The sequence below is a fragment of the Paroedura picta genome, chromosome 6 (assembly GCF_049243985.1).
Source record: "Paroedura picta isolate Pp20150507F chromosome 6, Ppicta_v3.0, whole genome shotgun sequence".
Classification (NCBI taxonomy): Eukaryota; Metazoa; Chordata; class Lepidosauria; order Squamata; family Gekkonidae; genus Paroedura; species Paroedura picta.
This window is the reverse complement of record NC_135374.1, coordinates 82,879,536-82,949,169: the sequence shown is the minus strand read 5'-3', so window position 1 is coordinate 82,949,169 and position 69,634 is coordinate 82,879,536. Positions and strand designations below refer to the sequence as shown.

General features: G+C 42.0%; 1 protein-coding gene and 1 long non-coding RNA gene across 2 annotated transcripts; one reads left to right on the top strand and one right to left on the bottom strand.

Moving 5' to 3' along the window:
- Positions 1 to 19,652: 19,652 nt before the first annotated feature.
- On the bottom strand, positions 19,653 to 48,679 carry MXRA5 (matrix remodeling associated 5). Its single transcript, XM_077343312.1, has 7 exons — positions 48,095 to 48,679; positions 39,584 to 39,799; positions 35,181 to 35,310; positions 33,102 to 33,492; positions 27,286 to 31,962; positions 25,806 to 26,706; positions 19,653 to 23,044 (listed from the first exon to the last, which is right to left on the bottom strand). The coding sequence occupies exons 2-7, from the start codon at positions 39,769 to 39,771 to the stop codon at positions 21,136 to 21,138; spliced, it is 8,196 nt and encodes a 2,731-aa protein (XP_077199427.1). The 5' UTR covers positions 39,772 to 39,799; positions 48,095 to 48,679; the 3' UTR covers positions 19,653 to 21,135.
- Positions 48,680 to 48,857: 178 nt separating this feature from the next.
- On the top strand, positions 48,858 to 52,868 carry LOC143840158 (uncharacterized). The gene is made up of 2 exons (XR_013232053.1): positions 48,858 to 48,991; positions 51,720 to 52,868. It is a non-coding gene; the product is annotated as an uncharacterized LOC143840158 (long non-coding RNA).
- The last annotated feature ends 16,766 nt before the right edge of the window (positions 52,869 to 69,634 follow it).

The window sequence follows — 69,634 nt, the reverse complement described above, 5'->3', positions numbered from 1 at the left end:
TTCGCACAAATCTGCAGATGGAAGGTGTCCTAACTTTCTTCCCACCAAAGGGAATTAGATTCCTTCTGTAGATATCCTGGGTCGCTACAAGTCCATAAACTTCAATAAGCGATGACCTGGGTCATTTGGAACTAGATCACAAGGGTATATTTCACCTTTTGCTGATGGTGAAGTCTCCATCAGTGTCAAGTGTCATGACTTTCACAATAGGCTTCTATCACATCTTGGCAACACTATACCTTTGCAGAGAGAGTGGGTCAGCAAATGAAATGGACAGACCATACTTTCACGCAACTCACTTCTTTTTGATGGCAGAGTCAGATGAAAAGCCTGAAATTGCAGCTGCTCTTCCATATGGTTAGTGGCTACTTTTTAGCTTCAGGGGGGAGGAAATGGAAATCTCAGTCATATATACAGTCCCCCCCCAATTGAACTAGTACAGAAGGCTTACTCTCATGTGATTGTAAACTTAGGGTTGGATCCTAATGATCTTTTTGTCTTAGGTAGTATCTTCCTCTGCATTAAAGAGCTTTCTAACTGGTTCAAGGTTCCTTGCTCTGGAGAAAATCACTATCATTAGTGGAGATGTTCCATTGAATTCAGTATTTACATGTCCAGTTACTCTCTTATATTAATGTTACTATGCTGAATTAGAAACCATCACTAATGATAATAGCACATTTCCAAAGTGAGAGGGAAGATCAAGCCTGCATGCATGCTATGCCCAATGACCTATGAGTTTTCCCTAATAATCCCAAATATGTGGTAGTGGTTATCCTGCCTACATTAGCTCAAAACTTTTTTTTTTAAGTTCACTATCTCATTCAGGAGCTGAGTTTTATGTCAGTAGTGCAACAAATAAGTATAGCCAGCCACAGGAAATGGGTTTTTTTCTTATACTGATGTAGCAGCCTTTATGACTGTAGCTACAGATCCCCAGTAGCTATTGGACCTGTTTGGAGATGGACTCAGAGATGACTTGTCCTCAGAGCTATTTGTTATCTGAGGCCAAAGCCAGGTAAGACCTCACTCTATCAGGGATCAGGAGAAAGCTTGCTGATTTAGGTGGCAGACTATAGGAAGCAAATGTTTTAGGGCTCAGAGTTTCATATAAGGCCAGATGAATATTCTAGACTTCCCTAATGAAATAAAGCTTACCTCATCAATGACTCAAAGATTAGTCTAGCTCACCTTTGCCTCTCTTATAGCTATTAGTTTATATGCTTGGCCTAATACACGGATGAAGAAGAGAATTTCCCGTGTGAAATAATATAATTCATCTCCAGATGAATTAATATAATTCATTGCCAGGTCCTTCTTGCCTAATGTCGGATGGGGGAATAGGTCTGCCAGACCCAGGTTGGGAAGCTCCTGGAGACTTGTGGATAGAGCCTGGGGAGGATAGTAGTAAATCCACATTACCAAACTGTTTTTCACACCAACCATATAAAATATGAACAACTGACATGACTATATAGGTAAAGGTAAAGGTATCCCCTGTGCAAGCACCGAGTCATGTCTGACCCCTGGGGTGACGCCCTCCAGCGTTTTCATGGCAGACTCAATACTCAATACGGGGTGGTTTGCCAGTGCCTTCCCCAGTCATTACCGTTTTACCCCCCAGCAAGCAAGCTGGGTACTCATTTTACCGACCTCGGAAGGATGGAAGGCTGAGTCAACCTTGAGCCGGCTGCTGGGATTGAACTCCCAGCCTCATGGGCAAAGCTTTCAGACGGCTGCCTTACCACTCTGTGCCACAAGAGGCTCTTTGACATCACTATATATGGCTCACTAATTTTCCCTTACCTACTGTGGCCCTATGAGTGAATGTGAACATATAAAGAGATGTATTTTCCATACTTGATGTCTTACCTGATGGAAAATGCTATTTAATGCTAGTGTACCCACAATATAAGAGTCCGTGTAGAGTTTTTTTTTTTTTTTTTACTGTAAAACGAATGCAGGATCTTACCAAGTATGTTCAAAAGAATTTAGCAGAAATGCTCACTCCAGAACTCTGGCTTGTAAGGCCTTCAGCATTCCACACATGCTGAGGATGCCTGGATTCTGGATAAGAAGAAGAAGAACAACAAGAGAAGACAGCCAGGAATATTTATTTTCAGGGGGGTGCATTTGCATTAAACCACCCCATTTCTTGGAAGATTCATATTTTAAACGAACAATCTCATTTGCATTGTGATCCAAATTGAGAAGCCCACCTTGGAAGAATTGCAGCTTCTATCTGATAGGAGTTTCCCCCCTCCTCTCCCAACTAGCCCAACAGCACAAAGTCCACTGCTTGAGCCAAACGACATGGATCCACATATCGCTTCTCATCGTTCTCTCTGCAAATTAAACAGCAACTTAAACCTCCTCGACCCCAGTCAACCTCTTTGCAGCTGCATCCTCTGGGAACCACAGCCCCTTTGAGACCTATTTTATTCTTCTTGCTGGCTTTCCAAAAGGGAAGAAAATACTTGATTTCCAAAAGGTTCCCTCTTTCATTGCCAGTCTTTCCCTCCCCCCTTTTAGAACCTGCAAAGAGCTGCCAGAGAAGCACATTTCCCCCCTGTCATTTCTCTCCCCCAGTGGTCTGAGATGAGCAGTACTCTCATATCATCCCTAGACTCATGCCACTTATAAAATAAAATGAAAAAGTAATCAGTGGAGCTTACACACCAAAGTATGATGGAAAGTACGGAGAGGGCAGAACAGCCTTGATGTGGGTGGGACGTGACCTTAGAGGCTCAGAAGTGAAACAAGGGGAAAATCAGCAAAAAATCACTCTCAGAAGAACCAGAGAAACAGTGACCAGAAAGTGAATGGAGCACTGAGTGGGGGGAAACCAATGCAGAATGAACAAGAAAACCCAATGGAGGTGCACAACAAAAGTGACAGAAAACTCCCTTGTGTAATGGTTGATAGTTATTATATAAGATGAAGCCAATGTGAGTAATCCAAGAACAGTATAAGTTCACAGAGCCCTATAATTATAGAGAAAACAAAAGTTCATGCTCAGGTACTATATTTGTTTTTGTATGTAGGCAGTTCTTACCTTTCCTCAAGTGTGAGTTTACGGCTGTTTTGATTTTGATGGTGATATACAGCCATTTAAAGTTTTGAAATAGTAAGTCTACTTTTTTAATGATTTCCTAAGGCAATTGAGCTTGCTTGTTCTTTAGTCAACAGGGTTCACCAATTTTATCTTTAGTTAAATTATTCCCTTTGCATTTGACAGGCTAAAAACAATTTTGTTGAATATCAACGTTTGATTTATATCACTGACAGAGAGTTTTGTTCTATAGCCCATCTGATGTACCATTTCTGCTTGTGCATTTCCCACTAAAAGAATGGATATACTTCACATGTGTAAACAATATCTTTGGTGTACTCAAAAATTCCAAGAGTCTTAGACCTTGAAAACACAATGGAAAATGGCATCACGAACCTTTTTGATGGAAACACAAAAAATTCTCTTCCTAAAGTTCTAAGACCCTGAGATTAAGTTTCTTCATGTAAGAAGTAACTGGGACTTTTATGAAAGGAAGACTAGAAAGAGAGGCACAAATCTTAATGTTGTAGATACTTGCTTATGTTGTAATGGCAGGAAGTTCTAACTGTACCCTAGTGAGTTCAATCACACTTAAAGCTTTATTTGCTTAGCCCCCAAAGAGCTGCGTATACCTCACCACATGGAGGAATTGCAGGGACAGTGCAAATATTTATCTTTTTCAAGTTCACATGAGAAGCTCCTAGTGTTTTGTCTAATAGATGACTCTATTCTACTGTATTTTTCAATTTATGACAAAAGGAAATTCCCTTTTCAAAATCTAACTGATGCTTCAAAAAAGAGAACAGATGTATTTCTATGACCGTTGGAGGCATGCCCTACCCTGAATACACGAGCACTCATATTTTGATGTTGGAAAACCCTAAGAATAACAGCCAATTTTTTTTTGGGGGGGGGAGAATCACTCCTTGGTGGCCAGCAGCAGTACAGGGCTATTGTGACAAAGTCAGCTTTACCTGCCTCTGCATCAAACCCCGCGTAGCCTCAGAGATCTGACTTGGCTAGAGCCATCCAGTGCAGGGCCCCTCCTCAATATGACAAAATTATTTTCAGTAATCATCAGGAAATAAAACAAATAATAACAAAGGCCAGAAAAGAAATGCAAACAGTGAAAATGTATTTTTAATTTTGCTCATATAATCATGCCAGTAAAAAAAACAAAAACAAATCCCAACATGCTTCTCCATCACGAGAGCCCCCGTGGTGTGGTGGTTGAAGTGTGTCAGACTAGGATCTGGGAAATCCAGGTTGGAATTTTCACTTTTGCCATGGAAGCTTGCTGGGTGAATGTAGGCGTCAAATTACTTTCAGCCTAACCCTGATCTAGATAGCACCAGAAACACACCAGAAAGGCCTTGAAAACCTCTTAATAGGTGCTGGTGTTTTAAAAGAAAATAGTCTTTATAGCACAATCGTCAGCAGTGTTGAAATGAATTGTGGCTATGTGAAAATTGTTTGATCACTGGATTAATGACAAGGATGTGAGTTTCCAGTTGGTTGATTATGGTTGAGGGATTACATTCATAAGATATTTTGCAGTGCACTTGCAGAGCGTCTTCAATCTAAGCCCACTGATTTCAGTGGGTTTAGACTGGAGTAACTCTACTCAGGATTGCATTGTTTATGTGGATTCTGGACAGTCAGTACGATTCAGGAGGAATGGGGCTGGGATGAGTTAGAGAATGTCAGCAACAGATGTCTTGTGAGAAAATCAGTCAGGATCATTAATCCTTTTAAACTTGCAAAGACATTTGGAATTTTGAAGGAGGATGGTGGGCATCTGTGGAGTTCCCAGGATTAGGGACTGTCCTTTACCCTCTATGGAGGAGCCATTTCCCCACGTTGTCAGAAAGGAGGTAGTGCACAACAACTGTCAGGTGGGTATTTTAATATCTGGATTCCTTTACACCGCCATCTGGTGGCTCAGTCAGCTCATGCCTCCTTACCTCCACCTGTTTAACCTACATTACCAAGTCCCTTTTCCTTGTGTGGGTCCCCAAGTCTTGCTGTTCTAGCCCTGGCTGATCCAGGGTTTCTCCAGGGTTACCCCTAGAGGTAGTCCATCTGCCTGAGCCAGATGTGAAAAGTTCTTCTTTATTGCCCTTGGGACCAGGAATGCTGGCTTCTGACACTGCAGGAGGTGTGACACTTTTCTGCATATAAAGGCCCCAAGACTTCCTATCTGGAGCAGCCTAGCCTGAAGGTGCTTCCTTACCTCCTTCAGCTGGACCTTTTATTTGCCTTCCCAAAGTGGCCATTCGCCATGGTGCTGGCTGCTTTGGGTGCGAATGGCCGCTTCAGATGCCCTGAGTGTGCTGCCCTCCTTTGGATTGTGCCCATGTGTCAGCCCTCCTCCCTTGGGGATCAGGAGTTCTGGGCTGTGACTGAGTCACTAAAAATGGCTTCCACACCACAAAGCATTGTCAGCACTCTCATAGGGATCCCCTATTCCCATCTCACATTTCCTTCTACCAGGCAGTGGTTGGAAGAAAAATGAAATTTTAAAAAGGCTGTCAGCCAATGGTACAACATCACTTCTTGGTATGCCTGGACTTATATAACATCTTATCTGTCTAGGAACTGGCCAGACGTTGTAGTAAAACTTAGATAAGTTTTCTGGATGGGGAATATAAATACATGCACAAGCAGAAGCAGACAGAAAAAAGGTGACCAATGAGGGAAAGAGAGGATAAAACACACACAACAAGCCCTCGTTGACTCACAGCTGATTTGTGTGTCTTATGTACCGGATTCTGAAACATTCTCCAATGAAAAACAGGGAAGAGCTAAGTGAAAGTCTCTTTATTAGTAAGAAGGCAGCCAACACACATTCTGCCTTCACAGCTACTTTGTTGAAGCCCATGCTGGACACAAGAAGCTGTGATGCTGCTGGCTGCCATTTTGGGGGGACCCTGAAGTGAAGAAGGAAGTAGGTAGTGCTGGGCCTGACTTGGCTTCTGTGATTCAGGGCCTCTTGGCCCTGAGAGTTTCTTGAATTGTCTGATCCACCCTAATAATAATTTTAAAAAGCAGGAGTAGAAATTCCACAGATAAACAAATACACCCCAAATAAAAGCCTGTCACAAAAGATTGTTTAATAACACCTGCAACATAATGACAATAATAGTTGACCCACTGCATATTTTAGATTCTTATCACACAGTACAATAAAAATAAGTCTACAAGCTATACAGAAACATGATCTGCCCCACTGGGACTCAGAATAACTTTTCGGATCTGTGGTTGCCTAACCACAGTCCCAAAAAGAAAATTCTGGGGGAATCTGTCATATTTATGACAGAAAGCATGTATAAAATATTGCTAATCTTTTGATTTTTCAAACTGCCAATGAGATGGAACTGAATAATAAATAGATAGAGAAATCTGGCCTTTCATGTACATATTTTAATATCCTGATGTTTACAAATAATCGTGTGCAACATTCTTCATCCCTGACATGTAGCTAAATTAAATCTTCATTCTGGGTTGTCCTATTTTGCATTTAAATGCTAGTTTCCATTCAAGTAAGCTGTTTTTCATTTTCATCTTAAACAAATCCTAAAATAAAACACATGCTTCAAGATTACCATTATTTAATAAATCCCACACGTATTTTTTTCCTTTTTTGGGGGGGAGGAGAATATTTTGGACTCATCTTTTGCCTAGGAGTGAGAGCAGGCAGACATTTGGCTTCTGCCATAAATTTGCAAAGGGAGAGGTGATTGCAAGCCCAAGGAATGATAATTTCAAACTAGGTAAGCCATCACTTCACAATGAACCTATTATTATTACTAGAGGCAAAGCCCATTGTATGTCTAAATACAATGGGCACTAGCCTTTCCCGCAGGCAGCCCCCGGCAGGCGCACTCCGCGCGACTGCCGGGAGCTCCCTGGGGTGGCGGCCTGACAGGGCGAGAGGCGCTTTGTGCCTCTTGCTGCGTCAGGCCGCCGGGCAGGGAGCCCCCAGCAGGCGCGCGGAGAGCGCCTGCCGGTGGCTCCCTAGGGCAGCGGCCTGATGCGTCGGAGGCGCTTTGCGCCTCCCAACGCATCAGGACGCTGGCAAGGGAGCAACTCGCAGTTACTCCCTTGTCGGCAGGGCAGGAATCGGCCGAGCCAATCAGCAGGCACTTCACGCCTGCCGATTGGCCCGGCCGATGGTCTGTCTGGAAGAAGGGGCCATTTGGCACCCTTCCTCATCCCGGACAGAGCCCGCCCTAACTCCTCCCACAAAGCCCATACGGCTTTATTTAGTCCGCGGCGCCCGTGGTGCCGCGGGCTGTGTTAAGATTATCATTATTTTATTTTATTTCTTACATATAGCTGTATGTATAGCTGATACGGAAACAATAAAAGTTTACAGAGCCCTGCACCTATGTGTGTGCGCCCGCTGGCGCACCAGCGCCCATGCCTCCCGTCCCCCCTGGCCCGTGGCACTGGCTGCTTCGGGTGTGAATGGCCGCTTCAGTCACCGAAGCACCCAACCCTAGTGGGCCTTGCAATGGTCGCTTCTCTGGTGAGGGATTCCAGATGTGAGGACCTGCTTTCCTGGCTGGGATGGCGCGAGTTCATGGCATCCAGGGGCCCTCGGGTTATGCAGCTAGACAGCTAAGGGGTCAGGATCACCTACCATGCTGGGCCAACCCTTCAGAGGGCCAACCCTTCATAATAATAAATAGCTGCAATCATATGAATGCCGAAGATGAGTGGATATCCATTGGCAGAAATGCCACCTTGCTAATCAGTTGAAGAAATATCAAAAATATCCCTTGATATAAATTCCTGCAAGTTTGACATTTTGCACTTAAGGCAATCCTGAAATAATATGAATGTAGCATTGGCCACCAAATGTGATACTGATTTTAGGGAGAAACCGTAGGAGAAAGCCAAACACATTTCAAAGAAAAACTCTGATGAAACTTTCAGCTGAGAACAAATAGATGGCAAGCACAAAGGATTTCATAGGGAGTAAAATAACAACTGCTTCAAAATTGCTGACAGAAGGGCTGTTCTTTTGGGAGGATGAGTACACAGGAAGCTATGCAATACAAACTTAAAAATGCTTTAAGTATCCCAGGGAGAGCTCAGTTTGAGAATATCTCATTTCATTCCAGTCTCTCTGCTTGGCCTGGAAGGCAGTGGATGGAAAATATTTTGCCAAGTTATCAAGAAGCACCCCGAAAACTCACTGGAGGTTAGAATCTACAACAGAAGATACCCAGTAGAGAGATGGGACAGGGGCTAGTACAAAAGATCATGGGCTATTTGACAGCCATGTCTACTTGACTAGTATTCATATTATAGAAGTTTGCAGAGAAGGATCAAGCAGTTATTTGGTGGCAAACATAAAACACAGACCTATTTATGATCCATGGTCCTGAAGGAAAACTGAATATGACTTTGCAAAGGAATTACATATTGTTACATGACCACAGGGACAGCACTTACTGTTAGCAGAGAGACTGCACAATAGTTATCCGTGTACTGATTAAAGAGTTGGGAGAACTTTATGCAGGAACAAACATACTTCAGTGTAAGGAGAATATAGTTAAGACATAGTTTTGTTCCGCTGTTCTGAGAAGAAGGCGGATGAGAAGAAGGATAGTGCTCAAAAAGAGGCCATCTGGAGACAGACAAGGAATGGCACAAGGAAATTCAGGTGGGTAGGTGAGTTGCCAGTGAAATAAAACTTATCAGGCAAGAAAGTTCTGACCCCACTTTCCTATCTAATGAGCCCCTCCTCTTGCAGGTTCTTCTTTTGCATGCCAAACATTATTTGCTCCAACATTTTACTGGGTTGGTTCCTTAAGAAGGAGAGAAAACTTGAGATTTATGTTGCTTTTAAAGTATTTGTTTTAGTTACAATTATCTAAAGATGGAGGGGAAAGGCACTCCTTCAGATCTCTCTCAATAGTGGTTGCCTCTGTCTTTTTTAGAATCTCAACTGCACTCTGTTTTCAATGAATTCACACTTCCCCCCTCCCTTCAGGAGAAAGGGATTATCACTCAGTCCTTCTACGTCTATAGATGCTTGGACAGAGTAGTTCCTGACATGTAAAGAGCAGCAAGGTGCTATTGATAGATCATTAAGAAATGACACTGTTCCTTTTGTCATGAACTCTGGTTTCTGGAACAGATGCCAGTTTGTCAACTCATAGAATATAATCGTTCACCCTAAATTCACAACAATATAAATATGTTGGTATGGTTGATGGGGTGTTGTCGGCCACAGGTAGGGGAAGTCGATGTAACTTAGTTTTTAAACAAACCCATCAGAAATCATGCTTCTGACAAGATTTGCATTTTCTGTACTGAAAAGTTCTGTTGGGTAGAATGATTTTTAAAATGTTAATATTTTTTAAATGTTTTTCTGCTTTGTAACTTGTATTAACAGCATCCATAAGTGACACAAAACGGCTTCTAGAAACACTTGTGAAAATGTCCAGACTATATGGATTTGGTTGATTTCCAGAATAACGTTATGGTTCCATTATATATTCCCCTTCACAATTGTAGTGCTGATATTTAGTCGTTACTGACATAAAACTCTGCCAGCTACAGTAGTAGAATTCACAGAGCAGTGCCAAATTCTATGAATGATTCATATGTTTCCTATTTGCTCTAACTATGAGCTGGACTATTGCTTTGGCACAAAGAACACTGTAATAAAAAACATATCTGACCAATGCCTACCTTGAGATTGTGGAAGTGTTGTATAATTTTGGAAAGTTACATTTTCTTTATTGGGGAGTTATGAATTGTTTCATTGAGAGGGTCATCTGGATCACATGTGTATTTCCTGTGCCACATCTCTCATCACTTGGGAGCACTGGCAGAAGTGCCGATGTGATCTGGACTATCCATATCAGGGGTAGTCAAACTGCGGCCCTCCAGATGTCCATAGACTACAATTCCCAGGAGCCCCTGCCAGCGAATGCTGGCAGGGGCTCCTGGGAATTGTAGACCATGGACATCTGGAGGGCCGCAGTTTGACTACCCCTGGTCCATATCAACAAAGCACTCATGTATTTCAAAAGAGAAAGTTTTTTAAAAAATGTTTAATGTAAATTCTGACATATTTTTACAAGCTCCTGAAATAGACTTTTGTTGTTGTTGTTTGCAAAGTCTCTTTCTCCTCTAAGTTCATCTCTTTCCTTATGACAAGTTCTTCAATTCCACACTTTCCTGGGCTACTCTAATTTGTTTTCACCATTCATTTAAACCTCCTTTTCTGTTAAACTGTCATCTATATCAGTGGTGTTCAACCTGTGAGATGGAAACATCAGATATACCATGGAGCCCCTCCTGAGGTGCTGCGATTTTGCTGCCTTTTGGAAAGATGTGTTATGAAGAGGAAAGATACTATGTTTCCTGCCTGTCTTTGCATGCATGCTGATAAAAATAGAAGGATGGTGCGTTGGAGAGCATTGCTTGCTCCTCATTGTGGTATACTCTGTGGTGTTTGGTTTGTGCTTCCTATTCTTGGCCCATGATCCTGCTTTATTTATCATTATTATTGCTGCTGTTTAATACTAATAGTCACAGTCAAATATTTAACAGGTGGATGGTGTTTCGAAACATGAGGCTCAGAAATTGCAGATATATCTTCATAGGACAGTCAACACTGTCTTCAGGAGTGGAACAGGTGTTATTTGCTCAATAACCAGAATGTCCAAGTATCTCCTAAGACATCTAGGAGTCCTTGAGATTACAAAGGGTGCAATGACAACTGACAAAATGGTCTCCTTCTTCTCCCAAAGGCACTTTGATTCTATTTTGTGTATTTTGCTGGAACCTACTGTTGTAAGTTTTTTAGATATTGCAACAATTCTTTGATTCTTCTGCAACTTGGGCTATTGTTTTTATATTTAATTAATTCCCCCCTAACGTTTGTTTTTTCTTTCATTCTTGAGTTCCCTTTCTTTTAATTCTTTTAAAAGGTGCTTTTAAGGTACTTAAATCTGAATGGCATTTGTTTATTCCCCCCATCTCATTTGCAAGTTTGATTTGGCCTTTAGATAAGGGTTTCTCAACTGGGGGTTAATAAACCCCACGGTTTCATGGTGGCCCCTCAAGGTTTTTAAGAGATGGCAGGGGGGAATGTAAAAATATTTTTACTAATTTTTAAAATATTCTGGTTAGGCAACCATACATGGTCATGCTAACCCGCACTCCCTCACAAAATTACCAATGATTGGCCTGAAGGGGTTGAGAAGGGGAGGTACCTTGGCCATACTCATCCTTGCTGACAGAGGCTTGTTACACATGGAGTAACTGGATTCCAGAAGTAAGCTTACAACTTACTCTTAATGGGGGCATGCGATAGGGCCATCACCACTGAAGCAGCCATTTAAGAGGCTTTCAGGAGGGGTGGGGATGAGGGGGTGCAATAGGGTCTTCACTGCTGTGTCAGCACTTTTGAAGTCTTTCCAGGAGGGTGGGAGTGAGGAGGTGCAATAGGGCCTTTGCCACTGCCATTCTGCCACTTTACTGTTGAGGCTTTTTTGGGGGGAGGGGGTGAGATGGGGGTGATATCCTGGCTTGAACTTAGTCATGCAGAAAACTCTTTTTCATTGTTAACTTTTCTATTTGATGTAAGTGACCTATTTAAAAATATGAAAACTGCCTTGCAAAGAGTTATCTCGAAAAAATATGCATACTATAAATAAACGTATAGTTTGTGAACCAAACCAAAGGCACAATATTGTTGATGGTATTTTTAATCAGTGATACAGAATTTATGTTAATAGTTTAACAGGAATATGGAAGGAGATAATAGTAAGTAAATAAAATCATGCGGGCCTCCTATCCTCTCCAGAACAGTCCACCACATGGAGAACAGAGCATGAGGTATTTATTGCTTTTATTGTACTTGAAACAGAATTTTAGTATGCTATAAACCACCCAGAGCCTGTTCACAGAGAGGGGTGGTCTATACATTTAAATACTAATACTACTAATAATATCTACAGTACAGAATAATTCCAGTTCTATATCAAGTTAGAGACCCATTTAGTAGATATCCCATAATTTTGACTGGATGTACTCCATGAACTAAAATGACTATAAGATTCCAAGAAGCTTGTGCCAATGCCCCATTTTCACAAGACAGTGATATCTGAAAGCCTGCTTCCCTCAACACGCTCCCCAGCTGATTTATCCTAACTTGGCAGCAGCGATGCCTGTCCTTGCTTGAGACTGTTCTTTTCTAAGGCGTGGCATTCTGCTTGTCAACTTCACTTCAAATAATACCTATGGGCACATCCTGCATGAATTTATGTCTCATTAATTTTATTGAGCAGAGAACTTGGCCAGCCATCTTAGTACACTGTTGAGCAGCCTTCCAGAACTTGTAATTTTTTGGGTGGCTTCAAAGAATTGTGCGTGTCGTGTCTTGTTGTCTTAGTTGTTCACACTCCCAGTCTGCTACTCAGATTAATTTAAAAACCAAAGGAAAGGGTGAAGTATAAATATTCCAAGTCAGCAAAACCTGCATTAGTCTGACAATCCATGGGTTACTCTAACTGGGCTAGTTGTTGCTTTTGGCAGGCCTAGTATTTGTGTCTCTCTAAAAGGATTATTTGTTTCTAAATGGCATTAAGGCAAGGCAGCACCAATGAACAGAAGAAGTGGAGAACTGAGAACAGGTGTTGGAAAGCCATTTGTTAACATAAATCATTACATCCTACTATGTATCCCTATAACACTGATTTATGAGAGGATTCAGTATGTTTCTTTAAGAAGAACTATCTGTCTGTGGTCAAACCATTCAAGACTGGAAATTAATATCTGTACCATTCCCCATTTTCAAAGCTGAAAATTCAGTTTTGTCTTTCAGGGCCGAACTAGTTATTGCTACTTTTGCATTTTTTAAAAAAGGGTTGCCGCTTTGCAAAGAGTTCTGTTCATGTGAAGCAACACAAAAGCAGAAATGACTTCCTGCAGCACATTTTAGGCATGGGAAAATGACTTGGGGGGGGGGGGGAAAGCCCTCCCCTCTCTGGCAACGCTCCAAGCCCAAATAGTCCACCCTTAATTTTTAACAGACATTCCCCATAGTTGCTGTGTGGTCAAGACTGTGCTCCCTGGGTTCGTTGGACTTTGAGAAAAAAAGAGTGTATCTGGTTTGGCCCTCGGAGCCAACATGTTGCATGACAGGAAATGTGTGTGCCTTTAGGTATACATATAGTAGCAAGCTGTTGCTAATCCAGACATCCTAGTCTGAAGCTGCCTTATACCAAGTTGCACTTTTGATCCATCCAGCTCAAAATTCTCAACACTACTCTGGCAGTGTGTTTTCAGGTGTAAAGTCTGAATCAGCCATATATGTTCTGTATCACTGAACTATGTTTCTCGATATGCAGGATAAAAGCCACAGGAGACACTTGTTGGTCATGTACACTTGGCCGTATTACAATTTTACAAGTACATGTTTTGGGCCTTCCTATAATAACTGCAGTATGTGAACCAGCTATTAGATCATAAGCTTTTCTATTCTGGCATATGACATACACGATTACTGCTATAAAATAGAAGAAACATAATTTGGATGTTAGCATATTTCTGTCAGCGGCAGTAACCAACTAAACTGCGGTGGAGCTGGGGCAGAAGGGAGACTTTGTGACCTGGCCTTCCAGAGACATCTGGTTTGCCAGAGTGTGAAAACAGGATGCTGGACCAGCTGGACCACAAGTCTGATCCAGCACATCTAGTCTTCTATTCTTGATTTTAATTCACTACCCTACTCTTTATCTTCTGTTTTCCTTCAAAGCTAATGTATGAAGAATTCCATATACCACTTGTAAACCTTTCAATGCCTCCTGAGACCACTTATGCCCCCCCCCAATTCCACATACAGTGGCTACTGTATGGGTGCTGCATCCAGAATATGCAAGCCAAGAAAGACATCTCTGCCTTTCTGTTTAACCTTCTATTGTGTCTAAGTCCTGAGCCCAATAAGAGGCGAGAGCCACTTCATATGAAGTAACACGAAATGATTAGTGTAACAGTAGGACATACAGCATAAGTTCACAAGGACAAGTAATCCTTTGTTGTATGGGTGCACTTTCCAGAACTTCCCAGGCACTCAAGGCATTTCGTAATGAGGGAAAAAGGAATTTGATTGAGCCACTGACTGTTTCTGTTGCTCTTAACTCTATGGTGGCCATTGAATGTAAATGTATGTTCAGCCCATTGCGATGACCTGGGTACACAGTAATGTTGCTTTCGTCTTGGATGCATATGAGAATTGACTAGGATGCCATGTGGTTGAGGTCAAGCTATTCAAAGGGAAGTCTAATATTGGCATAGTTTCCTTTGTCCTTGCAAGGCTGTGGAAAATCCACATCAAACTGTTTCCCATTTAGAAGCTACGGGATGTCTAGTTAATCACATGGATGCATAAAAATGTGAAAGCTCTGTTACAACAGTTAAATGAATCTTCTGGGAACGAACTGTTAGTGGATTAAAAATACTGCATTTTTAGAAGTTTTCTCTACAAGTGGGATTTGGGTATGAAAATTATTTCTATTTCATATCTTTGTGAATTCTTTTTATACAAAAAAACAGGTCATTCCCTTCAAGTTGGATTGGGGGTTGGATACTACTTTTCTTCATAGATAGAAGTGGATCTTATCCTGCCTTTCTGCTTAGCCAGCCGCCTCCTTGATGCCTCCAAAAGAGTGATCCCCAAGTCAGGAAACCTGTAGTGGAGAGAAGAATCAGGTGAGATGCTCCCTTGCCCCTACAGCAGCAGTAGGAAGCTCTCCAGGCTCCACCTGTAATCTTTTATCAGGCTACTTTCATTAAAAACTATGGGAATCCAATTTTTATCTACATTAGTTTTTTTTTTAAATATCATCTTACTTTGTATCAAACATTGTAATTTCTGTCGGGAGTAATATCTGTTTTCTTAACAATTGACAGACACTGATCGTTACAGTTAATTATTAGCAGAAACTGCTCAAAGAAACTCTAGAGGATCTGTATCTGTAAGGAATTACATAATTGAGCTTGCATGGTTTGTGCTCTAGTTGTTGTTGTTTTTTTAATACTAGCTATTCTATTTGACAGCATCATTTTAATCAGTCTTGACATAAAAACAATTGTTCCAAATTCTCCCTTTGTTCCCTAGGATTCAGTTTCTGGGGACTCAATATTGTAAGTTACTAAACTTATATATAAAATCTGCAGATGAAATAACAGTCACAGGGCATACTGTATGAAAGAAAGAAAAACAGACAGACAGACTTTTCAGGATTCTTGTACATTGTGCTTGCAAAAACATTTCCTTAGCATCTACTAACGAACCATCAGGCTTGTTTTCATGTGAAGACCCCCATGGAAGGTATTTGAAGCTTCACCTACCAGTAGGGTGGAACCTGAAAGAAGCAACTTGTATAGTTTTGAATTTGGTTAGAAGGGGAAAGAAAAGGGGGGGAAATGGAATCTGAATGTCAGAGTCAGTGGCAGCTTTCACAGGCTGAAGGCTGCTGTGGTTGCTTTGTGGGGGACTGAAAGTGATATAGGCCAACAGTTTCTGCATCATGTGCCTCTGCTTCACACAAGCTGTTTGTGTAAACAGAAGTAGCTAAAGTCTCCAATACTGTCATCTCTCTCAGGAAGTCATACCCTGTGATTTTTTTGTGCATGGATAAATAAGGAATGTCCTGTCATATCATGAAGATAGGAGCGTAACTCTAAGCTGAAGCAAACTTCAAGATACAGATTTTAATCCCCCCCATATAGCAAACTTGGGGATGACGTCTGAGTTAGGAAACTGCAGTCCAGCCGAGGCACCTAATTTTACCACAGAATCTGGGCTAACTTATTGACACATATAAGCCGAAGGTGGGAAATGCTCCATCATCACAGGCTCTCCCATCCAGCTTTCCCACAACAAATACTGAAAAGTCAAGAGGATGAATAGCTGCTGGTTTTTGTACCCCACTTTTCACTAGCCAAAGGAGTTTCAAAGCGGCTTACAATTGCCTTCCCTTCCTCTCTTGATGCCAGACATCCTGAGAGAGCTCTGGCAGAACTGCTCTGTGAGAACAGCCCTGGCAGGAAAACCAAACAGTGCCCCCCCCAGGCCAGCAAACCTGAGCAGAACAACCATAAAGTTGGCAACCTACTACAACAAGTACAACAACTACCAAACTGGGAGAATGGACAAGTCTAACTACAACTGCAGTGGCCCCCAGAACAAAACACTGAAATAAAGAACTGAACACTGGACACTGAAAGAGCTGTAAAAAATCAACTTTTTAAAGAAACACAAGTCAGAGCAGAGCTCAACTTGCAGTACACATTTGCAAAAGGCAATGCAACGATTTGCTGGCTGGAGCAGGCTTTTATTTCAATTACCTATATACTTGCGTATAAGCCGAGGAGAGCTTTTTCAGTGTGAAAAAAGGTGCTGAAAAACTAGGCTTATACCCAAGTATATAGGGAGCTTTTGAATTCTGTTCCCTGCAAGCCATTCAAGCTTGTTGAACGCAATGTGGGCCCTACTCCCATTTGGAGGCTAAATTTAAATTTTGAGATTAAGCTGTTAATTCAAAAACGTTATTTTAGTGAGCTTTTATTTTGAACTGGCACTTTCTGCAAACTACTTTGTGTCTTCAAAATATCTACAGGTGAATCATCTCATCAACACATTGCAAAGGAATTTACAACTTGCATGTGCAGTTAAACAGTTTGGTATAAATTTAGCTGAAGGCTTCAGCTTGAAATGCTACAAATTAACTGTGTTTGATTTTAAAACATATCATTTCCCTTTGCATTTTGTGAGAGGTGGAAACTGTTTGGATTGTGTTCTCTGATTTTGGTTCAACCAGCCTTGTTTGCAGAAACAGCTGCTGCATGTACACAAACCCTCTGTGAATCCTGCTTGGATAAACAGGGAGTACCTGTCATTTCATGAAGAGAAGTATCCAAGGGGGGGGGGGGAAGAGAGAGAGAGAGAGGCTATAGGCTTAACATGGAGAAAATTATTGGGTTCCAGCCCATAAATGTTACATTGTCAAGCCAGGCCATGTGTGCCATACAGTGTAATGCCAGGTACCGGATATATTTCACCCACAGCCCTCCTCAGGACCTAGCTAAACACAAGAAGTGTTGCACAGCACAGAGACGGACTGCCTGGAAAAAAAGGTGCAGCAACCAGACTCTCATGGCTCTTTAAAGACTAACACATTGTGAGAAACTTTCAATGAGGTGGAGCATGAAAGGCCGCATTCTGTTGCCTGCATTCATTTGCCGCTGGTGCAGCAGCCAAAGCCGGTGGTGAAGTGGCATCAGCCAGGGAATCCAACAAGCCCTGCCTGAAAGAAACTGCTGTGGCCAACAGGCTTTGGGGAGGGGAGGGGGCTGTGGCAGCCACACAGTCCCACCCCTCCCTCTGCCAAAGTCCCAAATTCAGCAATGAGCTTGAACCACAAGGGGAACTGCAATACGCCCCAGCACCACAGCCAGCTCCACAGCGTTATCCAGCCTCCCAAAGTATTCCTCACCATGTGCAATTGCACAGACACACATCCAGTGCCTGCCTCTGCTGTGCACAAAACCTGTGCGCATTTCTGAAAAGCCTGCTCCCGCCCCTGACCTTGCCTTACCCTGACCCCACTTCCATTTGACTGTCTCCCAAGGCAGTGTTGGCATGCAGGGGGGCCAGGGAGTGTGCATGCATTTTGGCTTCACCAATCCTTTAATTCTCCTTGTGCTACTTACCGAGGGTGGCAGGCAGGAGAGGAGACGTGCATTTGAATTAGTGGGCTAATAGTCTCCAACTCACCTAACTTGGCAGGCCTCCTCCACCCCCAACCTTCAGCATTCCGCACATATTGTGCCCCTCATATAAGTGTTGGGCTTTTCTCTCTCGTGCAGACTGCTGGCCAGTTGCACCATTTACACACTTAGGTAAGCAGGCATGTTTGGTGAACTGGCCAGCAGCTTTCCACAGAGCTCAGGGCCAAGTCAGGCCTCCTCTCCCCTTATGGTGGCCAACTCCATGTTGGGCAATCCCTGGAAATCTGGGGAAGGACCCTGGGGAGGGCCTGGTTTTGGAGGAGGAATTCAGCAGGGAGAGAATACCTTAATATAGGCCCTTCTGGTCCACATTTGGATTGGTTTCCCCTCAGTTGCTCATGGGCTGGATAAGAGTCTAGGGCCTAGTCTGTACACATGAGATAATGCACTTTCAATGCACTTTAGAATTAGATTTTCCTGTTCTGCACAGGAAAATCCAGCCGTGAAAGCACATTGAAAGTGCATTATCTATTGTATGCAGACTAGGCCCTGGACAAGCCAGTTACAATACAGGGGCTATATGTTTGACATGTCTGATCCAGCCAGCTTTCTCATTCAATCTCATATCATTCTTTACCTTACTAAGTCTCACCTGTTTGTAACAAAGAACCAGTGCACATTTACTGCACCTGGAAAAATGTGTGTTTTAAATCACATGTTTACCCATACATACACTGAATGTAACATGAAAATTACTCAGCACATGTATAAAGGTATGCTGTATGTGAATTTGCTGTAACTTGTGAATAGAGCCTGAAGGGAAAGGGAGCACTAAAGTAAACATAGTTCTCAATATTTTTGTAGGCTGCTAAGTCTCAACTGCTTAGCTTCCAAGATCTGATGAGGTCAGGTTAAATCATGCTGCCTTCCCTCCCCTCTGAGCAGGTACACATAGCTTCAAACATTCAGTAATTTCATGAGTTTTTTTTTAATTGCTTGTTCTTATTCTTTAGGATAGTAACCCAGTTGCTATAGGATACTGTATACTCTTCAGGGTAAGTTGGCTTAAATATGTATATAGGCTTTTAGTGTGACATAACATTACAGATGTGTCATGTTTTTAAAATCCAAACCAACTTTTTGCTATGATGTTTTTTTTTAAGAATTAGAGAAAATTAAATATACAGAAGTATTTCAAAATGCCTTATTTGGGCGACCACTTGACTTTTAAAACAAGGAATGCTTTCCTTTTCAGGACAACTTGTAAGCTGTGGAAAGTTCTTCAGAAAACTCCAAGGCACTGAAAAAATTATCCCACTTTCCCATTCATGTTGCTTCCAGTTTGACAATCCAGGGGATCTGGAACCAGATTGGCGCGGCTTTCTTCTGATGTAGACTTTAGCCAGTGATCATTCTAGACCTTAATTTCTTGTTTTTCAGGAGGTAGGGTTGCCATGGCCTCGAGGTAGATAAATTACATGATAACTAATATCCCATTTAAGGGACAGGACTTCTTTTTTTTCTCCAGGCAGTTGGCAACTCTACCCAGGAATTACTTCACTTGATCAGTGCAAACATAAGCTCTGTGAACATTGAGCAGAGCCTAACAAATCAAAATGACTGTGCAAATTGCAAGCATTGCTATGAAAATGTAGTGGCATTTCTAAAGTATACTATGAATGTGGGAAATCTCCTTTGACCAAATTCATAATTAAAACAAACCCATCTATACTGAAATTGCCCACTTTACATTCAACTCCTATATCATCATTCAGTTTCAAGTAATGCACATTTCTCTGTGGAACAATGTTGTACTTGGAAAGAACCACCATGACGGTTATGTGGAAAATATTTTTTATTATAAAACATACAGTATACCGATCTTATTATATAAAACACAGTAGAAATATCAGAGTCTTGTAAAGACCAATAATTTATACACTGAGACACAGGTCATTGTTATTATTCCAGTCTCATAGTCTGATTGGGAAAATATATATATATATATATATACAGAATGACTGAAATCTCCTAGGGATTCCCTAGTTGTGAGGCATTTGCATTGTTACAGTAATTATTGCTAGGTTGTCCTGGAATTAAATTGGAGGGTTTTCTAAAACTGCTAATTGAAGTATTGATCTGGGAGAGCTGAAAGAACGAAAACCAAGAAGTGAGAAATTCAGTTCTGTGAAGATTTGGCAATGTTACAGAAGGTAGTACAGGGCATTAAAGAAATAGTTTGAATCCAGCAATGACCAAAAGTAAATTTAAAACAACTCTTTGTTATTTTTAATACCATTTGGTATGTTTTAAGGTGCTTGTTGCATTAAGGGATCAATTTGGACTATTAACGGGCAGAGGGTTTTAGGCTATAGATTGAGGCAAAATGAACTGGGATAAGGATCTGAATTTGCTTATAAAGTTTTTCAAGGAACACCAAGGAAAATGTATATGACTATTTCCCAGAATTCCTGTTCATGGGTGACACTGGATCTGAGGGTTTTAGGTATTACAAGGTAGGAAAAAATGAACTTGACCAATTGGTACTAAGTACTATTGCATTAACATCAATCAAGCAGATTTAGGCTGGATATAGTTGAGGATGTTACAAAATTGTGATCACTAAACTGAATTCTCCTCCTCTGCCCTATAATTTTAAGGAATACTTATCCCATTGCAATAAACTCATTGTAACTCTCTCCATCCCTGACAGTGGCAACGAACAATGTGGTATGAGTATGATGAAATTCACAATGCAATGACAACATGTCACTGGATGAGTAGTCACACATGTTATGGAAGAGATGGAGAATTGGACATGTTTATATCATTGTAATACAATATGATGATCCAGCCTTAAGGATATAGAGAGCCATCCAGCTATTTCCAGTTCCCATTGATTCTGGTGATCAACTCACTGACTGACTGAAATCTAAAAATACTTAATATTACCCAGATTGTGTTCTTATTTTCTTTCAATTATCAGAATCAGAATCATAATACCTTTATTGGCATTTCAATTATCTATCCATCAAATTTCGTTTTCTTTTTCAAATTCACAAGGTGATTTTGAAACACTGACAAACACTTAATTTTTTTTCAGCTCTAGTCTCAGCCCACATGGGACAGTTGAGAAGTGTTCTCAGGCATGACATCTGCTGGATCGGTACTTCACAAGAGGTAAAGCATGCCACCGATGGTGCAACCCTCTTTTTCTCCCCTTAGTACAACTGATTCCATGCAGCAATTATATTTTTCTAGCTGTGCTCACTTGGCAGGATCTTTGGATATTTGTGTATTCAAAGGCATTTGTTTGAACCTTAGAATATGTGTACGTAGGTTGCTTTTGAATCGCTGCCAAGTATATTTTTAGCAGTGCATTTGTAGAAGCCTGCATCCCTTTGTGTAGCTTGTTGGATGATTAATGAGCCCTGAGGGTGAAGGAATTTGTTTCCATACAGACGGGACTGAGCTCCTGTTGTCAGATGTGATTTGTCTGGGAGTTCCCATGTTATTTCTGCTTTAGGAATCCCAATGGCCATACAGTTCAGCTTCACAGTATTGCCAGGCCTTGCGTAGACGACAGGAGCTGGTTCACTTGTGATGCGGGGAGGGTAGGCAATCACAATCACAGGAACATTCATAACTGAAGAGCCATACTCAGTTGCAACCTTGCACAGATAAGTACCTCTGTCAAATACAGATGCTTCGCGAACGGTGATAGTGCCATTCTCCAACAGGGAGAATCGCCCAATGGTCTGAGGACTATCTAATACCATCCCATTGGGCAGAGTCCAGGTTATGCGAGCCCGTTGACCAGGCTGGGTTATGCAGTGAAGCTGCAGGGTCTCCCCATTGATAATGCTCACCAGATTGTTATAGTGGTTGCTGATTTCTGGCTTAAGGCCCACTTTGAGGATAACCACTCGCTCAGCAGAACCCCCCGAATTCCTAGCCATGCAGCGATAAGTGCCAGCATCTGTTCCAGAAAGGGCACTGATGTGAAGTGTCCCATCTCTCTTATGGTAAAATCTATGCAAGTGACTGGCCCTTTGAAGTTCTGTGTCATTGGGAAGGATCCACACCATGCTAGGCTGAGGATTTCCATGTACTGAACAGTTCAGATTGATGCTGTGCCCTGCAGTGGCAGTGATCTTTTCATTGACTGGGTCCCTGAAGGTGGGCTTTTCCACATGGTCCATGACTTGTAGCTGCAAAATCAGCCTAGCCTCCCCACCTTCATTTCTGCCAATGCACACCAGCTGCACTGAGTCAGTCTGTCTTACTCCCCGAATGTCTAATGTGCCATTACGGTGCACAGTGATTCTATTCCCATAATAGGGAGCAGGAAGGATCACTCCTTCTGGAAAGGCCCACATAACCCGTGGAGATGGGATGCCTTCTGCCTTGCAGTCAACCAGTTTACGGCTGTCTTTAACAGCTGTTTCTCTGACTGAGGTGATGGTGCTGGGATACCCATTGATTCTGGGTGGCTGGACATTGATGTGTATCAAGACAATTTTCCTGTCTTCCCCGGCACTGTTCCGAGCAATACATGTATAGTTGCCACTGTCGGATCTTTGGGCTTTCTGAATGAGAAGTGTCCCATCTCTGTACACTTGATACTTATCGGACAGAAGTGGGATGGGTCTGTTGCTTGGAGACAACCAGGTAACTTTAGGTGTGGGGTCACCTTTGGCTTCGCATCCTACAGATACCACATCCCCATATGGGACCTTGATAGCTGTAAAGGTTTTGTTCTTAATACTGGCAGGCTCAGCCACTACTTTGACTCGTACTTTCATCTCATCTTTGCCAATCTGGTTCTCAGCATAACAGGTGTAGTCCCCCTCTTCCCTCAGTCCCACTTCATTGAAGTACAATGTTCCATTGTTGAATACCACATATCTCTTTGCTCGGCTTCCGCTGTCATCAGACTGCATCAAAGTGTTGACCATGCTGCCATCTGGGAGGCTCCAGGAGATCTCGGGGTTTGGCAGACCTGTGGCTACACAGTCAACTTTCAGGTCCCCACCGTACATCACTTTATGGTTATTCACATTCTTGTGTTCTATTTTTGCGGGTTTCATCATCACATTCACTTTGAGGACCACGTAGTCATCTCCAATCTTATTGCGGGCCACACAGAGATAGTCTCCTGAATCTTTGTCAGTGACGGAATGGACAACCAAAGTCCCATTGCCAAACACCTTGATTCTGCTGTCCAAACTAATTTAGGAAGACAGGAAACAAAACACATGTTGTTAGTTTATGTTCATAATTCACCATGATTTGAGCCAGAAAGCAAAACATAATTATCTTCATTGGAAAGCAAACAATTCCATCCTGAAATAGACTCTACTCTAATGGGAAGATGCTTTTATTTACTTTATGCTCCTGAAGATCTAGTTCTGATTTATGCTATGTCTTAAAAAATTGGAAATGTAAAAAAACTTGTTTATAAACAACATGTCTAAATTTAAAGCAAATTTATGTGTGGATTCACATGTTTACAAAATGAACAGGATATTGACAATAAATTCCATATGACTAGATATACACATTTATTAAATAAAGACATCTTGCTCAAAGAAGAGTCACATTGCTGTGACTTTAACTGGTAAAAATAACTACACACACATACACACACAGCTATATTCATTCACACTGGATGTTGAGATATCCGAGACGATGGTTCGTGTTCCACAAATATAACAATAATATAATATTTAGCATATATTACTAAACTATTGAACATATAATCCTGCTGCAGGAGTAAAATGCATGACCGAACTATTTTAAATTGTTATAGACATCTAATAACATTGTTGTTGTTAGTTGCGAAGTTGTGTCCATCGCGACCCCATGAACAATGCTCCTCCAGGCCTTCCTGTCCTCTACCATTCCCCGGAGTCCATTTCAGTGACTCCAGCCAGCCACCTCATTCTCTGTCGTCCCCTTCTTCTTTTGCCCTCAATCGCTCCCAGCATTAGGCTCTTCTCCAGGGAGTCCCTCCTTCTCATGAGGTGGCCAAAGTATTTGAGTTTCATCTTCAGGATCTTCTAAGTAGCAGTCAGGGCTGATCTCCTCTAGGACTGACCGGTTTGTTCACCTTGCAGTCCAAGGGACTCACAAGAGTCTTCTCCAGCATCAGAGTTCAAAAGCCTCAATTCTTTGATGCTCGGCCTTCTTTATGGTCCAACTTTTATAGCCATACATTGCAACTGGGAAGACCATAGCCTTGACTAGTCGTACTAATATCATAATGTAGGCTTATGATGCTTATATGGCAAATTAGATGTTTGCTTGAATGCTGACCCTGAAGGAGTCACTGAGCCTCTAGTTTCCCAATCTGTTACTGCTCCATTTTAAAAAAAAATTTCTGGGAGAACAGACACACTGTTGCTTCCATTCTCTCAAACAGATTAGGAGTTGCTTTATGCCAACTCTATCTGAGTAATATCCATCTACTCTGAGTGATATCTGACACCACTGGAGAAGGACTACTGGCCTAACACGCAGTCTCTGCTGTATACATCTAATGGAGCTTCTTAGGGCACTCAAAGGGAAACCTGTACATAGTGATTTATATTTATCACCTCTTCCCCCTTCACATAGGCTGTTGTCCCCTAAAATATCATAAGAAACAAAGCAAAATTAATGCAGCAGATAATGTGTAATCAGTTCAAAGTGGCATTAATTGGCAACAGTTTTTGAAGGTTAGGCAAAGTGCCCTATCCAGGCACTTGAGATCCTTTCAACTGGAGATGTCAGGAACTAAGCTTAAATCTTTTGCCTGGAAAGCATGTGCTCCATCAAAAAGCAAAGATGGAGAACCCACTACCTCAGGAGGTGGTGGGTTTTCCATCTTTGGAAATTTTTAAAAAGAGGCTAGATTGTTATCTGATGGAGACGCTGATTCTGTGAAGGCAAAGGGGCGGCAGGTTACAGTAGATGAGCGATTGGGATGTAAGTGTCCTGCATAGTGCAGGGGGTTGGACTAGATGACCCATGAAGTCCCTTCATGATTCTATGATATCAAAAAAACAGTGGCCCATTATTTCACAATGAGCAACAAGCAGCAATTCTTCCTGAAAAACGTACGTGAGGAATGGAGCAATGAACACACTGCAGCTGAATGCCAAGATCAATGCCACAAAACCACTGTCACAATATCAAGATGCAGTGAGCAATGGCTTTTGCATTGGCTAGAGAGGGAACAGTAATTTTGCTGCTCTGAACTTGTTTTTGCACAGGGCTTAGGTCCAATCCAAGTTCCAGCATGAAGACACTGTACTGCTCTGCAGCAGTGCTAGGATTCTGCAACTCAAACCTATTAGGTTCCTCCCGAAGAAATTGTCTCATAGGGTCAAAATTGCTAACTAACTTAAAAAGAATTGCAGTCTAAAGGGTGGTATAAGGTATTATAGGGTTGCCACAGAAAAGGTTACCGTTAGTGACAGCTCATGATGAATATCATGGGCTGGGAAACTCATATGATGGTCTCACATCGAACACTGAATTTCTCTGCATGTTAATAGGAAAGGGGCAAAACATGGGAGCTGGTTTTCATGGAAGCACTCCATCTTCCACAACTTTTAGTTCTACCCTACATTTACAGTAAATTCCTACAAAACTGAGTAAGCATTTCACCTCTTTCTAAAAGTAAGATTATGGTGAGGATAAGGGGTGAGGTAGAGAACCACATATGGTGCCCTGAGCTCCTTGGAGAAAGGGCAAGACAAAATCATACACAAAGATTTATAGGATTAGACTTCTTGTGTTCATACTTTTGGAATGCTGCATGGAAAAACCTGAAATGCCAAATAAAGGATTAAACTGTTGCTGGAGGTAGTCAGATATGACATGTAATCAAGAGACAGTATTATGAACGGGTTATTATTTCCAACCACAGAGCATGAAACTGGAATGTGACGGTGTGATAACCTGCAAATTATCCTATCATCAAAACCAACAGCAGACATTTTACCTGTGTACAGAATCCACCATTCTTTTGGATGGCAGCCTCCAGAGTATCCGTGGCCAGGGGTCTCCTGATGCACTGCAGTCCAATCGCAGGGTGCCACCATATGTCACATCAGTTCTTTGAGGAGAACTCCCAGTGATTCTGGCATTTGTGGATTGCTTCTTGACATGCAACCATACCGATCTCCTGGCAGCCCCTACCATATTAGCCGCAATACATTCATAGCTCCCACTGTCTTTAGGTGAAACATTGCGTATGTAAAGGGTTCCATTTGGAAAAACAAACAGATTCCCATGAACAAACTGGGAAGTCCGAATCTGGGTACCATCAAAAAGCACCCAACGAATGCTTGGTAAAGGTGCTGCTTTGGCACTACAGTGAATGTTGATGTTCTGTCCCACATTAAGGGAAATGTTTTGCTGTTTGTCCTGCTGGATAATAGGTGGCAAGGCAGCTATGTGAAGTCTCACAGCAGTGCTGTCTGCCCCTGCAGCATTGCTGGCGATGCATTTGTAAATTCCCCGGTCTGAGAAGTTAGTATCTTTGAGGGACAAAGTTCGGTTCTCATACAGCATCACTCTTCCCTCTGTAGTACTCACAGTTTGCAATATTTTCCTGTCAGGGAAAATCCAAGAAATGTGTGGACTTGGAATTCCAGTGGCTTGGCAATCCATAGTAACCTTTTCTCCAAAATAAACAGTCACATCTCTAAAACGGGAACCTAATATTTTGGGCTGCTGGGCTAGGACTGTCAACAGAACAATCATTTTATCGACACCGTGCAGGTTCTGAGCCATGCATAAATACTGTCCACGGTCCTGAAGGTGAACTTTGTGGATAATGAATGTACCGTTTTTCAAGATTTCGAAGCGTTGTATCCTTGTATTAGCTGTCATTAGAGCCCCTAGAAGATTCAGCAGACAGAAAATAAGATATGTTGTTACTCTTAAAAAATGCTGGATACTGCAATAACACCTCTACTAATACTTTAATAGAATGAGACTCTGAATGTTATTGGGCCACCGTACATATATCAAATGATGCATCTAGCATATCTTAGATGAGCATCACTGTATCCATTTGGATGGAACATTGTCATTCGCTACTTGGATGTCCAGATCACTCTTGCTAGATCAACGTGATCTTTATTTCAAGATAGTGGTTGTATTAGTCTGTTGTAGCAAAGAAAAAGGGAAAGCAAATGACACCTTGATTTCTTTAGAATTAAAGGTGCCTCTCTTAAGCTCTGCTTTAGTTAGATCACTGGGAAATAATACTCTAGAATAAATACAAGTACAGTCAGAGGTTAGAAACAAAATGACTAAATCAACCGTAATAATGGGACTATGACTGGGTAAACTGGTTGAGCTAGGAGGTATGTGAAAGCGAAGTATATAATCTGAGTAAGCAAAGTATATAATTTTGGGGGGAAATGCAAGCTCTTCCACTCTTTTGTGTCTGTGTCAACCTTTAAAGCTCTTACCTGTGGAGATTTTTGTCCAAGTAATGAATGGTTTGGGTTCTCCTGTGGCATCACATGGAATAACAGCATCTGATTCAGCAAGAATGGATAAACCATTAAATCCTTTTGTTAAAATCTTAGGCCTTGTCCCCTGTGCACTGGGATCTGTGGAAGGCTGAACTATGCTGGAATTAAATGTCTTTCCTCCCAGCTTAAGGACAGATGGCACTTGTGGATTGTTGGTAGGGATGCTCTGGGAGAACTGTAAGGTTGAAGCCATTGGAGGTTTAACACTTGGAGGTATGAATGCAGGAGGGATAGTTACAGCTGGTGGTGCAGTACTTAAGGCCAGAGGAGGGATTGGAATTGCTGTGTCTTTTATAGGAGTGCTCTGTGTAATAATACTGGTTGGCAAGATAAATTTCTTCTCAGTTGAGCTTGCTGGGGCAAGCAGATTGGTCATCATGGGTTTAGAATTAACATCCAAGTATTGGACTACTTTGGTTCTGTTGATGAGGAGGGGCATCATAGGCTTGGGGAAATAAGGTATAGCTTGAGTTATCCTTCCATGCTTGTCCTTGGTATTGGAAAGATAATTATTGACAAAACCTCTGGATGGAATGTTGTATCTGGTTTCACCTTGACTGCCAAATCTGCTTGGAAGGTTTGACTTCAGTCTGTACAGTGGAGCTGCTGTTGTTGTTGTAAGAAAGGTCTCTGTGTGAGGAGTAGAGACTCTTCTGTCTTGCATGGTATGAGCAGCATAGGCAGTTATTTCTGGCTTATTGGTATAATGAAGGGGAGGCTGATGAGTTCCAAAATGATGAAACAGACCTGGTGCAATGAGATATGGGGGCCTCACTGTGCCTCTCACAAGAGGAAATTTTGGTGGTGAAAAAGGTGGCTGATTAAAAACTGGCTTAACTCCCATTGGTTGGTGGAGAATGTTTGGATTCAGAGCTAAGCTGTTGAAAGTTCTGCTCCCAGATGACTTTTTCAATGGCACTTGCTTTTGTTGTGTGGCTATTCTGTTCTGGTTTGAATGGATGAAGAAAAGTTCATTCTGCCTTAAGCCATCTTTGGCTTGTGTGTTGTTGGCACTAGATCCTTTAAGGTCAGGTGATATGGCTTGACTAGGTGTATAATTTTCCTTGGTAGAAAACTGGTCAAACCAATTAGGAGTGCTAGATTCTAATGGTGAGAGAGTGATCGCCAGGGGGGCGGAAGTCTGATCATGATGGTCTTGCAACTGAGTTATTGTTTCCTTTGTGTGACTTGAAGGTGTTATTACTTGCAAAAGGCTGATAGTTTGTTTAGTTACTGGGGATGCTAAAAGATCATAAAATATTGTACCATGGTGGGGTGAAATCTCCATTTCTCTTTGGTTCGAAAATGGTGTGACTGTCACCATTGTTAGTAAGCCTGAAGGTTTCTGCAGTTCATCAACAGGATCTACAAAATGTACTGCTGTGCTCCCGACAGTAGTCCTATGTGGTACAATGTCTGTCCTTGACTGAGGCACTTTTGGCATGACTCTGTTCTCTGGAGATGATGAAACTACAGATTCTTCAGATTCTGGAATAGAGGAAACTGATATTGGGCTAGTGAAACTTGCAAGAGGTGTGTGTGTATCCCTGTCTTCATAGCTTGTTGTAACCATATTTCCTTCAAAGGTTTTGATGAATTCATTGCCTATTGATGTCATTAGCTTATGCCCAGAGTTAGGATATGAAAATGGTTCTGGATTGGTGGCAGTAGTCAACACATCATGTAGTATCTCCTTATGAATTTTCTGTTCTTTGGCAGCATTAGAAGTCATTGCAAGTGTTCTAGGTTGCGAAGGACTACGGCTGAGGACAGAAACTGTTTGCTGGTCATGGACTTTGATGGATTTTTGTAAAGCAGTAGCACTTGTAGTTAATGAAGAATTCTCTTCCAAAGGTTTATGTTCATTTGCAGCTTCTACTTCAGCATCAGATTTATGATGACTCCTATAAATGTACCTTTGCAAACTTTGAGTTGCAGCTTCTGTTTTAGATTTATTTTGAATGTAAGGCTTAGCCCCCCTGGGAGAAACAGTAGGAAGAATAGGTCTTGGTCTTCTGAACCTGTTTGGCCTTAATCTCCTTCTTCCATAAGGTCTTCTTCGTGAATGCTGGGGAACCTGTGAATCAGAGGTAGCACTTTTTCTTCCATGGTCTGGAATAACTGCCACTACAGTTAACACCTTGTTAGCAGCAGGTACAGTCATTAGCCAGTCACTCCTTTTAAATGCAGCAGCAGTACTTTCCAAAGTTGAAACAGATTCTGGTATTGGAATATGCATGTTTTCAAGTGTTACTCCTTCCAACAGATGGTTTGGGTCAGAATTTTTGTTCACTTGCTGATGTTCTATGCTACCACCATTCCCAGGACCTGGATTTTTAAATGGAGAAGCAGGCATAAAAATGGTACTTGTGATTTTGGAGCTTTCAGAGACCTGATGATCTGCGAAGACATCAGCTTCAAGTGGTCTTTCTGCATAAGAGAATTTGTGCTGTGGGGTTCTCATCCCTTTGTGTGCTGTGATCAAAGTGCTCTGATTATAAGGCTGGCTGCTTATTACTTCTTCATTTGAGGGTTCTTTAGCTAAAGTATTGACTTCTGTTGGGTAATAACCTGTTGTCAAATCACTGTGTTCCCAAGCATGTGATCGTACAGCTGGGGAGACTGTGTTTTTTGCTGTGCTGGATGATCTGTGCTCTATAACAAGGTCAGTCTCAGCACTTACTACTGTAGATAATTGAAACTGATTATAATCCTGTGCATCGATAATGGGGGGAACAGTAACTGAGAGTGGTTCTGTCTCTCCCAAGTGGGATATGTCACCAGAAGACTCCTCTCCACTGACTGGAGGTTCAATAGTAGTCTTTTGTGGGGGACTGGCAATGGGAGGAGGAGGTCTTGTAGCTTTATGCATCAATGGAGTCTCTGGAGTGATCTTGAGAGAAGTGTCTGGAGCCACTGTTGTTCTAGGAAGATTTTTGCCACGAACCTTGGCCAAAATATTAGCCCAGTGCTGCGGGTTAACCTGTTTGTTTGACATATTTATTCTCCTCCGAGATTCAAATACTCTCCGTCCCTCTGCAACATTGATTTCTGGAGTCCTATCCATTCCCTTCCACAACTTCATTTTACGTTTTCCTTTTTTATTCTTTTTCACCTGGCCATGAAAAACATTGTCATTCTTTTGCTTAAAGGATATTTCATGGTTCTTCAAGTGGATTCTTTTACTTAGAATCTCATCACTTTCTCCAGCACCTGATCCCTCATCATCATCTATGATTTGAACTTTTGTTTTTAGAGAGGTCCTTGAACCAGGAAGCTTTTTAAATTTCATGCTTTTTGAGGATCTGTCAGACACCATTTTATTTACCGTTACTCTGATTGTAAATTGATCTGATCCTTGTTGGTTTATAGCCACACACCGGTAATACCCACTGTCACTGACACGGCTGTGTGGGATTAATAGGGAGCCATTGCCTAAAAGGTACACATTGGAGGAGTTAGATAAATCATTGAGAACATGGCTGTTTGGGAGTATCCAGCTTAGGTGTGCATCTGGTATGGCCATTGCACTGCAGGGCAAAATTATGGTCTCCCCCACATTTTTCTGAACTATTATTATCTCAGAGTATGCTGGCTGAATAACTGGAGGCAGCACCAACATTCTGTAGGACACTGAATCTATATCACCTCTCACTTGAGCAACACAGTGGTACACACCTGAATCAGCATAGGCTACTGATTTGATGACCAGCTGACCACTGCTAAGGACAGAAAATCTGCTGTCTTCCATTTTGAATGGAGCTTTCAATTTAGTCCCATCTGGAAGAAGCCATTTGATGGAAGGGCTTTCTGTCGCTTTCACATTACAGCTCAGCTGAGCATTTGAACCCTCTACTACACTCTGAGCTGTCTTCGTGTGTAGGTCTTGCTCTATCATAACCCAGCTGTTTCTCTGGTGTTTGTTTACTTGGGTTTGGAGGGTTTGAGAAACATGAGTAGAAAACAACAGCACAACTTTCTTCCCAGTACTCTGACGTCTATTTAACTGGATGTGTATCAGAGGTTGCATCAGCCAGGCAGGCTCAGCAAAGATCCTCCCTTTGACACCTGTGTAATAAAGTGCATCATAATCAGAGCCTTGCCTGTAATGATAGCTCAGCTTGGGTTCATGGCTGACCATGTGCTCCCTTTCTAACTTGACAGGGACTTCACTGTAGTAAGCAATTAGCTTCCACAGTTTTTCATAGTCTTCTCGGTTCATGAGGCACTCCATATCTAGGGAAATGGAGGCATTGATTTCAATTTCTTGGGGAGAGATTTGATTCCACTGGACTTTGGTAGAGTCTGTTGGTTTCTTGATCTCACAACCTAGATTCACAATGTTTCCATGTTCATCTGTTAAGTTCAGAGTAATATTCCATGGAGTGAGCTGAAATTCTTTGCTGTAAAATTCAGAGCTGTCATCATCTTCCTCTTCTTCCTCCTCATTGTGGCTGATGTTCAGTTTTAGTGGAGACTGTATGATGGGCTTTGTGCAGGAAATATCTTTCAAATGTTGAATATCGTGAGTCTGGAGTTGCTTAGGATAGGTGCATTTTGGGCAGAGTTGGCCATCCTCATAGATTTTGTCTTTTTTACATTTTAGGACACCTGGGAGACACACAAAAAAAAGAATTAAATAATCCATGGAACTTTCGCATGGAATATTTTTATCAGGAAAAATCAAATATTTTCTAGAGGCAAAATGTCCAATGTCCCAAGTAAGTTGAAGAGAAATACACTAATTCTATTGTGTTTTGAGTATATAATTGAAAACAAATGGCAATGTAAAACAAAAGAGTATGAAATATGAAAGACATTATTTACTTCATTTATACCCGACCTTTCCCAGCAATGTGGAGTGAAAGTAGCATACGTATTATTATCTTCACAATCACCCTGTGAGGTTGGTTAGGCAAAGCACGTGTGAAGGGCTCACAAGGGTAGAGTGAGAATTTGGACCTGAATCTCCCAGATCCCAGCCTGACTCTTTAACTACTGCATTACATTAGCTCTACACAAGAGCTTCCCTCTGCCCGAGCATGCAAAAAAATCCCACCCTCTTGAGTTGACCATGATGCCTGGGCAAATTTTTATTTTGTCTACATGCATTTCACACAAGTCATAGTCATAGCTCAGGGATATGGAGAGCAGTTTGTATTTATGCTGATAAGAAAATGACTGGACTCAGTCACTGACCCAAGGAAATGATATAGAAACCAGCCTTCTGTCTGGCATGGTATGTTACATAGTTTTCTGACAAATCTGCAACTCTCTTAGAGTCAGATATCAAGAAAAACAGACACCCAGATGATACATTGAAATCCAGAACTCAAAGGGAACGTGGTCCACCCTAACCAAATGTTTATGAACAAAAGGGGTTCAGGTAAGAAATCAAACTCTTATCAGAAAGCCTAGATGGGCCTTCATTAGATGCTAACCATCTTAGTATTGTCTGACACATGTCATTCAGGAATGCCTCAGATCCATGTCCTTTGTCAATCAACCTCGCCCCCCCCTCTGGAAAAAAAAGCATTTGATAAATCACAGAATCAGTTTAAATATTCTATTTCATATATGGAACTATTTTGCTGTTGTATTGTTTACTCTGTGCTAAATTATAGAAAGAATCTATAAGTTTAATCAATAAATAAACCAAAACTTGAGTGCCCATGACAAAGGAATACAAAATATATGTGCAAACTTCTGTTGGGGTAACTTTTCTAGTTTCCTTTCTAAAAGACTCTTACCTGGAGACTTTTTATTCCACTCAAGGAGCCATCTTAACCTGCAGTCACAGGACCAGGGGTTCCCATGAAGATAAATGTTCTCTAGGAGTGGCATTTTTTGAAAAAGACCCACAGGCAGTGTTCGAATAGCATTTTCAGACAAATAGAGGTGCTTTATCGTTGAGATCTTGAAATAATCAAGGACGATAAATGTGGAAAATGTGTTGGGGTGAAGTTGCTGAAGTAAATTTCCTTCCAAATGGAGAAGTCGTAGGGAAGTTAATCCATTAAAAGCATTTGGATGAATGAATTCAATTCGGTTGTGGTCCACATGCAGTCTCATTAGGCTGGAAAGCCCTTGAAGTGTCTGACCAGTTAAAACTTGCAACTTGTTGTAGCTTATTTTGAATACCTAAATGATAGAGGAAAGTAAACAGTGAGATAATATTTCAGAAAAACAGAACACAATACCGGAAATGCACTACCTCTGACTCAGAGAAAGTTCATTACACTATCAAGTTCTGTTGAAATCCAAAGGATTTAAGACAGGTGCATCCAACTTGTCCCACTGATTTCACTAAGGCTTAACCAGGGCCAGGACATTTTCAGTCTTGGCCCCTACTTGATGGAATGAGCTCCCTGAGGAGAGGCAGAGCAGCTCTAGTTCCACAGGGCCTGTAAGATGGAGCTCTTCTGCCAAGTTCTTGGTTGGGGCCAGTGTTTCTATAACATCTAATGGGCCTGCCCAACAAAAAACACTCTCACGAAAGTATTATAATCTGTAAAGATTTCCTAGTAGTGAGTCGCTAAGAAATAACACGTATCTCCTGACTATACTGCACACATGCCACATGATAAATAATGTCATTGGGTAGGGTTCATGATCAGTGTGGTACACCTGCTATTGAAACAGAATGATTGCCTTGTACCATCCTCTCATATCAGACCATATTATTTTTAATTCAAGAAGGATGTATTTGATGTGCTCCCCAGGCCTGCATTTCATACAGCTTTGTTTCTTCCCTCACATCAGCCATTAGCAGAAGCAGAATGTACCTGAATGGGACTCTGGATGGAATATATTGGTCTGAGCTGATCAGCTGAAGAAAACAAAAGGCACTTGACATTTGGAAACAGATACATTTCCTCAAAACATAAATCTGCCATTGAACCTAACTGAAATAGCCAAGGTGAGGGGGAGGCATCTTAAATTCTAAAAGAGCATTGTAAGAGAAAAGAACGTAGTACCGAATGTTCTTTTTTCTCACATATTTCAATTACTGCTATATTACCTATATACTATTAGCCCCCAATTGACCCATCTGCAAATAGCTAAATCCACAGGTCAGTGCTATTTGGACTCTAAACAGATCTTTCTTCAAAATTGGGGCAGCAGTGGTCTGGCAGCAGAAGCGTTGAGGGTGGAGGGGCTTCAGGAATTGTCATGGACACAGCATCAGAGGACTGGAACCACATGGGCTCTCCAAAGGCAGTGGCTGCAACCATGGGGGGCTGAGCCACAATACCTGTGGGGGGATTTCTTGCCTCTCTTAGCTGGCAGAGACTCGAGGGTGGAATAAACTTAAAGGGGGGGGGTGGACCCCACATGACTATGACGGATTCCCACTTGTTTTGTCTAAAAGCCAATGAAATGAAAAAGAAAAAAGAATCTGAAGCTTTCCTTGCATAAGGATCAACCCAAGTAACTTCAACCTCTTTCTCAATCTCTCCTTTAGAGCAGAAGGAAGTTGTATGGAAGGGTCTGGGACCCTGGCACTATATGTCCAGATAAGGAACAGGTCAAATCCTCTACCCTGTCTCTATCTGTATGTTTTCTCTAGAGTAAATCATATTTAATTCAATGGGGCTTACTTACAAGGCAATTCTATGCCCACATACATGGGGTTCTGAAAGGGATGCAGAAGTGATGCTAAAACACATGAAAACAATGGCTGCCAAAATCCTACAGTCATGTGACAACAAATCAATGGATCACCGAACCAAGTACATTTGAACTAATGGATTCCCAAACAAAAAGGTTGGGAACTAATGAAGTAGAAAACTATAACTGTTATTCTAAAGGAAACACATTGACTCTACCTGTAAAGATGACAGATCTTTTAAGGCCCCATTAGGTATATTTTGGATGTCATTCCCATGGATCATGAGAAGTTCTAGTTTCATAAGTCCTGCAAATGAGTTTTCAGCTATAGTCTGTATACTGTTAAACCTGGGAAGAAAATACATTTAGTTACGTTTTGTAATGAATAACAGCTGCATGCTGTGAAAACCTGGTATTTTAGGTAACTTTGGTTTGCTCTTAAATTATCCACTTAATTTGGCACAGTTAATGAAACATTCTAACAAGGACATGCATGATTTATGGTTATTTTCACATATGATTTCTGAAGTAAATTTTCTGCTTCTTTAGCCATTAAAAAATACTAATCACAATTTAAGTGTTTAAACTGGCAATGCCAATTAGAATAGGCAACCCCCCCCCCAATTGGATTGGGGATATTAGTGGCAAGAAGCCATGCGATGATGATATGGAGCTTGGCAAAACATTAGACCTACAAGAGTCCCAGCAAAACATGTAACATTAAATGAATAAGGATTTGTGAAGAGGGCATTTAAAAATGGATCCCAGCCAAGTCATTTCTAGAAGCAGAAAACCACAGCTACTAGCTAAATTGTTAAATTTGCAGATAGAGTATGCAATTACATATTAAATTGTTAAGATAAGTCTCTGGTGTTCCAATTACAAATGCATGGGTCTAGAAACTAGGGATATGATCTTATTAAAATGTAACAATTATTATAATTTATAATGCATGTAACAAATTAGGTCTGCACAATTTATATGCAATTATTTAATTTGAGATAGATTAATCATGTTTAAATACATCTGCAAATTACCCAAGCTGCATTACAGGTCACTCTTTCTGATACTGAAAAAAATACAATGACAGGAAACTGGACGGACAGAAACTACTAGTTTTTAAAAAATTAGTTTTTTAAAAATGGCGAATGGGACTTATCCCGGGCACGTTTGCCATCATGGGGAAGCCCTCAACGAAGAAAAGGCAGGGCAGGGACTGCAAGTCCCAACGAGCCCTGGGGCAGCGTCCGGCAGCGTAGCGGAGGACGGCTGGGGAAGGAGGGGGCCGTTTCGGCTCTTCCCAGCCTCCTCTGCCCGCGCCTTATTTGGGAAGCGGCTGAGAGGCTTCTGCCTCTTTCCCGCTTCTCTGCCACCGCGATTGCCCACCCTCTTGGGTCAAGAGGAAAGGGAGTTTTTTCTGGTACTGTGCCAGCATTTTAAGGTTAAAAAATAACAAAAGAAAATGTTTAAAAAATTACATATATATATGCATATGTTTTTGGAATATTGTTAAATCTTTATTGTCACAACTGGTGGGTTTTGGGCATGGGGGAGGAACCATTGGCAAGCAATCCCAGCCTGCGTGCTGGCATGCTTTTGTGGGGGGCCTCCGTAAGAGGCTGTGGGTAAGCGGTGCCGGGAGGCCATCACTCATGGAGGATGAGCTGGGATGGCAGATCCGCATTTCCGGGTGGCCCAGAACCCGGCAGAGGTTCATGCCTCAATGGGTTCCCAAAAGGTGGTCACCTCCCCGTTCTATCCATCAGGGTATTGGGGGCACGGGGAGCCCAGTGGGGTGTTGGAGGGCCTCGTGCATACCTGATGAAGTACCGTGTGGCTGCCTTGTGGCCAGGGGACCACAAGAGGGCTGGTTCTGTTCTCCCCCATGCTGGTCAACGCTCTATTGTTCAATAAAAAGTTGTGGCCTGTTTAATGCCATTAAGTGTTTGTTGGTTTCTTTGGCGTAAAAGTATTCCCCTGCATGGCAATTAACCAACTAGTCTCTGCCTTACCGATCTACTAAATGAAGTCTGAAGACTTCCTCCTGCCTAAACTGTCTTCCTCTAACTTAAGTGGAAGAACCACTCATTGGCTGACATTTTCTTAGAGTGGAGGGACTTTCTGTAGCAGAACCACATGAATACACCTACCTACACTCTGAAAATCAGGACTCAAAGGCACATCAGATTATGCAAGACAACATGAAGGTCTCAGATAGTGAACTACCGCTAAGCTCTAACCCAGCCTTTCTCAACTTTTTACCACTGAGAAACTCCAGAAGTGGTGCAATTGTGCAGAATATGATTGGAACACATAGCACCTCTCCTTCCGACCCCCTCCAGGCCCATCATTGGCCATTTTGGGAGAGGGGGCAAGTCGACAGGACTATATATGGTCATATCACCCACTACATGTTTAACACATTTTTAAAAATGTAATACAAATTAATTAACTGCCATACATTCAGGAAATCCTTCCAGGGCCATCAAGAAACCCCTGGGTTTCACAAAGCCCTGGTTGAGAAAGCCTGCTCTAACCGAAGACAGGTACTCCAGGATAATCAGCTGCCTCGGAGTGTAGCCAGTGGAATAGTGTTAGGTTAACAAAGGTCACATGATAAGGTAAGCACACTTTGGGTGATGTAAGGAAAATTTGTCTTGATTCTAGGACCTGGCCTTCTTGGCTTAATGGAAGCTGTGTCTGACTCTAGTGCCAGGCTTAAGTATGTGGATCCAAATGGCAGAGGCTTCTGATCTATTAGAATCGGCATAAGTCTTGATATGTTGACAGAGCAGGAAGTTCTTATGTTATGGCTCTGAAAACATTTCCTCTTACTTCCTGCCATATCAGAGCACTGGGTGTGGGAGATCCATAGACAGTCTTATACTGCCAAAAGCTAAAAGTAATTGGCTGTGACTAGATTGCTCTTTTATTTTTGTTATATGCTCCCAAGGCAGGCCTGGATATTGTCAGAGACAGAATAGTGGAAGACCAGATGAACCTGTGGTCTTTCTCAGTAAAATCCATCTTTCATTGCTAAAATTTATCTTAAATTATCATGTCATCCATAGAAGACTCCCTTTCTAAATACTGCATAACAGCCATGCCTTCACATTTTGAGAAGAGGAAATTCTTTCTTCTTAAATATATCAAGGGCATCAATTGCTCATTTCCCTGAAGTCTTTTGTGGATATAAACTAATGAATTAGGTTTCCTGGTCTGGAAAAAAAAATCAGTTGTTTTTTGGCAAAGTACCACCAATTCACAATAAATGGACTCTCAATGTTGCTATGCGCTTTCAATTTGGGGATTTCTTTTCCTTTCTGAAATAAACCATAACCTACTTCAAATGCCATCTCTTCTCAAGCAGAAAAGGAATTGAGTATTTTCTTATCATTGGAAAATACCAAAAAGAACATGAAAGTATTTTGAATGACAGCAACTGAACACTTTAATTTCCTGTGGAGTGAAAAAAACAAAAAGCCTTAGCCACCTCTGTACCACCTTTCCTAGAACACTTCATAAAATTTGCTGTAGCAGGGCCCAAAGTAGTCTTCTCCTATGCTGTCAAGCTTGAGTCATTACAGGATGACACACTAGATGAGCATCAAAATTAGCATTATAACAAAATATCATATTGTTATAGACTGGAATACTCAAAAGGGGCTGTTGAAGATAGGTATATATGCAGCATGTCATCTGAGTGATTTGTACTGTTCTATGTTTCTTGAAGACAATGGGCTTAGACTAACTGCAATTAGCAGTGTTGGTGACTAAGATGGAGCTAAAACAACAACTGACTATTGCTGAGTAGAGATTGCAGAAAAGTTATAGAGAAGAAACAGAAATATAGGAGGTGGTGGTAAGATATAGATTACTTGAAAATACTAAACTCCAATGGAGCAAACAATGTAAGTATGATAGTGAGTATAGACATGTGAAGAGAAAGAAAAGACAAAATCTAAACTCCAAAGGTCAATGTAGATATGGTAAGAACAAGAAGTGGGCATATGTTCATATAGAAGAGGGGTAGTCAAACTGCGGCCCTCGATATGTCCAAGGACTACAATTCCCATGAGCCCCTGCCAGCAAATGCTGGCAGGGGCTCATGGGAATTGAAGTCCATGGACATCTGGAGGGCCGCAGTTTGACTACCCCTGAATTATAGAATCTTAGAAGTGGCAGGTAAGACAGTATGTGCAAGTTATGGTATTTGTTGATGGCGATTCTATTGCCTGTAACAATTTTTTTTTCATTTTGAAATTGCAATGAGAAGCATGTGGGCAGAAGACAGTTGTCAGGCAAATGGAGAAAAAAATGCACATAATGAACATTCTATGTTGGCTTGTCCTTTTAATAATGGATTAAAGGCAGAAGTGAGAGAGATCTGAGAGCATATAACAGTCTCATCATAAATGCTAATTGAACACAAGGATTACAGCCCTAGTTTCATTAGTATTCCTCTTTATACTAAACTTTTGATTTGTACATTAGAAGTATCAATTTGCAATTCTATTCTATAGTGATGCATAATTCTTCAACTATCTACAACATGTGGGAAGACTGCTATAGAATTATACTCAAATAATGTAAAATACTACAATAAAGTTGCCATACAAACCCCAAATTGATTCGTTCCACATGTTTCGAGATTCTTGTTGGAACAGCTACTAAGGACCGAAATGTACAATGAACTTCAGTAGGAACGTAACAGGCACATGGGTGAGGACATGTAAGTGTGATTTCTGGAAACCCCAGAGAGAGGATCAGCACCACGGATAGTGCCCCCAAATGTGGTTTCTTTAGCATCTTTTCAAATTTCTTCGTTTTGCTGTATCTATTTCATTTGCAAAAGAAAATAATATTAATTGCTATACAAACATACATACAGCACGGCAACTTAGATATGACTTAATTCAACTACACCATTAATGTAAGTGGTCATGAACATTAAGGCTAAATAATATGCACTTAACATTGTGTTAGAGAAGCTCCTGTCACTTACCGACTTAACCTCTTTGGAGTCAGTTTCCAAGTCTTTGCTTGAAAATATATCTATAACCATTTGATACTGAAATCCAGTACACATTTATTAATGAGTAAGTCCAAGTGAACTCAGTAGGATTTATTTCTAAATATACATAAGGATTTCACTGCGAATAAGCAGTTAGGTAAGGTTTTATATGTGTAGTACAATGATAGGAAACAATAAAGCAGATACTTAGTTGTATAGATATGCATCTTCTTTTTTGTTTTAATCACTGTGTTATGGCTATAGTCACATATAAAAATTACCTCTTTTCTGGTTGTTTACAGTACAATCCTATGATAAAAGTGTGACCTCTCCCAATAACCCCCAATTAAGCACCAAAACACATCACATAATGAACATTAATGTTTCCAAGTAACAATCTATCTCATAGTGCCTAAACCTTCTTTGCCTATTGCATAGTGTCCAAACATTTTCACCACTTCTTGGCCAGAGTCAAAATAACTATTGTAATTTTCTGTCTCTTATTAATACTCATAAGGAAAAAATACACACTTTCCATGCATTTGAAGAAGTTCCGTATCTCTTGAGTTGTAGGGTAGGAATTCAGTCTGCTTATTTTCAGAGATTCAAATATATCTTAACCAGTAGTAGCTCTCTAATAGGCCCATTATGCACGGCCGCCGAAACGGCGATTTCGGGTCACATGGAAAACGTGGAGGGGGAAGACGCGACGCATACCGGTTATACACGAGGCGGGGCGCGACGGCGGCAAAACCCAGAGTAACCGATTATGCACGCGCCGATCTGGGCGCCGCTTCTGGTTGCGCCCCGGTCACCCGGAAGCTGCACTTTCTTCCGCGTTTCACTGATGCGGCTTTTTCGGCGGCATGCACCGAAGCTGCGGCCAGTTGCAGCCGGCTCCGTGCGTTATCGGTGATTTTAGTCGCCGCCATTCCACCCCGAATGTGCGCTAAAACCCCCGTGCATAATGGGTCATATTGAAGAAGAGTCACTAAGGGTTGAGTGGTGTCTGGGACATGTCCAAATGTCCAGACACTGCTTCCAGCTCCACAGGCCAATTCAGGTGCACCCAGCAAAGCTGGGCTCACCCAGATTGGGCTGGTCCTTTGAGTTCCCAACCCCTGGAGATGGCTGTGAGGTGCAATACCAGCCTTGCGGCCAGACATTTCCAGGCCACGGAGCAGCTCGGACTGTGCAGCCCTGCCCACTGCTCCACTCGGCCAGCAGTAAGGCTGGTGGGAGTAGCAGCGAGGGCAGTGGTAGCAGTGAGGCAGCAGTGGCAGTCAGGACAAGGACCACCAGACCCAAGGCTGCCACATGCTCGCACCGCTGCCTTCATACTTTAAGGAGCAAGGAGCAGGAGGCTCTCTGTGCTTCATGGAACCGGCTTCCTCACGCACCCGCCACCTCCCAACCCCCCCAACCATTCCCCCACTAGCGTCCACTGCCTTTTAAACTGCAGCATGCTTTTTGCCTAATAATAAATAATTTTCTGTATTTCAGTTTCCAAACAGTTGGAGTGCTACAAATTAAATGAAATATTTATGTATCTGCCATCTAGCATTGCTAAGGGCATTTGCTGAAACCTGAGAATAAATGTTCTCATCAGTGAAATATTACTTCAGTCATCTAAATACTGTTCAAGACATCTAAATAAATATTCAGGATTATATTTCAAGTTGTGACATATCTACAATTGTTCTTAATTTCAATGTGAACTCAACAGATTTATCTCAGGTTCCAAAAATGCATTTAAGTGTTTAATAGAAAAAGAAGTCCCTTAATACCAATATTAAAATACAGTGGTGTAATTCTGCAAACTCTCAAGAGAAAACATTACACTGCTTGGATAAAATGTGCCTTATAAATATTTTTCATGGAAGCATACCCTTTTAAAAACTGAAGAACCATTTATTCTAATCTAAATTGTACAGGTACAATGGTTATGGTACTGAAATTGTTCAATGTAGTGCAGGGGTAGTCAAACTGCGGCGAATGCTGGCAAGGGCTCCTGGGAATTGTAGTCCATGGACATCTGGAGGGCTGCAGTTTGACTACCCCTGATGTAGTGACTGGAGTAGGATCCTAGAGATCAAATTCAGATCCTATAACCATGAGCTAATCACATTGCTTCACAACCTTAACAACCTCATTCAGCTGTGGAATGGGAGAGCAATGACTGCTTCCCTGAGGTCCTTAAAGACATCTGTGGGATAAAAATGCATAAATGGGTAGATAGAGGGAATGCAACATATCCAAAAATTGCTTCCAAAGAAACCCATAAAATATAATCTTTTAAGTATGCAGCGAAGGGAAAGAACCAGGATACACAGAAGCATCATATCAATAAAATCATCATTAAATGCTAAGATAGCTCCCATCCAGTCTACTACTACTTCTTCAGGTTGGTATATATTTCAATAAAGACCCCATAGGCTAGAAGCAGGAGGACAGCTCTGGCTCTCTCTTCCTCATTGGAACATCAGAAATAGCTCTCATGCCTCCCTCTGTGCACTGCAATGTAAGCACACTTGCAAGCATACACTGAAGTTCTCTGGCTTCAGTATAGTAGCAGTTTTGATGTCCTGCAGCATAATATTCCCCAGTCTTAAATGAGCCTAAGACAAGTTTAAGACAATTAGCCTAAGACAAGTAGCATTCGCAGCAGTCAACTAGGACAAGCCCAGAACAGGCAGGGCAGGGCTGCAGGCTCTAGGTTCAGTAACAGTGCTTGGCTGCCAGGTGGAGCCAGTCATATCATCCAGCCCTGCTTGGGACAGGGAGCAACCAAGGAGACAGTTGTTGACAGGGCTCCAGGAGACTTTTGGGTAAGAAGGTGGATAGAAGGAACAAGCCAGGAGAGGGGATTGGTAAGGTGGCCCATTTAAAGAGGATCTTCATTAGATAATAGAACATGGGCATGGAATATCCCTACCCCTACTCGATGTATAAGAGCAGAGGGTAGAGGGAAGAGAAGGTGGAAGATGAGGAGATGGAGGCAGCACAACCCCTCTCCTATCTTATCTGAGGCCCTGCAGGTCCTCCACTGCAGGAAAGGACATGGTGGAGTAAGGGCAACATGGCCTTGATGAGGGGGAGGGTCACATTTGCTCAATGGCAGGATGATAAGAATTTTGACAGGCTGTTCAGTAGGGCCTGAAGAGAGTCCCTTTGCTGTGCATAGAACTTTTTGGGATTCATCTGTTTGGTCTCCTGGGACTTGTCTTGAATCATGCTCAATGTGTTTTCCATTCCCCTTATAATTCTGCTATATCATCCCTGATCTGGTTTGCACATGGACAATAATCCTCTTTTTAAGGTCAGAGAGAAGCACAAGTGGTATATATCATCTCTTTGCTCCAAATGGTTTGGCAATAGGACAAATTGCCAAACTCACCATCAGTTCGACCTTAGAAGCCACTTATTCTACATAACAGCTCAGAGAACAGAGCCATTAGTCTTCACAAAGCTATTTCTTTGTGTAGAGATCTATCCTTAAATATGCAAGCAATAAGGCTGTCATTCTTTTCCTATCACCCTCATATGCAAGCTATTATATCCCAGTAAAAAGGCTGGTCAGGCTGAAGGTCCTTCTGAAATATCTGCAGCCAAATTAGTAAGCAAACTGTTCCTTCTTTTAAAAATAACTCTGTGAAATGTTTGAAAACCACGTGCTTAATTAGGTATCCCTTTAAGAAAAGTTGGCATATTTAAATATTTACTTATTTTCTTTCCTGTGGATAACAAATAAATATCTACTTCTGCTCTCAGAACTGTTCCTGAGTGCCAAACAGAAGTTGCAAGATCAAAAGAATACTTGCTATTCAAAATCCTGTTCTTCTTTCTAAGTGCAAATTATGCACAGTAAGAGTTTTGATCTATAGCAATGGGAAGCACATTATGTCTTCACATTGTCTTCCCCTCCTGTAGGTAGTTCGCATGCCAGAACATACACAGCTAACTACAAAACAATGGCTCTTAGAAAGCTGGAAGGCTTTACTCAGAAGGCTGGAAGGCTTTATTACTCTGAAACGGATGTGTTATAAATGTGAAGGACTAGGCAGCCCAATAGAAAGAATAACATTTTGGCAGAAGGGTTTTCCTTAATAATAAACTGGAAAGGGCTATTAAGTCTTACATAACCCATTTCAAGTATAATGTACAACATCTGAATCCAGTAGCACCTTAAAGGACCAACATTTTCCAGAGAAGAAGCTTTAATGAGTCAAAACTCATTTTGCCTTGATACAAACAGGAATGAAGATTCATCAGCCCTTACATCCAGGCCAGAAACTGGGAGCAGTATTGCAAAGAAGGGCCAGTTGGCTGCAGGACGCAGAGTTACAATGCAAAACATAATCAGCTTTCTTAGAACTAGGAGACATGAACAGAGGGAGAAAATGCAGAAAATTAGCATCTGTAATGGGGGCAGGGACGTCTGTTGCTGATAATTTCTGATACAACATCAGCTTCCCTTTCCTGAACTAAGATTCATTAACAGGTTCAGGACAATAGTCTATCCAGGGCTGAATACGGAAGCAGGATCCTCTTCTCATCACTTGATGCTAATTTTCTGCATTTTCCACCTCTATGCATATTTCCCATATGCTTTCAACATATATCTGGCACCTTCTGACCTGGGTATAAGGGTTAATGGATCTTCATTCTTATTTGCATCTGACAGAGTGGACTTTGACTCAGAAAAGTTGGAAAATCTTGTTATTTTAGCTACTGGACTCAACTTTTGTCTTGCTACTACAGACTAACAAGGCTACCACTATTAAGTATAATGCACATATATTAATTTTGTGTTTAATAGCAGCAAGCATGAGGAAGGTTAGGGTGCAAGATGAAGACCAGCTTGAAGTCAGCCAAAAAGCTCCTTGATCAAGTTGGGGCTTGAACCTGAATATCCCCATCCTGGCCTGACACTCTGACCTGTACATCACGATTGCTGTCCATTAAGAACATGTACATCTTTCTGAAATCTGTGGGACATGCACATGTTTTATTGACAGACTCATGGTGGAATCTGGAGAAGAGTGTATACTAAAGCTTATATCTTGAATAAAACCGTGTTGATCTTAAAGGCACTACTGGACTCAAACTTTGCTCTGCTGCATCAGACAAACACAGCTACCCACCTGAATCTAGTATAATCCTAAATACAGCTATATACTTCTAAACCCACTGACTGCAATGGATTCAGAAGGGCATATCAGTGAATGAGCTCCACTCTAGTATGATGAAAACTTGTACTCCAATCCTGTCACTGGCAGGGTGAGGAAGCTATGTAAAACACTAGGTACCGTGGACAGAGTATAGGCTTAGGTTGGAGAGATCCAGGTTCGGGTTCTTTCTTGGTTATGAAGCTCACTAGGAATCTTTTGGCTAACTCACATCTCTTATCCTAACCTACTGCCCAAATTGTTCCTGGGAATAAAGCAAAAATAGAAAACTAGATGAAGGTTGGAACTTGGACTCTGTAGTAACTCTCTGCTGACTGAAGGATTTCCTGCTACAGCCCCAAATTATCCCTAAACTGATATTCCTGGGGGTAAAGGGATTCTCAGAAACAGCATGAGAGGAATTGGGGCCTGCAATGTAAAGGAGAAAGTCAGCAAAAATTGTACCCCCTTCTGTAAAGAGAAATTTTCCATAGGATCCAAGACAAAGACTTTTCTGTGGAGGTAGCCTGACTTTGGAATTCCTTTCCCACCAATTCAGTGAACTTTGTACCATTCACTCATGTGCTTTTAATCACAAGTCTACCTTTCTATTCACTAACTTTTTAACACCTGCCTGTAGTTTATTGCAAGATTTTACTCATTTGTTTTTTCTATTATGTTTTGAATTTGCACTTCACAAGATTTTAACTTCTGTTAACTGCCTTGACAGACTTTATAGTTGAAAGGCAGCATATATGTGGTTTATCCCCCCTCCCAAAAAAAGCCCATGAACACCAAGGTAAAGGTATCCCCTGTGCAAGCACTAGGTCATGTCTGACCCTTGGGGTGACGCCCTCCAGCGTTTTTATGGCAGACAATACGGGGTGGTTTGCCAGTGCCTTCCCCGGTCATTACCGTTTACCCCCCAGCAAACTGGGTACTCATTTTACCGACCTCGGAAGGATGGAAGGCTGAGTCAACCTTGAGCTGGCTGCTGGGATTGAACTCCCAGCCTCACGGTCAGAGCTTTCAGACTGCATGTCTGCTGCCTTACCATTCTGTGCCACAAGAGGCTCTTAAAAGGTAAAGGTATCCCCCTGTGCAAGCACCAGGTCATGTCTGACCCTCGGGATGACGCTCTCCAGCGTTTTCATGGCAGACTCAATATGGGATGGTTTGCCAGTGCCTTCCCCAGTCATTACTGTTTACCCCCCCAGCAAGCTGGGTACTCATTTTACCAACCTCGGAAGGATGGAAGGCAGAGTCAACCTTGAGCCAGCTGCTGGAATCGAACTCCCAGCCTCATGGGCAGAGCTTTCAGACTGCATGACTGCTGCCTTACCACTCTGTGCCACAAGAGGCTCTGGTAAAGAATTACACATAATATAAACAAACATTTCTCCCAAGCTCCTGACCAAAGAGTCAGGATCCATAGAGACTAGATGAGCAGGACTAGAATACCTTTGGTCTCTTCTAAGTCCATAACCCTGGTAGAACCAGACAAAAGCCAAGTAGCAGCAAGGTGTTTGATCAAGATATTTCAAAACAATAGAAATAACCTTTTCCAATTTTTTTTAATCCCCCTTTTGAAAAGTTGTTTATGCAAAGACCTAATGATGGTGCCTGAATGGGAAAAGTACAGAAAGAAATCTTGCTGGCACTTATATAACACACCAAAGGTCTCCTTTCTCTGTCATTTATAACAACAAGACCAAAGGGCATCACCGCATTTCAAAATAGCATGCATCAAAACAATAGCTCCAAAAAAGCAGCTGTGTGCAATGCTGTTTCTTGGTAGCAGGAGATCCAGAAATATGTTACTAGAAAATGTCCCTTTGGATGCATGCCAAACGCTAAGCAGCATGCACATGTCATAAAGATATATATACAATGTGGATTTTCTTGGTATAGACAAGTTCACCTTCATTATGTGCTCGCTTTTGTTGACAGGTGTATGGTTTCAACTGTCTGTCCTGATTAATAATGAATATAACAAATGGCAGCCCGGCTTAAATTCCCCCTAACAAAATGCCTGGAGCTTAAAAGAACGAATGCGTGAGGAGAGACTCACAAGGGTCATAATGAGTTTTAACATCACCTGAAGAATTACACTGTGGTTCACTGCCCTCTATGGGATGGACTGAGACTGAAGGATTGCTGTGATCATACACATGAAGGGCTCTGAATATTCTAAAGAGCTATACAAACTCTGCAGAATAACAACATAAAGTAAATGAGCCTGTAACTCTGGCTAAGAGAACTGAAATGAAACCCCTACTCACTCATATTTGGTTCTATGTGGAACCCTCCCCAGTGCATCTTTGCAAATTATTCCATGTGCTGGCAACATTTGTGTGCATTCTGTCTGAAAAGGAGCTATGGGATCCAGTCCAGGGATTTATCCCCAAGGTGGCCTCAGGTTTCCTTGCTAGACAGCAAAGAATGAGTAGGTGGTGAGGAAGAGAAGGGCGGCTGATGATTTCAGCAGCCACACTGAGGGCAGCAGAGGGATGTGCCTGAACTGTGCTTTGCATAATATTAGGAGACACGGGGGTTGGTTAAGCTTTACACATTTAGATTAATTTTTTGCAGCACATGCTTCCCATTAGAGAAGAATGCCCTTAATTCACTGAGTCATTACAGTTACAGTGAAAAAAGAAGGTTCCCCTGAAACTCAACTTCCAGTCAACTGTTTTCATTCCAACACAACAAAAGAAGCTGACAGGAAGAAGAAGAAACCCAAAACAATGAATTCTGCAGCTCTCTCCTCTCATTTCAGCAAAGAAAAATAATTCTTTGGGCTTCTGTGACCCCCCTACCCCCATTTGCAAATGCAACTTTTTTAAGTTCAAGAAAGTCTACAGAAAGCCTCCCTCCAAAGAACTATGGGGAACAATGAGAGACACAGCATAACCCCCAAGACAGGCGAAAAGACAACATTAATACCTACTGTTTGGCAGCGTGTCACTTAGGCACAACGGTCCTCGGAGCCCATCCTTTCCTTGGACAATGGAAGAGGAGTTAGCGCCCCATGCACACAACTGACGTCTCTCTTTCACCTCCCTGATATCCCGGGACGGGTCGCTTCCCTTGCGCCAAGCGAGGGCTGCAAATGTTTATCCCCCACCCCCGAAGGTGCTTGGTTCAAGCCAGCCTTTCCATTCTTCCTTCCCGATTATTTCTGCAACACCCAGTTTTGGAGAGTCATAGCTCCAGAAAGGCGGGGGGGGGGGGGGGGGACAACGATCAAGAGAAGGAATGAGGGTGGAGCGGAGGGGAGTTAAATTAACCGGGGAGCTGAGGGATCCATCCAAGCGACGCGTCTCCACGCCCGTCCAGAAGTAAATCCAGGCTTTCTTATTTAAAAGCCAAGCTGCAGCAGTAGCAGCCACCAAAGCGGCGTGAGGCAACGCGCAGCCAGACGCCGCTCCTCGGCAACTCGTGTCCGGACTGACAGAGCGGGCTGTGCGACTTTATGAAGGCGCTTTCGGGACAAAAAGACGCCCGCCGTGCCCCGTGTCAGGCATGCGCCGCTCTCTTCGCCTCCAGCTCCTTGCGCGGCGCGTTTTGAAGAAGGCGGGAGTGGCGGCCCTCCCGGCTTTGTGGGCGGCTCGAGAGGAGAGCGGAGCGAATGGGGAGGAGGGCGCTCCGAAAGGGGGCTGGGGCCGAAGCCTGGCCAAGGTCGCCTTCAGCTCGACGGCCTCCGAGAAGCGCCTTGTTCGGCAGGGGGCCATTCTGGCGCGCCGGGGCTCGCGCGTGGCTTGCGGGGCCCGCGTGGTGATGGGCTCACGTGGGCAACCAGAGGGGCCGGAGGGTCGACGGGGCGGCAAGCGGCCGGCCAAGAACGGTACCTGTTCGGGGTTCCGCCCGCTCGCCTGGCGCCTTCTTCTTTTCGCCCAGGTCGCCTCGCTCGCTCGCGCCTAAAGGGTTCAGGTGCTAGGAATCTGTCGCCTGGCTGTGCAATGCTGCGCTTAAATCACAGGCGGGGCGGGTTCCAAGTCGCCTGCGCGAATTTTTTGCGGCATGCAGACTTTGGGCTGGAAACTGCAGTTTCTGGAGGCGCGGGAGGGGTGTTGGGGGGGGGGGGGACTCTTGCTAAAAGGTTACAGAGTGTTCACGTCCCAGGGTCAAATTGCTTCCCGTGCAAACTGACACACACCTGTTTTCCATTTCCAGCCCACACCCAATTTTCGCTTTGCTTTATTGTGATGTATACCTGTCAACCTTGTGGGTTTTGATTTTGAGTGATAACCTGGTTGGAGATATTTTTGGAGTTGATAGTTCTCACCTTGTGAGTAATTTGACTCCTGAGTTTATTTTCATAGGCACCAAAATATCCTCTTCTGTTTTGACTGTGAATTCTCTGTTCAGAGTCAGGGTTAGTGGTTAAGGAGCAGCAGATTAATCTGCACAAATGGGTTTAATTCCCCGCTCCTCCGCAAGCTGGGTGGAGCTGGGTAATCTTGGACCAGTCTTTTCATAACACTGTTCTTACAGAACAGTTCTCTTAGAGCTCTCTCAGCCTCATGTACCTCATAGGGTGTTTGCTGAGGGACAAGGAAGAGAAAGATGCTTCTAAACTGCCTTAGGACTCCTTTGGTTAGTGAAAAGCAGGGTATGTATTAAAAAGTTCTTCTCGGTAGGATAGCCCATCTCCAAATAAAGCCTGGAGCTCTGGAATTAGTTATTCTCCAGGCTACGAAGATCAATCCCTGTGGTGAAAATGGCAGCTTTGGAGGGTGCACAGTATGGTATTATGATGATGGTATTATGCTATTATGATAGTACACTGTATGGTATTACATTTTCTCCGTCGCAATACTGTATGGTATTCCATTTTCTCCATCGCTTCGGTAGTGGGGGTGGAAATGGGATATTTTCCGTCATGTTGGGATTTTTTAGTCTTTTAATAGGAGTTTTAATGGGGTTTTAAGACTATTGTTACCTGCCACAAGGCTTTTAGGGAGTGGCGGGAACATAATAATAATAATAATAATAATAATAATAGAGGTCCTCCCCTCCCCAAATTCTCCAGGAATTTGCCAACCTAGAACTGGCCTGGCAACCATACATGCCATCTGAAAATTGAGAGGAATTTATTAATTGCTTAGTGTATATGAAGCATGGGGAGGAAGGATGGACTGGTGGAGGGATATATGCTGTAGGTATATGTTTACATTGTTGTAAATAAATATTTTAAGTATGTCAGTCTCCTCCTGCTTGCAAGGTACAAGCCTGCCCAAATTCACCCTCCAGAATCTTTGGCCAGATGCCTGGAAACAGTGACAGGATGGGTCAGGCAGAGTCACCTGATGCTCAACCCTTCAAAGATGGAGGTCCTTTGGCTGGACAGGAAGTGTCCAGGCAAGGAAGCACGTTTGCCCAACCTGGACTACATACAGCTGTCAGTGGCTCACTCTGCCCGAAATCTGGGTGTGATCCTAGATTACTCCCTCCCTATGTAGGCACAGGTTGCAAAAGTAGAGCAGCTGGCATTCTTCCACGTGCACCAAACCAAACCACTAGTGCCCCAGAGCAGTGGTCCCCAACCTGCGGGCTGCGGCCCGGCGCCGGGCCGCGGCTCCCTCTCCCCGCCCCCCCCCCCCCCGCAGTAAAAAACTTCCACGGCCACAATCAGGGCCGGGCCGCGCCCGCGGCTCGCGGGCATGGCCCGAAGCGTGGGCGAGGTCCGCGCGGGCGCGGCCCGATGCCCTGCCAGTCCCCAGCCTAATAAAGTTTGGGGACCACTGCCCCAGAGCACCTAGTCACAGTGATCCATGTGACGATCACCTCTAGACTGGATTTCTACAACTTCCTCAATACAGGCCTACCCTTATCTCTGATACAGAAACTACAACTGGTCCAGAATGCAGCAGCCAGGGTTCTCACAAGAACACCTTGGATGGCCCACATCCAGCCCATACTCCAATAGCTGCAATGGTTGAATCCTGGATCAAGCTTAAGATCTTGGTACTTACCTTTAAGGCCTTATGCGGTTTGGGTCCATGATACCTGAGCGACTTTCTCACTGCCTATACCCCGCAAAGAGCACTACACTGGGCCAAATCTAGCTGGCTAGTGATCCCTGGCCCTACTTGTCTAACATTTTCTGTAAACCTCCTTGAGCTGCAAGGGAGGGTGGTATATAAATGCAATCACATACATACATACATACATACATACATACATACATACATACATACATATATACATACATACATACATACATACATACAGTGAATTCACTGTGTACAGTTTATAATTCATTGTTTAGATGTAAATTGTCTCTATAATGAAAGGAGATAGAAAGCTTCAGTCCCCAAAATTATTGGTTTTATTCTCAAAACTTTGCCAAATGCAATAAAGAAGATGGATCAAGAGTTTAAGGCATGCATTATGCCGGGCAAATGTGAACATATGTCTTATTTTTTAAAAATTATTATTATTATTTAACTTTTAGATTTACTTACTTTAGATTTATTTACAATTTCAAAATCTGAAAATAATTTTTAAAAATTCATCACAGCCATATTGTCATCATTAATCGGATTTTTTTTCTTTGTTTGTAATTACAGGTTGGTTCATGTCGAAAATGATTTTATGAGATGAGCATCAGCCATCCCAGACTGAAGATTTGTTTTCATCCTTAGAATCTTTAACTGTGTTGAACTGCTTGGCTCTCACATTTTTGGTAACGGGAGTAGTACAGCTAATTCTTCAAAGATGTGCCTGCTAATTCTGAATTATGTTTTAATTTAAATAGATTTTGTGGTTTAAGTACCACTTATAGCTCCAGCAAACAAGAAATAGCTTCCCCCCCCCCCCGAAAAAAAAATTTTTTTCTTCTTCGTCTAGAAAATGAATATCTGTTAGTGAAGAGTTCAGGATATCTGTGTCAGGTTCTCTCCTTCCAAAATATGTAGAAAAACTTTTCCTCTGCCAATGCACTCTCTGTTCCTCTGCCCCTCTCTGCATTATGGATTACTGCTACTGAGGCTGTTTTAGGACAGCAAGACATGTACAGTCATTTGAAGATCAACCTTTTAGGTACAGACATTCTTCTTATTTTTTTTTCTCTTTTTTAAAAGAAAGATTTCTTTCTGATTTCTTTGTTGGAGAAACCAAAGCACCCTTCTGTAACTTCAACCTTTCTTTGCAGTTGTTTTATGCTTTATGTTACACAGTAGAGGATAGTGCTCTAGCAGTATAGGAAGGTCTGGGAAGATATTAAAGACTGAAATTATGAACCTTATCTCCTGCCCCTTTTCTCTTTAAATATTTATTTTTATCAAAATTTGATCAGATTTCTATTTTAATCAAAATAGAATTTATTAGAATCAGACTAAATTCTTGAAAAGGAGAAAAGAAACAGGCTATTGGATTTCAGGGACAATTTTGGAAAAGAGGAATTGGGAAACTTCCTCTTAATACTATTCCAGAGCCTGTTTTGTATCAGTCTTTCTCAGGAAGCTCTGCTATGACAGACAAGTCCAAGCCCGTCAACAGACTCATGTTTTTGATCTCTCTCTCTCTTCCTCTCTTTCTGCTGATCCTTTTACTTAGAGGTTTATTCCATTGTGATTATACTGTTACAGGCACATTCATATTGGAAGACTGTAATCAACGATTGCTCTCCAGCTGTCCTTTCCACAACCATCTCACCTGGGTGTGGTCTGCATGGGGCTTTTTACCCACTGCCAGCTCAAATAAATCCCTGCCGTCTACACTGAATTCAATTTCCACTTTGATTTTGGGCGCTTTAAATTTTCCCTCTGCAACATGCTTGATTGATCCTAACTTTTCTCAGCAGAGATTTGCCTCTTGGATTTATTCCCGCTCCTCTGCTGTCTCCAATCCTCCCTCCCCCCCTTCAAGAAAAGAAAGAGACTCTTGCTGCACTTGGCTCCCCTCCCTGCTCTGAGCTTTCCTAATTGATTTCTGTTTCAATGGGGGGGGGGGATAGAAGAAGATTCGAATTCAAATCGATCTAACTTCAGCAGGATCTACAACGAAAAAAACAAAGTAAGTGCAGAATCAGCCCTCACATGCAAACAGAGGGGCTTCCCAGTTAGATATATATCAGTTTTTTTAAATTGCAGGGGTAGTGGTGAGTGTCATCCCAATGGACTGCCACAGATGATACCCCCCATTCTCATATTGCAAAATAATTGTATTGCAACATCATTAAACACATAAAGCTACCTTATTATCATTTATTATGGTCAAAGACCAGCAGAATCATGTATACAAAATCAAACAAGTAGACATACCAACAAGATAGTTCTAAAAGTATACATCTATATACAATGGAGAATACAATAAAAATACAAAACAAGAAAATATGGTTGATTCAACCAGCATTGTACTGTGGTAAGCTCTGCTTGGCTGCACAGGATTTTGCAATTATGAGTTTCCAGACTCAAGGTTGTCTAGAAGAAAGGACACGTATCATTCCTCCCATCGTCCTGGAATTTTATGAAGGATTAGCTGAATAAGAGTGTATCCAGCTGTTTCAGCTTCCTCAGTAACACAGGGACATAAATGCTTGTGAAACAGAAGGGCCAATGAGACAACAATAAAACAGGCCAGAGTAAAAGCTCTTCTATGTTTGTTGATCAGTAGATTGGCCAAATAATTAAACAGCTCCAATTTCTTGTTCCTAAATTGCAAGTATTTTGCTGAAGAACTTAAGTGGTGCTGAAGTTGCAAAAGAATCTAATGGCGAAAGCTGATCAGGCAACAAATTCCATGTTATTAATGGTTTGCATTTAGTTTATCCAAGCTGGAAAAACCCCCTGGAAAATACCTTACTGGTATTTGCTAGATGTTTTTCAGCTGGATAAACATAGCTGATATTTATTCTGCTATCAAAATGGTTGAACCAGAAAAATCCTGAAAATATTAGGGATTTTTTGGGGACCTCTGGGTAGCCACAATTAAAATGCATTTAAATGGGTCTCAGTCCCTTTAAAAGCTTTCAGAGTGAATTCACAGCTTGGGGAAGGCATTTAAAGGGGCTTTGAGCCCTTTAAAAGCCTTCACTCGCAGATTCAGAGTTTGCCAAAGGCATTTCATGAAACCGTAATTGTAGAAGTGAGCCCAACAAGGAATGGCTGTGCTGCACAGAGCAATGTACTCCATGCAGTGCAGCAGCTCCTGGGCTTCTCCTGCAGGCCAGTTTAAACTGGACTTCAGGAGAAGCAAGCTTAGCCAGGATCTCCCATGGTGCAGGGAACAATGTACTCTGTGTGGCATAACAGCTCCTGGGTTTGCCTTCTAAAGTCTACTTTAAACCAGACTGCAAGAGAAGTGAGCTCAAACAGTTTTGTTCTTCTCAGATCTATTGAATCTGGAAAACAATCAGGACTATTGAAAAATCCCAGATACAAATACCAAATCAATATTGTGATCCTGGAATTTTCAGAAATGCCAAATAAATAAATAAATAAACCCCTTTCAGGTCTAATAGGCCTGAGTTGAAAAATACGTATTTAAATAATTAGCACTCCCCTAGTAATCACTGTTACCACATTTTCTTCGTCTTGTTCCATACTGAACATTTAAAGCAACCTGATCATTAGTCTGTCAGGGTCAGAATTTTGTCTGCCAAACTCTAGATGATATATTTATTGACATTTATATCATTTAAACTTCTCTCTGGCTAAGACTTGAAGAGATCCTCACTTCAGGAATATTACCTGTTTTTAATTACAGTAATTCTCAAGTGACCATTTGAACAAAACCTAAAATACATTAAGCCTTATGCATTAGATGCCTGCAAGAAATTAAAGGTCCTTAAATGCATTTATTGTTGTGGGTTGTTGGTGACTGAAGATGAATATTAACAGAAAAGCATTTATTCCATATGAAATCTGGGATAAATAAATTGTGCCACATGCTGTCAATCCCCTTCCCTGCCCAACTGTGTAACTATTCAGAAGAAAATTAACAATTCATAATCTTAATTTTACTGGGCAGTCATAAACAGAAACATCTTTTGAAGTCCGTTGAAGTAAAAAGGGGGGTACCTCTGCTTAAGAATGCAACACAAGTCATACAGTATGCAGTGCCATCCACAGCCTTGGAAACTGAGTCCAAAGGTGATTTAAAAAATCAGTCCTGATGTTGTGAGTGAGTTAGACCAGGGGTAGTCAACCTGTGGTCCTCCAGATGTCTATGGACTACAATTCCCATGAGCCCCTGACAGCATTTGTTGGCAGGGGCTTGTGGGAATTGTAGTCCATGAACATCTGGAGGACCACAGGTTGACTATCCCTGAGTTAGACTACATTCAACATGTAGAAAAATTACTATCCCACACTACATTTTAAAGGCTGCATTGAGGACTACCAAAAATACATGAGCCTACTGAAGAAGATTCCTTAAAAAAGAGAAGGAGCAAGCATAAATAGATACACCCCAGGTAATTGCCCATGAGTTACCTATTACTGCTGGTGACCGGGAGAAGAGAGTGCAAATGATGCCGAGAAGAGAACTATACTGTTAGGATGGCCAGAGGTAACCCTGTCCACATCCTCTTTGAAGTGACACCTCCATAACTGCACATATTACAGCAGGTGTGGCCAGACAATGCTGTGTACAATGAGGCTGTGGCATCTTGTTATGTCGCTATTGCAGGCTTCTTGGTAGCCCTGGAAAGTTTCCCAAATGGGTGGGAGTTAATTAATTTAATATTTTTAAATTTGTTAAACATTTATCGGGTGCTATGACCATATATAGTCATGTCGACCCTCTCTGCCCTTCCCAAAAAGGCCAGTGATGGGCCTGGAGGAAGTGGGAAGGGAAGGGACCCCATGTGGGCATGTACATTCAACCATATTCGGCATGATTGTGCCACTTCTAGGGTTTCTCAAAGCCTGAGGAATGTTTCAAGAGGTTCTTAATGGTAAAAAAATTGAGAAATGGTGCTCTATTGATACACACAAATAGCCTCCCCCACTTTTTTTGCTGTTGCTGCCGCATCACGCTGACTGTTCAGATTTTTATTTATGCTTGTATTTATCGACCACCACTCCCGAACAGTTGACTTGAGGCGATTCACAACGAGGTCCACAAGGACCATTACATTAAAATACATACAATCATATAAAACACAAACAACAATAACCGTCAGCAGTAATGGTAGAAGACCTAAACTATTTCCTTCCCCCCACCCACCCCTGGCCAATGATAACTGGCCCCAAAAGTCCACACACACACAAAACATCACCCTCGGGAGAGATGGCTATGCACAGATGACATGTGCCTCACCAGGCCTATACTAGAGCCTATACAGGGAGGGACCAGATCACCATAGCCTGGTCTCAACCAACACTTGACAGAAGAGCTCCATCTTACAGGCCCTGTGGAACGCTTACAGTCCACCTATACTCCAATATCTGGCAGCCAGAAGTGTTTTTCCCATCTAGTATATGTGCTTCTCATTTTGTAACCCAGATGTAGATCTCTACACTTAATTCTACACTTATCCTTTTGAGAACCAGCTTGGTGTAGTGGTTAAGTGTGGCAGCTGCTGATCTGAAGAGCCGGGTTTGATTCCCTGCCCTCCAAATACAACCAACTGGGTGACCTTGGGCTTGGCACTTCCTGTTAGATTTGCAGAGCAGTCCTGTCAGAGCTCTCTTAGCCCCACCTACTTCACAGGGTGTCTGTTGTAGGGAGTGGAAAGGGCAGGGATTATAAGGTCTTTGAGACTCCCTTGGGCTGTGAAAAGTGGGGTATAAAAACAAACTCTTGTTCTTGAATTGCATCTTATTCACATCTGCCCAATTTTCCAGTGTGTTCAGATCTCATCAAATTCTATATCTAGAATATATTCCAGTGCATTCATCCCAATTCAGTATCATCTGCAAATGTAATGTGTAGTCCCTCCATTTCTTCATCCAGGTTGTATATAAAAATATTGAGAAGCACAAGGACCAGAACAAAGCCCTGTAGGACCTCAGTGGATACACCAATCAAATGAAATGCCGTTGACACTACATTTCAGGTGTAGTTCCATCACATGACCACCTTACTATCCTAGAGACCAGTTTTTACCCATCAGAAAACCTTGGAGCACCTTGGCAAAAGCTTTACTGAAATCTGAAGTTACCAGATTTACCCATTTCCAGAAAGGCCTCAGTACTCTATCCTCTCCCAGAGGTAGAATTAAACCACTTTTCTACATTACCAGGCAGAGCTATACATAAAATAGTCAGCATTGCCTCCTGCCTCAGGCAGCCCTAACCCCATCCCCCTTCCCCAGGAGATTGGATACTCCCCTAGGTTCAAGTGTAAAAACAGCTGAGGGACATGGACTGGGCAGCTTCCTGTCCATCACAGAGAAGTGGATTTTTTTTCTTTTAAAACACCATCAAGGATTTTCTGTAGAAAAATTAAAAGGAATATAACATTTGCATACAAACATATATATTGCTTTTATATTATTATACTGAAATAAAACAATCAAGTAAACGATAATGTTAACTGACAGATGAGGAAAACCAAAAACATAATAAATCTCAATCTTATTAAATTTGCCAAGAGCTATCCAGAATTTCTTCTGGCACAGTTGCGGATGCAATATTTGTGGTCATTTGAAAACAGTCCCCTCCTGCCATCTTCTCCCATTTATGTAGGACAATCAGTCTGCAAAGTTTTGATTGGACACTAACTAAAAATGGTAACACTCCATTAAAAATGGTTTCATTCATGAACAAGTTGGGAGCATTTCAGTTTCTTCATTCTGTAGCCAAGAATAATGTTGCCAATGGCAGGCTCCAACAAAAGAATTCCACACTACATTCAAATGATTTTCTAAATTTAATGTTCTGGGTTTGGTTCAACCCCACCCCCCTCCAGTTCTTGGAATGACTAGTTCACAAAAGCTGATCTTGCTGTGCTTATTAAACATCTGCTGCTATTGATTAATCATAGTATCATATTACACTAACTGAATCTTGCATCAACGTGTCCATATTTTGTGGGCCCTGATTAATACCATAGTACAACTACTGTTATAACTTGTACTGATTTATACTTTCAAATGAGTAGCCGTGTTGGTCTGAAGTAGCACAATAAAATCAGAGTCCCATAGCACCTTTAAGACCAACAAAGATTTATTCAAGGTGTGAGCTTTCGAGTGCAAGCACTCTTTGTCAAACTAAGAACTAACCATCATAACCGTAGGAATATATAAGCAAAAGTTAATCCTGTTACATGAATAAACTGTGTCACAGCATCCACACACATTTGGTCTCTTCATTCATGAAAGGTAAATCTGAAACACTAAAAAGTTGCAACACACTAATGCAGACATTCCTAAACATGGTACCACAAAGGCCTCAATGGTACCACAGTGTGAGAGTTTTCAAAATGGTGGCTCGGCTTGGAGCAAAGGGGAAAAAAATTAAATCCCTACCCATATTAGCGCAGGTCGACCTGCTGTCTCCCCAAGTGGCCAAGGATGGGCCCCAATAATTGCTGTACCTAGACAACATTTGAGTCTGGTTGGCAGTTTTAAGACGCACAAAGTTTTATTCTGTGCATAAGCTTTCTAAAACCAAAGTCTGAAACCAGTAGCACCATTAAGACCAACACGGTATTATTCTGGGTGCTTCTTCAGAAGTGTTGGACTGAAGCAATAGAATAAAGTTTGAGTCCAGTGGCCTGGTGATGTCACTTCTGGAGGGCATGGCAGGGAGGCATGGCCAGCTGAAATCACTTCCTTGTACTTTGAAGCCTGAAGAATATTTCAGCAGTACCTCCATAGTCAAAAGGTTGAAAAAAAAGCTGCACTAATGCTAAATAAATTACAAACTTTCTTATGTTTTATCTTCACTTAGTATGAATTGACTCACTACCTTTACTGAAAATCTGCAAATTTACAAGAGCATGTATTTTTGAAATACGTCCTTCTGCTTGAATAAATTATATAGTGACATTTCTCAAGTAAATGAGATCATTTCTGGCAAGGAAAAGAAAGCAATTCCTAAGTACTATGCTGGATTTAGTATACCTCTCCTGCCTGTTCCCTGGACTAGATTATTCCTTGAGGTCTTGTTATCTTATGATAGCTACACACTTCCTGGGTTTACTAGCTCCATAAAGCATGTCTTTGTATTTAGCACCTGTCCTATATCTAAATCTTGATTCTCGTAAGCCAATAAGGGTTATTGCCTTCAATATCTCAGTGGGAACGATACCCCATGGGGCAACTAGCTAACTGCATAAAACCAGGTTGCTTTCACATGCTATCACAAACTATTTTTAAAGGCTTTGTATCCATGGCAGTCTTGTCATATGGAACAGACACCATCTGCCTGCATTTAAAGAAGGAATGAGCCTATTCCCTCTACACAGATCCAGATCACCTTGGATTCAGTTCATCTTCAGTTATCTTCTAGCACGGAAAGAGAATATTAGAAGACTTATAACAAATTTTGCATATGTATCCATGCACATTAATCTCCTTTGAGTTATAGGCTTTATGCACAAAGTACAATTTAAAACAATTCAAAATAATTTCTAAAATGGGATGTTGCTTCAAAACCTAATGAATAAAACACTTCCACAGAAGAGGAGGGGCTGTTTTTCCTTTCTGCCTGACCTCAGAACTTAGTTTAATTCCTTCCTGTTTGAATCCATTTATCATTACTTTCATGTAAATTCCAGAAATACAAACCTGGAAGAATTGTGGATACTTGTGAAGCATCTCTGAGAAAAAGCCCTAATAATTCAGAACTTCAATGAAAAAATCAGCAGGGACAAAATCTCTGATTTAAAGAGATCACCATATAGAGGCTCGGATGAGTCAAGGCTTGAATCTAAACTGGCCATACAGTTATTTTACCAGTCCTTAGTTCTCTCTTATTAGCTTGAAACTAATTGTATTAGGCTCCCAAGTGGAGTATTACATACATCCCAGACACTAGGAAACACTCTTATTTACACAGAAATTTGGCAATGGCATTTTATTTGTTCCTACTGTGACACAGCAGTGCATACATTCACAACACCCTTTGTAACAGATTGTTGAGTTTTCTCTGCTTGCTCATGCTCTTTGTCAGTGGTCCAATGTTCCATCCTGATGAATTTAGGTAAAGGTCATAGTTGAGCTAGAACATTGACGATCCTGTTGACTGTGAATAGCAATGATTCTTCATAGCCTCCGGTCATCTTTCCCAGCCATCTTGCATGAGAAATTTCAGCAGTTACTCAAATACGGCTGATATAAACAGGTACAGTTGCTATCTTGGTATCTAGACTCCATAGGTATCTAGACTCCATTATGTGATACCTCAGGACACTTTTAAATGTCCTGAGGTATCACATAATGCCGCTCTAATTGTTGTCTAAAAGATATTTCATCCCCTTAGATCACACATGAATCTTTCTCATTAAATCAGATGAAGGAGGGCAAAGGACAGATGCAGGACAGGTAATGAGAAGGGGGAATATAAAGCTGCCTTGTTTCTCACCACACTGGTGAGAATTAGGAATATAATTTGCCAGAGAAATTGGATAAAAGTTTGTATGTGTTCAAAGGTTTCTCTAATATATTTTTTGTTCTAGCTGGAACAATTAGGCATCCATCTAATTCTGTTTACCAAATAATCCCCTGCCAATGTAGAGGTTAGGCCTTTTCAAATGACCCTAGAAATATCACAGTCCAGTATCCAAAGTGGCAACCTTATGAGCAAACTGTCGATCTCTGCTTATGAATGAATCATTCATGGAATGTGCTCAGCAAAAGAAGCTGAGTTCACAGCAGTGGCAAGAGAGAAAGGAGGTAAAAGTACTAACAGCTGTTTGAAAATTCCTGGAAGCACATGTGCAAGTTTTGAACCGCATCTTTGTTTTTGCCAACTATATTATTCTAAATTGATGAAGTGGCAGAGCCTGATTTTAACTGCAACCTCATTTCTATAGAGACAGTATAAAAGCAAGTACAAGTTGTTCCTTAAAGCACCATTTATTTATTATTATATTTGTATACTGCCCTCCCCTGAGGCTCAGGGCCATTCACATAGAACGTAAACAATACATTGAACTTATTCTACATCAGAAAAAATATAATACAGTGCAACAGTGGTAATAACAGGAACAATAACAGATAACAGTTTATCAGAGTAATGATCAACAGGTCCATGGTTGAGATCAGATACATGGATTGCTGAGGGGGGGGGTAGAATTCAGGGGTCCAGCAGTGTTGCAGATTTCGGTCAACCTCAGCCAAATGCCTGGCGGAAGAGCTCCCTTTTGCAGGCCTTGCGGAACTGTTTTAGTTCCATCAGGGACCTGATCTCTGGGAGCTCATTCCACCAGGTGGGGGCCAAGACAGAGAAGGCTCTGGCTATGGTTGAGGCCAAGCAGGGTTCTTTTGGGCCAGGGATCGTTAGCCAGTTGTAGTGGCAGAGCACAAGGCTCTTTGAGGGGCATAGGCAGAAAGAAAGTTCCTCAAGAACACTGGGCCCTGACCGCTATGTATGGCCTTGAAGGTAATTAGCCTGATCTGGAATTTGACTGGTAAGCATTGCAGTTGATGGAGGGTGGAATGGATGTGAGACCTCCATGATATTACTGTGAGGACCCTGGCTGCTGCGTTTTGAACTAGCTGTAGTTTTTGGATCAAAGCCAAGGGCAGGCCTGTGTAGAGCGAGTTGCAGAAGTGAACATTGCATGGATCATGGTGGCTGGGGCCAAGTAGGGTGCTAGTACTTTGGCTTGGGGAAGGTGGTAGAATGCCAGCCACACTACCTTCATGACCTGAGCTTCCATTCTGAGGGAAGCATCCAGGATCATGCCAAAGTTTCCGATGGAGCAAGCTACTGAGAGCTGCACACCATCCAGGGTAGGCAGACATGCTTCCTCATAAGGTCCTTTCCTACCCAGCCACAGTTCCTCTGTCTTTGAAGGATTGAGCTTTGGATGACTCTGCTTGAGCCAACTCTGAGAGCCAGTTTGCTGTAGTGGTTAGGAGTGCGGACTTCTAATCTGGCATGCCAGGTTCGATTCTGTACTCCCCCACATGCAACCAGCTAGGGGACCTTGGGCTCGCCACGGCACTGATAAAATTGTTCTGACCGGGCAATGATATCAGCGCTCTCTCAGCCTCACCCACCCCACAGGGTGTCTATTGTGGGGAGAGGAATGGGAAAGTGACTGTAAGCCTCCTTCTCCTTCTCCTTCTCCTTCTCCTTCTCCTTCTCCTTCTCCTTCTCCTTCTCCTTCTCCTTCTCCTTCTCCTTCTCCTTCTCCTTCTCCTTCTCCTTCTCCTTCTCCTTCTCCTTCTCCTTCTCCTTCTCCTTCTCCTTCTCCTTCTCCTTCTCCTTCTCCTTCTCCTCGTCACTGCTTCCAGGCAGATGGCTAATGCTTCTGGGGGAGAGTCAGGGTGGTCATCCATCAGGAGGAAGAGCTGAGTGTCATCTGCATATTGATGACAACCCAGCCTGAACATCCGTACCAGTTGGGCAAGAGGGTGCATGAAGAAGTTGAATAACATAGGAGAGAGGACCGCTCCCTGTGGGACTCTACAAGTGAGTTGTCAGTGGCTTGATGATCTTTTTCCCATTGCTACCCTCTGCCCCGGTCAGTAATAAGAATGCGGTGACCCAGGAAACAGCAGAGGCGACACATTACTTGCCTACTGTAATGTGCAAAGAGTGAATAGCTTGTAAGAAAATTACTAAGGCAAAGACAATCCATATATTTTTTTCACTTTATACAGCACTAAAAGCATGTCGGTAATAGAGCGATGGGATCACCTGAAGATGTGATTATGTGTTCTTTCCACTCTTTGCCCAAGAGGACATTTAAAATTTCCAAAAGAAGCCAATTTAGTAGTCAAATTGCACATGAGGGTTTTACAGAAGTGCTATATTTTGTACGTTATTGTTTGCTAATTTACTCTTGGCTAGTGATGACATGTCAGTAACAACAATAGTGAGAATTATGGTGCTGAAATTGTTCATACTGTCTTCATTAAAATCTTGCAACAAAAATAGACCATTTTGTTACAGAAACCCCTTGTACAATACTGTTTTGAATGCCCTGAAACTAGATGAACCCAGAATCATACAGGTCACATCACTGAGCAAATAAATATTTAATGTTTGTATATTATCTTAAAATCCAGGCGACTGCAGAGTTTTGATTAGTTGAATAAACCATCACAGCAAACTGATCCTAAATTTATATTAAAAATTTGATTATGATGGAATTTCAAAACTGTAGTCACTAACCAATACAAGAGTTCTGTGTTCAATGTCACATTACCTTGTAGAATATATGGTTATCATTGCTATGGTTATTAGAAGTCTCCAAGTGAATATTTCAGTGTGCTATTCCTTTTTATACACAAAAAAGGACCCACAAAGGAAAGATGAAGATTGTTGTTTAATATTGAACTGATTTTTTAAAACCCATTTAAGTATAATCAAATTAAAACTATTAGATCCCAATCGTTTTGAGGCAATATTTAATGAAAACCCGTTTAGCAGTTCATAATCCCATTGGTTAGCCCCAAGTTCCAAGGTAGAGTGGGAACAAGAAGGACCAGAACGGGAAAAGCTAGTTGTCGATTTACCTGTTTAGAGGATCACGCATGACAGTTGGCCATAACAGTGTGAGTGGATGCATAGGGACATGTAGGCATTTGCAAGAGAAACAAAAGGGCCCTGAGGACCAAGGAAGATCCCCTAGGGAACCTAGTACATGTCAATGGAGTTCAAGGAACTTGGTCTGAATCTCTGAAGGCACACTGGATAAGTATGGGGGACTGGAGGGCTGGATAGCCCCACCTGTGGAAGTAGGTGATGACACCAGGACCACACAAATTTGTTTCAGGGCAGAGGGGTCAAAGAAGAACCAGTAGGGAACATGACCCACACTAGCTGAGGTCATGGAACCTGGGCTGATTCTGCACTTACTTTGTTTATTCCATTGTGGATCCTGCTGAGTTCAGATCGATCTGAACGTGGGTCTTCCTCTATCCCCCCCCCTTCCATTGAAACAGAAAAGTGTTCTGCATGTGATTAGGGAAGCACAGAAGGGGGGGATCAAAGTACAGCAGGAGCATCTTTCTTTTCTTGAATGGGGGTTGGGGTGGGGAGAGGATTGGAGACAGCAGAGAAGTGGGAATAAATCCAAGAGGAAAAATTCTGCTGAGAGAAGTTAGGGCTTCTGGAGCTCCTGCTGAGAGAAATTAGGGCTTCCAATTTAAGGGAAGTCTTGCAACCTGGGAATGAGGAAGCATTGGAACTGACTCCCTGGCCAATCAGGGCTTTTCTACAGTGTTGGAGACTCCAGGCAGCAAGTTAGTTTGGGAAAAACTGAGAGCTGTACCTTTACTCATGCTAATTTTTCAAATATTGAGGGTTATATCCACTACAGGATATTGCAGGGGAAAAGTAGGGTCACTGCAGATAAATCATAAATTGCCCAAAATCAACATGTAAATCGCATTCAGTGTAGATGGCAGGGACTGAATTGACCTGGGATTGGAATAAAAGCTCCGTGCAGTTTCAGCCCTGGTCTGAGCTCCTGCAGGTAAATGTGACAACTCTTTATACTAATTTATCACCCAAAGTTCTAACTAGTGCTGAATATGGAAATCAGAAAATGAACTTGAATAATCACTGTTTTAAAACAGAAGCTTTCAAATTGATGAAATTTAACACTATTGTTTTGGAATCCATCTGCCAGTTTGGCACATTTTCAAATGCAAATGCATCTGCATGGTTCCATTGGTTTTACAACATCTTTGGAATCCACACTCACAGTTTTATGCGGTTGCCACATATTCATTTGGTAATAGTACATCAGGGGGAAAAATCAACAGACAAGGACTTTGCTGCCTGTATTGTTCATTCTTACAGAAATGCAGGGAACAATATCTCTTAGTTCTGCAAAGGAGAGATCTGTAGTAGGACATGGAGGAATCTTCTCTTGGAAAAAAGTTTACATCCTGTTCTCTCAACATGTCTTCTGTAAACAACTACTGTCCGTCTCCTCCTGTTTCACTGTACTGAACTTTGGAATGTTCTTTTATTCCCTGTTGTTTCATGGAATAAACTAGTTTCCGGTAAATAAGAACATTTGGGTTTGACTAATATTGAACTGTAAACCTGTAGCCACATCTGTGTATATCATTTGGGGTTACAGGAACAGTGGCTGCCCTGCTGAGGAAGCCAGACTTGAAACGATCCCGTTCATGACTGTCACTGAAATAGCCATTATCTTAAAAAAAAACTTCCTTTCTTTTGAAATTGCATAATTAGAAATACTTAAGGATTGCCCATTTCTGTTATACAACTTAACAACAGCTGTTGACTGATTATTGAAACCTAGTGGTAATTTCATAGCTGAATTGAGAAATGATTTTAAAAAATTGTATACAAAAAAATTCACCAGCAAAGAAAATGTTCACTAGATGTTCATGTAAATATACAAGCACTGGCATCACTGCTCATTGTGACTGATGGTCGTGTGTGTTGTGGAACAGACATTCAATCACTGTTGTCAGCAAACAGTGGATAACTTAGGTTTCTGGCAGCAGGAAGATGGGACAGGTGAACTCCTGAGCTATGCCTTCTTGCCAAATGCTGCTCTGAATTATTGGGGTAGTATGGAATTTGTGACATAGCTTCACCTCTAGTGTAAGCAGTCTTTGTTTTAATTTCTCTCCTTTGTGTCTTTGTTCCTCTTACACCATTCCCCAAATTTCTGGTGGTCCATCACTTCTTCACTCTCCCTCATGTTCTGCCTTATTCTCAACACTGGCTGAACCATATGTACCTGGAATTACATCATTCCTATCCATGTTGCAACCAGCTGTGCAGAGTCTGCTCAGTATATGTGTCTTTAGGGAACTGAGGTAATGGACTCTGAATGAAGAAAAAAATCTTGCACTTCTTTCAGATATAACTTAGCAGAAAGAGAAGCACTGTAAATAATTCTTCCCTGGGAATGTCCAGTATTAAAATATGAATGTACAAGAGCCAGTGTAGTGAATGATTACAGTACTGAACAAAGGTTGGGCATATATGGGTTCTAATCCCTTAGTGGTCCTGAAGCTCACTTGGATGGCTTTGGGCCAGTTATTATTTCTGCTCAACCTTCATTGTTAGAAAGATACTATAAAATAAGGATGCCACTTCAACCCCCCCCCCGGTATTTTGGGGCTTGGGAGAAAATATTGATATTTTGATATTGATAAAATACTGATATATACTGAAATTTGGCAAATAATCCGGAATGCCAAAATATTTCAGCTCTTGAGGCATTTGTAGAGACCAAGATCCCTTTAAATGCCTCAGAGTCATTCACTCCAAGCCATGAGATCCATCTTGAATCTTCACCATGTAACAGCTTAGGTGCAGAGTTCCTGATTGAGCTCATAGGAAGCAAGGTGTTTTTCTTGATTTTATCTTCCAGTTTCCCCTACCCCAGCGATCCCCAACCTGTGGGCTGCGGACCACATGTGGTCCTTCGACTAATTGGAGGTGGGCCCCGAAGGACGCCTTCTCCCCCCCTGGCCCTTTACTTCATTCCCCCCCAGCCCTTTACAACACACTTCATTGTTGTGGTGTGTCTGTATCTTATTTTGAAGGGATATTTAAACATTACCATAGCAATCAGAGAGCGTTAGGGCAGTGGTTGAGAGTAGAGGAGTAAACTACCCCCCACCGGGCCTCAGTAAAAGGCGTTGAGTGGTCCCCGGTGAGTAGTCCCCGGCGTTGAGTGCTCCCCGGTGATAAAAAGGTTGGGGACCACTGCCCTACCCTGTTAGCTAGTAAAATGGTCTTTTCATATACTTCAATACTGCCTTTTCTGGCCTCATCATTTTTATATTAATCCTGCTACTTTTACACAAATTACACCCTACTACACCCAACAATAAGAAGGAAAGAGCAGGGATCAACCAGTTGCTTATTGTTTTGGATATCTGGGTCACTGGTTCAGATCAAATCACTGGTTCAGATCAAATGCCCGCACTGGCGGTGGCAGTGCTTCGGGGAAAATCCCTGATAATGCTCGCCATGACACAGCGGCAGCGCAGGGTAGCTGCCGCCATGAATAAAAGGTCTAGACTGGAATAAAAGTTGCATCACTCCAGACATGGAGTTCATGAGGGGCAGAGCTTGCCTCCATCATGGTAGTGTTCCTGAATGGCTATTGTTCATTAAATAGGCTGGGACAGGCAAAAGCTTATATTGGACCCTGGTACTGGCTGTCCTGATGATTTTGTAATGGGATCACATGAACAGGAACTCTATCAAGGTGCACACAAATATGGCCAGCTATATATAAGATCAGACAGAACCATATCATGTATGGCTGCAGAATTTTGATTATATTACATGATTGCTATCTGAACATCTTTGCCATTTCTACTAGGAAAAGAGTTAAATATTGGTCTTGGAACAGACACAAAAAAATACTTGTGGTATTTGTGCATGTCAGCGGAAAGATTACTATAATCATCTCAACAGATCTTTTATAGCTTAAACAAAAGTGCTGGGGGTGTATCATGGAGTTTGCCTTGGTGGAAAGGGGAAGGTTTCTTGCCCATCATGTCTTGACCTGCAATAAGTAAAAATGCTATGAAGATTTGTTTTTTCACTAACATTAGTATGATGAGACCACCAGGAGAAATCTGGGAAGGGTATAATTAACATTTTAAAACAGTAATATTATGTGGCCAACTTTAATATACTTTAAACATTTGATGCATTTTAAATATTACAAGTTTCAGTTCACATTATAGAACACAGACATTATTCTACAACTACAATATAAAATTCCATATTTTCATTCCTCATTGATCACTTTTGTAAAATAGGTTGTTCCTAATCCCTCTGGAAACTGGGAATGGCATAAGGTGTTAGAAACAAGTGCTACTACTTACCTGCAGATGACCCTCTGTGGTTGACTAGTGATACCTTTGTATTCCATCTGAAAAGGATTTTTTGATTGAAAATGATAGCGGCTCTATTTGATGTATAGATTGCACCAACATTTCTAAAATAATGGATTTATTTCATCATTTGGCTATAAAATACAATGAGCTCTACCCAAGTCATTTTGTTGTTCAAGGGGGGAACCAAAGGTATGCTGTATTGTCTATTTGTCTGCCTTTCTGATATGGATCTTGTATTCATGATTTTGAGTTACTTTATCAGAAATTAAATGGTTTGGGGTTGTATCCAATTTTTGTACCCCACTGGATAATATGTAAGATAACCCTATACCATGTTCAATATGTGTATTAATTCATTTTATCAGTAATTTTAATTTTAAAAGAATATGTTTTAATTTAATTTATGACTGCATTTCTTTAGTTTTTATTAGATCCCCTGATGAAGACTATAGTGAAATGTATAGGGTTCTAGAAGATCTAATAAACAATGTTTAACCTTACACCTTGTTCTTCTTTTTTTCTATTGGTACAGCCTTATTTTCTTCCTTATTTGGTATATGGAAACTTTTAATCTTCATACATATTACTAGCTATGAACACCAAGTCATAGCTGGCATTATTGATATGGTTTGCTCCCTGAAATGGAAATGACTATGCATGTGATGTCTATTTGTCCTGCCCCAGGAAACATGCCAGTAGATGGAAAGGAAGAGAGGTGGTGGTGATTAGAGAGGCCCAGCACTGAGCCCCACTAGCTGTGCCACTGCTGCCCATCTTCCATGGTCAATCCCATTCTCAGGAGTGTGGGGCCAGCCTCAGAAGATAGGTGGTGGCAGTGACAGTGACATATCAAGCAGGGCTCAGCATCATGCCTTGCCAGCCACCTTGTCCATTCCTGTTAAACCTGCACATAAAATGTGACCGCCCATAGAAGACAGGTGGCAGAGGTGGCAGTTGGTGAGGCCCAGCACTGAGTCTCACTCACTGCACTGCTGCCACCACCTCCACCATGGTCTTCTGAGGCCAGTCCTACCATCAGGAGTGTGGGGCCAGCCTTGGAATATGGCTGCAGAGGCAGCAGCAGTGGTGCAGCAAGTAGGGCTTAGTGCTGGGCCTCACCAGCTGCTCTTGCACCCATTCCTCCTGAGGCTGAGGGAGGTAGACAGCGGAGGCAGTGGCTGGCCAGGCCTGGCACTAAGACCCACTCGCTGTGCTACCGCCACCACCATTCATCTTGCATGGCCAGCCCTGTCATCAGGAGTACAGGGCAGGGTGTGGAAGACAGGCAGCAGAGGCAGTGCAGCAAACAGGGCTCAGCACTGGCCCTGCCCAGCTGCTGTCACCTCCACTGCCCATCTTTCGTGCCCAGCCCCAAATGCCTTTCAGAATCAGTTTGTTGCAGACTAGGTGTTGTTTCCACATAATCTGCAGCAATCTGATTCTCAGAAATTTTATCTTGATATCCGACAATGTCCTGCTACATCATATGGTCTACAGAGCGATAACAACTGAGACCTAAATTTTCTCTTCCAATTATCCCATATTTTCTCATCTTATTCACTATCA

Bases quoted from the DNA above. Each gene is read 5' to 3' on its own strand.
- MXRA5 (XM_077343312.1), bottom strand. From the start codon at position 39,771: ATGCTAAAGAAACCACATTTGGGGGCACTATCCGTGGTGCTGATCCTC. The intron at 31,963-33,101 runs GTAAGAGTCTTT...TGTGTCTCCCAG, and splicing joins GTGGAATAAAAAGTCTCCAG to GTGTCCTAAAATGTAAAAAA. The intron at 23,045-25,805 runs GTAAAATGTCTG...TTCCTAAATTAG, and splicing joins ATGGTGGATTCTGTACACAG to TTTGGACAGCAGAATCAAGG.